At 36.4% G+C, this 72,089-nt stretch overlaps 7 non-coding genes across 7 annotated transcripts; 6 read left to right on the top strand and 1 right to left on the bottom strand.

Moving 5' to 3' along the window:
• Positions 1-25,239: 25,239 nt before the first annotated feature.
• TRNAS-GCU (transfer RNA serine (anticodon GCU)) lies at positions 25,240-25,314 on the bottom strand. The gene has a single exon. It is a non-coding gene; the product is annotated as a tRNA-Ser (tRNA).
• A 221-nt stretch (positions 25,315-25,535) lies between these two features.
• Positions 25,536-25,609, top strand: TRNAS-GCU (transfer RNA serine (anticodon GCU)). The gene has a single exon. It is a non-coding gene; the product is annotated as a tRNA-Ser (tRNA).
• A 757-nt stretch (positions 25,610-26,366) lies between these two features.
• On the top strand, positions 26,367-26,440 carry TRNAS-GCU (transfer RNA serine (anticodon GCU)). The gene has a single exon. It is a non-coding gene; the product is annotated as a tRNA-Ser (tRNA).
• Positions 26,441-26,643: 203 nt separating this feature from the next.
• Positions 26,644-26,717, top strand: TRNAS-GCU (transfer RNA serine (anticodon GCU)). The gene has a single exon. It is a non-coding gene; the product is annotated as a tRNA-Ser (tRNA).
• A 203-nt stretch (positions 26,718-26,920) lies between these two features.
• On the top strand, positions 26,921-26,994 carry TRNAS-GCU (transfer RNA serine (anticodon GCU)). The gene has a single exon. It is a non-coding gene; the product is annotated as a tRNA-Ser (tRNA).
• A 203-nt stretch (positions 26,995-27,197) lies between these two features.
• TRNAS-GCU (transfer RNA serine (anticodon GCU)) lies at positions 27,198-27,271 on the top strand. The gene has a single exon. It is a non-coding gene; the product is annotated as a tRNA-Ser (tRNA).
• A 480-nt stretch (positions 27,272-27,751) lies between these two features.
• Positions 27,752-27,825, top strand: TRNAS-GCU (transfer RNA serine (anticodon GCU)). The gene has a single exon. It is a non-coding gene; the product is annotated as a tRNA-Ser (tRNA).
• The last annotated feature ends 44,264 nt before the right edge of the window (positions 27,826-72,089 follow it).

Genomic DNA, 72,089 nt, shown 5'->3' on the forward strand with positions numbered 1-72,089 from the left:
TTCCCTGTAGAAGTGTATATTACTGTTCTGCCCATTATTTTCTTGGACATCCAGTGTGTCTCCAGCCATTTGGTTTGTGATTCATAAACTGATGTGACAGTATAGTCGACTGCATTCTTTGTACATGGAATAACCAGTTATTTCTACATTACTTTATTCTATCGTTTATCTAAAATATTTCTAATTCTTCTCAGATATCTGCATTCCTTTTATAATCTATTCTTTTGTATCTTACAATATTTCTTAGAAACCTCATATCATTTGATTCAAGTTATTTTTGCAGAAGTATCCAAAAGTCTACCAATGAGTTGTTACTTATAAAATATTAAAATGCTTTTCACTTGTTATAATTTTTTTGTTACTGGGTTTTTCCACAATATCATGGATCATTGTCAAGTCCATAGGGGGCATATTTTGCCTTGTGTGATACTATCACGGATAGGTGGCAGGTCTATTGCAGTAAATGATAGAATGATGTACGAGAAGTAATGGTGAAGGGTTAATTTGAATTGAGAAGGGGTCGATCATTGGGTCATGGCCCTTTGAATTGGAAATATCTCAGCATTCACTTGGAGAGAGAATTGGGAAATCATGGAAAACCGAAGACAGGCGGTCTCTGGGATCGAATCCCGGACTTCCCGAATACGAGATTTGAATGATACAATTACTTCACTGTGCTTGTTACTTCTGAGTCATTAAAAAATACTTGCCAGAAATGTAAACTTTTAAGAACAGCATACGTTGTGTCCGTTTTGTTGTTGTTGGTCAACTGTCCTGAGACGGGTTTGAACCTCATAATGACATCAATAAGGCAGCACTCATAAGGCAACTAAGCCAGGAGATAATGGAGTAGGATGGCCAGTTCCTTTCGTCCTCCATTGCATACATTGCTGGTTATCAGAAGAAAAATAAAGAAGGTAAACTTGCGAATTCTAAATGAGACAATAGAACAAGTGACAGCTTCAAATACTTGGGGTGTACTATAAGCAGTAACATGAGCTGCTGCCAGGAAGTCAAAAAGAGGATAGCAATGGCAAAGGAAGCTTTTAATAGAAAAAGAATAATCTTCTGCGGACCTCTGGAAAAAGAACTAAGGAAGAGACTAGTGAAGTCTCTTATGTAGAGTTATATGGGGCAGAAACATGGACGTTACGACGAAGTGAATAGAAGTGACTAGAAGCATTTGAAATGTGGATATGAGAAGAATGGAGCGTGTGAAGTGGACAAACAGAATAAAAAATGAAACTTGCTAGAAAGAGTGGGTGAAGAAAGAATGATGCTGAAACTGATCAGGAAGAAGAAAAGAAATTGGCTGGGTCACTGAGAAGAAACTGCCTACTGAAGCATGCACTGGAAGGAATGGTGAACGGGAGAAGAGTTCGGGGCAGAAGAAGATATCAGATGATAGACGACATTAAGATACCACATGACACAGAAGTCAGTTGACAAATGGGGAACATTACTAATTGTAAAACTGAAATAATTATTGTAGAAAGTAACATAATAACGTGTTCCCTACAAGATGTCATTTGTATTGTTATGTTGGCAGTACATATTCCCCTTTTGTACCGCTAGGTTCTCCACCTTTCGTCCCAAATCTGCTACTGACGGACAGCATTCAATAGACGTGATTGCAAAGATGACTGCCAGCCCTAAAAGGTCAGTATGCTATGTGGCTCGAGAAAGTGGTATCAGTAGAGAATCTGTTTGCAGAATATTGAAATCTGCACGTTTTCATCCCTACAACTTGTAGCATTTTCACACAATGCAAGAAGAGGATCCACTCAAGAGGCTAACGTTTACTTACTGATCGATCCTTCCTTCAGCTTGCTCATTCTTTCTGGATTGGCACAAATGCATGACACTAGTCCAAAGAAAACCCAAGATGGATGCGTGAAGCTAACAACCCTGGTGCTCCAAAATGAAATTTCCTTCAGACGCTAAATAACCTGAGATGTTGAGTCCGGGGTCCAGCACTGATAGTTACCCAGCATTTGCACATATTGGATTGAGGGGAGACCCCGGAAAAAACCTCAACCAGGTAACTTGCCCCGACAGGGATTCGAACCCAGGCCACCTGGTTTCGCTGTCAGATGCGCTGACCATTACTTCAAAGGTGTGGACGCTTGGTTATTTTACGACGCTTTATCAACTGCTATGACTATCTACCATCTGAATGATATGAAGGTGATAATGTCAGTGAAATGAATCCAGGACCAAATGCCGAAAATTACCCAGCATATGCTCTTAATGGGTTGAGGGAAAACCCCGAAAAAAAACCTCATCCAGGCAACTTGACCCAACCAGGATTTGAACCTGGGCCAGCTTGTTTTATGGTCAAGCATGCTAATTATTACTCCACAGTGGTGAACTTTCCCCATCTTTAATTTGAAGATGAAGTCGAATTGAAATTCCTTTTGATTAAGCTAACATTGTTTTGTTCTCCTTTTAAAATGGGAAAGTTGAAATGAGTATTGCTTAATGGAATATGTAAGAATAAGGGTGTTGAATAAAATGTAACAGCTTGTGGGAATAGCATTTCCATATTTAACTGCTGTCCAGAAAATGCGGGATTTTCTTTGTAGACACAGGAAACTTAATTGGTGCTATAATTCCTTGCATAAACTTGCAATCACAACTGATAATTAATCATGGCCGTCACTCATATTTTTTTGTGTTTTGCTTTGATACCCTTTTTTAAAACTGTTACGGTTTTTTTTATAACAGTTCGTGTTTTTTAATGAGCATAAAATAGAGTTTTGCCTATTTTGTCTGAATGTTTTAAGTATTGAGGAATGTATTTCCATAAAGACTAGTTTACACGATGACACTAGGCTTCACAGCTGGTTTTTATTTGAATGTGCATGCATGAAATGTAGTGGTGACACTGAGTTAAGGTATGGTCACACGTCGCTACTTTTGCAGCGATGCAGAACAAAAAACTGCGCAACTCTTGTACTGCGACGTGTGAACAACGGTGCAACCCGAAAAGTAGCTCTGCCGAACCTGCTGCCCGCTACTTTTCCATGCTGCGCGCAGCTTAGAAGTAGCGACGTGTGAACAGGGTTCTCAGGGTTGCAGCCGCAGCATTTTTGATATCGGTTTTGTTGAAACTTTTGCTGCGGTTGCGACCAGTGTTGCCACCCAAATGTGCCAATGATACTTTTATTGTTTGGATGTATTTTAATGTTAGATGTGATGAAAATAAATTATTTGTAACAGTTACTAAATGCACAACACAGTCTGAGCATATTTGCTGACGATATAATTCATTTTTTTAATTTTCCGTAGCATAGTTTCAAACAGGAGGGTTGCCAACATCGATTACGTGAATATGCTGTTGTTTATCATTTAAGTATATAGGCGTTTTTAAAAGCTTTATAGTAAAATAATGCCAATTTCTGAATACTAGTTAGGACAGAAAAGCAAATAATAGATAAGGAAGCTTTCGCATGAGTTTCTTAATAATGCGAACATAACCACAAAATGTATATTGAGAAGTCAACACAGAGATGGAAACCTGCAGCATGACTGCGGCTGCAAAAGTAGCGCCTTGCAACCTCCAGTTGCAACTTTTGCAGCACTCGGGTTGCGCAGCACGAAAAGTAGCATGCAGTGCGCTACTTTTGGCTTACGTGTGAACACGACACGCAACTTTTGCAGCTGCAGTACAGAAGTTGCGCAGCAAAAGTAGCGACATGTGACCGTACCTTTACAATACTAGAAAGTTTCAGCTGTGTCCTACTTTTCATGAAACGAAACTTGTTTCGAGGCATTTCGGGGTTAAACACGTTCTGATCTGTGAATTGATTTACAAAATGAAATGGGGAAGTGAAGAAATTATTAAGTGTGTTGATTTATATGTAGTGTAAACGTGTTTATGGGATTTCAAATGACCCAAACTTTAAAAATAAGCAAAAAATTGAACTGTTCCAAATTCATTTTTAAATGGCTGTGATAACTTTCGGGATCTTCTACAACTCTCTCTTTCAATAAGTTTGCAGGACATCCTAAATGTGATCTTCTCTTCATTCATGCCCTATTTCAGACTTCTTTCTTTCTTTCTTTCTTCTTCTCTCATTTTTTAAGGTCAGTAGTAACATCTCTGCTGCTACTCTAGCACTGAAGAACAGTAGAAAAGTTGTGATGAAACTACAGTATACACAAGAGTCTCCATGTAAACAATTTCCTAGGTAATTACTTTTATGAAATTAATTGCGAAACCTAGTGTCGTTATATAAACTAGCCTTAAGATTTATTGTCGTGAAAGATTAGCAGTTCGTGTTGGCATAACAAATGTATGCATTGTATTGAAATGGCAGATAGCAGTTTTGTCATACTGGTGTAAAATGAAACTTGCAATGTCGAACAGTAAATAATCATCAGGAATGTTATTTTCATAATTTTTTATTTAATATATGTATCGTGAACGTACATTTATGGAAACAGATGTGTAATATAGGATGCCCTGCATTGATAAAATCCCAGATCACGTATATAACAGATTGCTCAGCCTTATAGGCTTTGACGGCAACAATTTTTATCATTAATTGATTAACTAGCGGACTTACTCGTGTTAATTATGTAAGATTTGTGCGGCTTACAGCTGTTTCAGTGCTTCACGCACCATCCTCAGAGCCTACTAGATCTCGGCGTCATCTCGAACTTCCCTGCCTGTTATATGGGTGTGTTTGATTGTTGAAAGGCGTTGAAGAGTGGAGTCAAATAGTGTGTGTGTACTGAAATTGATCTGTGTGTTGAGAATTTGATCAGGGGTGTGTTTCAGTGTGTTAGTAACAGGCAGAGAAGTTCGAGATGACGCCGAGATCTAGTAGGCTCTGAGGATGGTGCATGAAGCACCGAAACAGCTGTAAGCCGCACAAATCTTACATAATTAACACGAGTAAGTCCACTAGTTAATAAATTAATTATATTCAAGTGTTAAAAGTAGTGTACGCAAGATTCAAAATGGATTATCAAAACTTTTATCAGTTTTACTATGCTGCCATCTAGCTACTGCATAAGAAGTCATGTTGTAACTCTCATTTGAATTGCATGGAACAACTGTACTTCCATCTAGTGGTCGTTCCCAATCGACAGTGGCGATCCTGGTGGTTATTCTCTTCCACATGTTACCGTTTTTAACATGGAGATGGTCAGTCTGTTATATATGTGATCAGGATAAAATGTGTACATTTTGTTGGACTATGCTGACAGATTTCATATGTTGACCCGAAGTTGATATCATTCATAAAACAAAATTTAAAATAGTTACGTGTGTTATGATGTTGACATTTTGAAGATGCGTCATGAGGTGAAGGTATGTACAAAGTATGAATAATAAATTGTAAATAATTCAGTGTTTATACAAAATTAATCAGAAATGTATTTTATGAAAGTATTCAATGGATGATCTTCCACACAGTGCCTATAGCTTTGAGATTTCTGTGTACATTTTCTTTCAGTTATCTGCATATAGTTTTTGAGATATTTATTTGTAATCATACTATTAAGCAAGGACTATGTGCGTTTAAGCGTCCATTTGTAACAAAGGAAGATGCTCAGTTCTCTGTTTTTCTTATGGTTTCTTCCATACCAGTGTATACATGCAGTCTTTTTCAACTACATGCATGTGAGGTTGATCATGTGATGCTCATATTGTGGTTGAGCTTTTCACTGAACTCTCTGTATATTTCAAATTGTGTTAGTAATAAGAATAAAAATGCTGCTACATGGTAGATCATGCCACATTTCTAGAGGACACTGGAACTATGATATTGTAATGAATGTTAACAGACTTGAATGTGTTTGGTCAAATTAGACATTAAGGGAGTTACAGCTTTAGGAACTGGAATATGAGTAGAATTAATTGTTTTCCTCAGCAACCAAAAATGCTATTGCCTTATAATTTGGTACATTTAATATACACTAGTTCTATTACTGAAAACTATTTTGACACATGCTTAAAACATTAATTTCCAGTAATTATAATTGTAATATATTTATAACTGAGACTGTTTCAATCATTTAATTCAATACATTTCTTCAACACAACAACAAAACGAAACCATGACAACGAAGATGATACTGCAGGACGTAATGCAGTCATTGTTTGATGTTGTCATGGTTCGTTTCGTTGTTGTGTTGAAGAAATATATTGAATTAAATGGCCGAAACAGCCTCAGTTATAAATAGTACAATAATTACAAAATCCTGTCAGTTTTTTGTGCATTTAAATGACATATTCCTGATTGTTTTTCGAGTATAAATATTTTTAACTGATTCCTTTTTTTTTATTTTTTATTTCATAAATAGCTTATGAAGAGTCTCTAGCTAAATCTTTGAAATATCTAAAAAATATATATATTTTTTTTTTGCAGTTCATAAAAAGTGACAGTTTTTTTGTAAATTTTATAACAGAATATTCTTTTAATGAACTGCACAAGTTAAAACCGATGAATCGGCTATGAATTATTAAAAAATATGAAATACATTTGAATGCAAAATTTAATTTCAATATGTTAAAAAAACTTTTTGAGTTATTAGGGAAAAGGTATTGAAAAATAAAAGTTACGGGAAACTACAGTAAATATTCTGAGTAAGTGAAGAAGCTTTTGTTAAAGGGACCGCACATTTTTTACCATAACTCCTAAAATAAATGCAGATATATGCATAATTCTTTTAGTGACACGAGGAGAAAAGTCCAATCTAAAATTTAAAAAAAAAATTGAAAACTTACATCTCATCCCTTAATGAGTTTTATAAAACATTGATAACAAAAATTTTAATTTTTAGGAAAGGTTAGGCCAACTTATTTCTTGTTACCCTTCTGATTTACGAAAAAGATTTCCCAGATTTTTACAGTTATGCATGTAACATTGACAACGTTTTCTTTTCTTTTCAATTGCTTTAATCCAATTCGTTTAAATGTTGATTACATGTACAACCCACACCATGGCTTGTTTTTCTATTTGCGTCTAAACATGCTCTAGCAAGATCAACAGAAACTTTAACATGATGGCAGTGTCTTCCAGTATTTGTAGATCTTACAGTACACTCTCGGAATATTTGGTATATTTCTGTAGATGAATTCCTTAAAGTCCCCTCATAAGGAAAAGTCTTCATAGATTTAGATCCAGTAATTTTAATGGCTAAGATATTGGTTTACCTCATACAAGATTTAATTTTTTTTAGTTGGTTAATTTAACGATGCTATCACCTATTAGGTTATTTAGCATTGATGGTATTGCTGATAGCGAGATGGTATTGGGCGAGATGAGGCCGAGGATTCGTCATAGATTACCTGACACTTGCCTTATGATAGGGGAAAAGCTCGGAAAAAACCCAATCAGGTAATCAGTCCAAGTGGGAATCAAACCCGCACCTGAATGCAACTCCAGATTGGCAGACAAGCACCTTTGCTGACCAAGCTGTGCTACCAGATTTGATTATTACACGAAAAATCACAAGATTATCCTAATTAATTTGTTTTCATTTAGTTTATTACAGTCCTGTGTCCAAATTCACAAAGAAAACATAAACGTTAACTTAAAAATGCAAATGTTACCTTCAAATTGAAAAATCATAACACTATTCACGATGGCAACATAAACATAATCACAAAGATACTTGGTAACCATGGAAACATAACAACTACGTCATTTCATCATATTCTGTTGTATACTTCAGAGCTATACGATTGTGTGTTGTTTTAAAATCACGTGACCATAAACATGAAAGTTTGAGTTGCAAACTTTCATGTTATCATTTAACGGTAATGTTAATGTCATTGTTTATGTAAATCGTTGTGACTGGCCCCATTAAATAACCTGATGGCCTTTACACCATGTATGTATAGGTCATTAGAAAAGTTTTGGGAGCTAACACTTTCAGTTGTGCTGGAAGCTCCCATTTAGAATTGAACACAGGGTAAAACGGTTAACTGAATGCTGCCAATAATAGAACCAGATAGTGATCATGGCCAACTAAAATCTATACTGTATTCTAATTGGCCATGTCTGCACAGAACTGACTGGTTGTGTGCTCCCTTGTCACACCTATTTTGAGGCGCCTCATGCAAAGGACTAAAGTACATTATTATTTGCACATTAGAAATATTTTAATTAAATAATGTATTTCCTCCCCCTATTTAAGGGCCAAAGAATGTATTTAAAAATAGAACTGCTTAGTGCATGTTCCTCATGCTAGTGCTTGTTTTCAACCAATCAGTATTGTAAACCTTACACTGTATTATGTTTTATGTGTTAACAGCGAGTTTAAATACAGGGTGGGTCAAAAATCGCTTTCCCAAATATTCGTTGTTAAGTTTCATACTTGTACACATATACAGATATCATAACTTGAATAAACGAATAACTGGTAGGTTGACAACCATGTTTCTGTGTCAACTGTTTTTCCGATGTCATATCTTGTTAGTTGTTGTTGTTTTGTTTTGTTGTGTTGGGTTGCATCTCTATGCAATAACTGCCATAGTCCAGACAAGAAATTCGTGAAAATCGATGAGTTACGTTCTGCTATCTGTAAATCTGTGTTTAAACTCTGTGAATTTTGTATCGAGAAACTTGCTTCCATTTTGAATGTAATTAAATGTAAGGAAGTGTTTGAGGAAAGCAACTTTTAATCCACTGTGTATACTGTAAATGTTTCGTAAATGAACCATTTTCGGCATGTGTCCGTATAGAATACTGTATTTACTCTATTATAAGACTCGTCTTCTTTCTTTCTTTCTTTTTTTCTTTCCTTTTTCTTTTTGTGAAATTACCACTTAAAAAACTGAGGTGCGTGTTATATTCAAACATTGTTTTCAGTCTTACAATAGGTCTTCTGCCTATATTTGCGTGTTATATTCAATGGCAGTGTTATAATCGAGTAAATACGGTATTTATGAATATATCAGTCATTATGTAATATCTGTGCAGCTTTTCATGAGATAATTATTATTTATTCAGTGTGATTCGAGATAATTTAAAGTTTCTTCACTGCTAATAAATAAAACCAGTACCTAAATACTACTAACTGCAAAAATTAATTGTCCATGAGGACATGAAAGTTTGGGTTGATATAGCCCAAAAGCAAGAGATTTCATTTGGTAATTAAATGTTCGCCAGGCAGCTGAAAATTAATGGAGAACAGTTCGACATTGTGCCTTCACATTGCTTTACATTATCCGTCCATGAGTTTGTTATGAAGAAGGCACAACACTTCTCTTCTCGGGCAGAGTGATGTATTTTTTTATAATAATGTACCTAATGTATAACATGTGCCTTGATAATTTGAATTCATAGCCAATCTCTGATGCTATGTGAGCATCTGTATCTGGCCACTACATCTTTGGGTCATTGTTGCAAATATTCGGAACTCAGCCTTGGTGACATCTTGTGCGAGGTGTTTATGTTACAGATGCAAAATGAGCCATGAGTAGAAATTGTGACTTTTCACAATAGTGATAAATGTTTTTGAATTTTAATTTTGTATCAATAACAGCCAATTTTATGTTGATTCTGAATCTACTATAAAATAATCAACTGACAATGCGGAATTAAGTTATTGTAAATTTAGTTTCTATATACGGTATTGATTCACAATTATGTGAATTTTTCCAGCACTTTCAAATTTGGGCTCCAGCCAACAATCTTGAAATATTGTTCGGCAAATACTAAGTAATTCTGACGACAAAAAGGCGGGAAGTAACATAGAAATTTGTTTCATACTGTTATTTAACAGTTCTCTGAACTTGTTTTATTTTGTTAGTATAAACTTTTATTTATTTTTTATAGTTCTGTTGTAACTGAAATAAATGTATTTTTATTGGGGGGAGGTACACCTTTCACTAATATAATTTTACAATATTTCAACAGTTTTTCCTCAGTATCTGTAAATCCTTTTAGAAATAAAAATTGGCATGCTTTTGATATGTACTGTAACCAATTTTAATGTCTATAAAAACCTAGTAGTAATTTTTATTATTATTTTTTTGAAAAATTAATGCAGTACTTTGTCAGCTGTATAGTGTCTACATGATAACTCAAAAAGTACGTAAGATATTTTAATGTAACTTTGTTTTCTTGTGAATTTCTTAATGTGAACAATATACTATCCAATCTCTAATGTAGTGTGTACCGTATAGTTTAATAATAGAAATAATATTGATCAAATTCTTTATGAAAAATTTAGTACGAAATTAGGAAGATGAAAAATAAATATATATTTTTCGAACTGACATTTAGAGATTTTACTGTATTTTGTAGATATGTTTATTAAAAATATCACAGAACAAGAATTACATCAAAATTTCAGTAATCTATCATGTAAACACCGACCATTTGAATAAAATACTACACAAGTTTTAATAATAATAAAAAAATAACTATCAGGTTTTCAAAAGACATTCAAATTGCTTTTTAATGTACAGACAGTGTATATTAAGCATGCCAATTTTAATTTCCAAAATGCCTTTATTTATTTCATTCGGTTATTTTACAATGCTGTATCAACATCTAGGTTATTTAGCGTCTGAATGATACGGAGGTGATAATGCCGGTGAAATGAGTCCAGGGTCCAACACCGAAAGTTACCCAGCATTTGCTCGTATTGGGTTGAGGGAAAACCCCGGAAAAAACTTCAACCAGATAACTTGCCCTGACCGGGATTCGAACCCGGGCCACCTGGTAAAATGCCTACCGTAAACTGGGGTTACTTTGAACACAGAGAAAACTTTGAACATTTTTTCAGAAAGTCGTATTTAAGTTTCTACATGCTGCACTTGTTATAGATGGAGGTAAATTATCATAAAAATCATTCTCATACCAAATTTACCTCCATCTATAACAAGTACAGAATGTAGAAGCTAAATATGATTTTCTGAAAAAATGTTCAAAGTTTCCTCTGTGTTCAAAGTAACCCCAGTTTACGGTATATATTCTGAGAAAAAAAAAATGTTGAAATATAGTAAAATTATACCAGTAAAAAGTACGTATACATCCCCCCTTGCTCCTCCCTTTCGTTTAGGATGACAGGACAAGTCTCTGATTAAATATAGTTACATCTTCTCTTTGTGACATTCGCCAAAATGACGTTTCTCATTAAAAATACTTCAAAATGCTAAGGGAAGAATTCGTGGATGTTAAAAATTATGAATTTGTTAATTCAAAATTCTGAACTTTTAATTTCAAAATTGTAAAATTCACTACCTCCGTTCAGAGATTAAAGAACACTGATCTTGGTAGAGAAATTTAGAAGAAAATCTTTCAGGACAGTGTCACTGCAAAGTCCTGGTTGTAATCACTGCTTGGATTGTTATTGAATGTTACATTGTTGTAAAGTCATGTCTGAGAAAGATAACGAATTGCAATACTGTGTATTGACTTTCAGATCCGTGTTAGATTTGAATGCATTGCTTGTCTTGAATTTGAATCTTTTAGTTAACGGTATTGCCAGACAAGTTCATGTACCTCTGCAATACACATCTGTGTGTTCTATTTGTAGACAGTTTCTTTTTATACTGAATGAAATTAATCTTCATTCTTCTGTACACTCTTTTAACACTTATACCATGTGTACTTTAAACTGTAGTACATAGGGAATTAACATTGCCATAAGAAGTTCATGCAAAAAAATTGATTGTGGTATTTCATGCACTGGCCATGTGTAATAAATTAGTAGGCCTTGTAGAAAAGAAGACTACTCTTTATTACCAACTAAAATTCTGTTTGATGGCATTAATATTGAAACAATGGATTGTTATACTACAGAAGAAAAGATTTTATTTAATTATTATGTACCGGTATCAACTGTATGAAAACAATTCTTTGAGAAAGGTAAGAGACCTATTTGCTGGACTCTTTCCTGGTAGAAGAGCTCCATCCCATAATACGACCAGACTTATGTAAACTTAAGAATATGGCTAAAATTGTTATTTATGAGTGTCTTTGTTAAAAAGTAACCTAATGACAAAAAAATCTTTAAAATGAAATTCACAACTGAAATTATAATAATTATTTTGAATCACCTACCTAAAACTGATAATATGTTATCAAAGGATCATGTGTGATAAGTTGATAATAATCAGTAGATAGTCTTCTTTTCTACAAGGCCTACTAATTTATTACACATGGCCAGCTACATGAAATTACACTTCCAATTTTTTATACGTGGATTTCTTATGACAATGTTATCCCCTATGTGCTATAGTTTGAAATACACATTGTATAATCACAGTTAATTGGTCAATTATTTAAATTAGTAAATAACGATTTCACTGTGTTAACATTTTAAATAATGATGTCATTGTACCTGACTGACTAGTTTCGATTCAGTCAGAATTTAGCAGATAATGAAAATAACTTCGAAACTACTCAATCAGGTACAATAACATTATTTAAAATGTTAACACAGTGAAGTCGTTATTTATTAATTTAAATAACTTAACAGTTAATCAGTGAAATTAATCTATCTAATGTGAATTAAGACTGTATGAGTTGAGACTTTATGGAGTTCATTGTGGTGCAAGGTTTCAGAGTCTTTGCACTGTGTCATAGATACAGGAATTTCCAACGTTTCAGAACCACATTTCAGCTGCATCATCTGGAAAGGGGTACCTATTTATTGGGTCTATTTTTGGTGAAACGAACGTTGAGTGACTTCCGCCGATTTTGGAAGACACCGACGCACTTGAATTGCCAACATAGAAAACAAAAAATCACACTCAATCGTTTTCACCTTCATCTTGACGGGATAATAAAAGCCTAAACTAACCTAACCTAACCTAAGTGCGTCGGTGTCTATTCCAAAATTGGCGGAAGTCGCTCAACGCTCGTTAACCCTATTTTTTTTTTTAAGAACTGGTAAAAAACCCAGAAGCTATGTTCCATATCCACGGTACAATGCAAAGACACCAAAAATTCCTCGCCGTTAACATTTAATATTCATAGTGATTTGTAATAGTGTAACTAAGATAATATTGTTTCAGCTGTTAAAAATAATTCATAGAATGAGAGATACAAACACAAACTGTAGATTCTTATTTCATGTCTATCGGAGAATTTTAGTCTTTAGGTGATGGGATTTGACAGGAAGTTTAATTTCTCTGCATGTTTCTTGAATCATGTGTGAACTCGAGTTAACTGTAACAAGAACGCACTATAATGCAGTTACATGTATCATTGTTAGTCTGTATATATTATTGTAATATTTCACATCGCTGAACTACGTATATTGGTTATCTTATTACATATCTTCAAATTGTGAACCGAGTGGTAACAAGTGCTAGTACTTACTCTTGCTGAAGTATTTTAACAAGACTGAGCCAAAATTAGATAATCATTAATTAATTAACTGTTTTTTTAACAAATCAATTTATTGATGATGTAAAGTTAAGTTTTGGAAGAATTTTAGAGAGAGTTACTGACAACTGTGTTTAGTAATATGATGTGCAGATTAATGTCGTCCATATTCATCCACTTCTCACTTCGGTAAGAGTCGTATAACAGAATTGCCATTGCACAAAGCATAAATAATTATTTGTTATAGTCGATACTGACTGTCAGAAGACTTCTGTTGTTAGCCATTTAAGCAGATGCCATATTATGTGCAGTGTCTTTTGAGTACTGAACCTGTTTATGAAGAAAATTCATGTTAATATCAGTTTTATGTTTGTTTTTTATGTGTTATGAGTGTTGATATAATGTTCAGATTTTTTAATAAAAATATTCATAATAATAAAAGTGTGTTGTTTCATTTTATCTATGTTGTTTCATTTTATCCTAATTGTTGTATACAATTATTGTTGTTAACGTCCGTTTTACTTAGGCCCTACTGTGGCACCTGACATGGTAAGTTATTTTGAATTTCTGGTACAATTCTTTCTATCCTATTTTATGACTTAATAGATAGGGCTGCTAGATAATACACAAATCAATTACAAAATTGTATTATAAAACAGCAACAGCGTTTATGAAAAGAAAGTATAGAATTTCTGGCATAGTTAAAAAAGAAGAGTTTACCACAGTCTACTATATACAGTCACGAAGCTTGAGTTTTGAGGGTGCTAGAAACAATAGACTGACGGTTCTATCTTGCATTGCCTGTAATGAGGCGATATTAGCAATCCTAGTGGTGAGCAACTATCAAATGTTTGCATATTTACTACGTATTGAGCTTCGCGACTGTATATACTGGACTGTGAGTTTACCATATTTTAATATACAATTTCTGTGCCAGTACTATTTCGCATTATATGTAATGAGGCGATATTAGCGATTCTAGTGGTTAGCAACTATCCATGGATGCATATTTACTACGTATAGAGCTTCGTGATTGTATATACTAGACCACAGTCTACTATATACAGTCACGAAGCTTGAGTTTTGAGGGTGCTAGAAACAATAGACTGTGACGGTTCTATTTTGCATTGCCTGTAATGAGGCGATATTAGCGATCCTAGTGGTGAGCAACTATCTAATGTTTGCATATTTACTACGTATTGAGCTTCGCGACTGTATATACTAGACTGTGTACTAGACTTTGGTTGAACTTGCTAGTAGCTAGCCACTAGGATCGCTACTATCGCCTCATCACAGACCCCCTTCCCTAGCAGACGACAAAATGTAATACACTTGCGTTATCGTGTTCTTTTGGAAAAATTAACACCTTCCTTCCATTATTGAAATATTAAATACATAAGGTTTATTTATTATTTTCATGAAATACATAGTATGTTTTATAAACTCACCTTGCTGGATCTTTCGGAAGAAGGATAACTCTGGCCTCTTCTTCTTACAATTTACAATTTACCACAAACGTCTCATCCTTGTCCCATATTATTATCATTGCAATTATTGTATTTTAGCCATTAGCATTTATTACAACCGATAACGAACATTTCACAGTTTTACACAACGTTTCCTTTTCTTCACAACAATGCGAAATACGGCACAGTTTATTCCTAATCGCTAGCCGCTTGGAGCCGCTGTATCGCGAGAAATGCAAAAAATCACCTCAAGCTTCATGACTGTATATACCCGAGTGACGATAAACTGTGGTTATACCATCTCACAGTTTCGAATATTCAATGTTATTTTCACTTACATAAATCTTTTTCCGTTACTTATTTAAAATTAGTGCAAAAATATCACATACTAGAAAAATCGTGAACTCAACTCTACGTGATTGAAATAACGAGATAGGCTACTTTTTCCTACGTAGTTAATATCAAAGTAATTTGAGAAAACACCCCCTCCCCCAAATGCATTTGAACCTGATTTGCATATAGTATGTAAATTAAAAGTAAGTTGTTTATTTTGACAAAAAAAAAAGTTTAGGCCTATTGTTTATAACTAACAAAAAGGGGCATGGAACGTAACTAGGAGTCTCTTAAAATCCGTGACGTCTGACAATCTTAATTCAAACCTCCTAATGATGCACATTTCATTCTTTTAACTAATAGCGGGTATTTGACTGGGGGCCATGGACTTGCCCAACTGGGGGTATACTGGGGATCGAACATGTTCCACAGCACTAAAAGTCCAGCGCTCTAGCCACGCTGGGTGCTGCACATTTAATCTTAGTAAGATAAGAAATATAACCTCTACAGTTTTAATACATCACGGTACACTGTGGAATATGTAGATCAGATACACCTGAATTAAAATAAGACTTTAGGAAGCACTGAACCTAGAATATGATATAGGCCTATATTTTTTTCGCCATGATATTCCAGATGTTGTTTTCTTTGTTCAGTGGAATCAAACCACATATGACTTCTTGACACAGCCCTCTTGCTTCTTGGTGGTTGCGAGGTCTCTAATTTAAATTGTGAATCAGTGAAGTTCGGCGAAATGAAGTTTGCTGTGGAACCGCGCTAGACGACTAGACTTTTTTTTATATTAAAATCTCACTATTCGTGAGCTGCCACAAGGGACAAAGAGTACTTAACCATATAAATGTTTACAAGTTGTGATCGTGACTAAGATTTTAACAGATACGTTTACATACCCTTAAACGAAGACAAAACTGTGAGAAATCCTGTTGAAACTATGGAGAAGAATGTTGTAAATTATCGAGTATCAGTCATGACTTCTTCATACGCTCATGGCAGCCTGTGGAATGGGATTCTTTCCTCCAACACTACAAGGTAATTATTTGTCATATTTGTATTTTGCCGTACGTTCAGTATAGCCTACGCGATCCAGTACTTTAGCTAATTTGTAGACTATAGTATGTTAAAACTCGAATTTAATTTTCACCATATGATTCAAAATACAGTATAATGTAAAGATGGCACATTTAAGACGTGAAAGTGCGTAGTAACTGTCAGCTATGTTACTTTTAATAGATTACGGTACAAATTCATTGGTATAATTTATTTAGAATTTGACAAAAGTAGCCAGATGCTAGGAACTGAAGGCCATAACCAGTGTAAAAAGAGTCGACATCTTGCTTCTGAAAATGCGAAACATAAGTAGTGGCGTTGAATCATCATCGTTGTCTTCTTGATGCGTACGCATAAAAAAACAGCTTATCTGCATGCGTCAACCAGCATATTTTTTTTATTGGGTTATTTTACGACGCTTTATCAACATCTAGGTTATTTAGCGTCTGAATGAAATGAAGGTGATAATGCCGGTGAAATGAGTCCGGGGTCCAGCACCGAAAGTTACCCAGCATTTGCTCGTATTGGGTTGAGGGAAAACCCCGGAAAAAACCTCAACCAGGTAACTTGCCCAACCGGGATTCGAACCCGGGCCACCTGGTTTCGCAGCCAGACGCGCTGACCGTTACTCCACAGGTGTGGACACCAGCATATTGTTCACACGTTTAAAGATATAGCCTACTGTACATACAGTCCGCCTGTAGTCCAGAACTGAAGCAGATCACACATTATTCAGTTCCAGCTGACAGCCAGTCTGATTGAACAGGTAGTCTACAGGACTCATGATAGACATCGTTGTCACAAAAATAATAATAATAAAAAAATCGCCAGGTACAAATCTTTACCATGCTTCATAACTTTATCTAGTGTAGATGTAGGTGGCGCGGGAAATTAAACAAGGAGAACAAGGGATACGGAAGGAATGCAAGGAGAACAAGGGGAATACGAAGAGGACAAGGAGAATATCGTACATGGATAAAAAGGAGAATGCAAGGGAAATAAAGGGGAATACTAGAACAAGGAGACAAGGAGGATGAAATGAATAAGAAAATAAGTGAAATATCAGGAGAACAATAGGAATACAAGGAGAGCATGAGGAAATGATGGGGAAATTGAGGAATAAAGGAGAACAAGTAGAATACATGAGAATAAGGCGAAATATAAGGGATAGAAGGGGAATAGAGGGAGAAAAATGGGGATACAAGGAGAATAGGGGGAAGTACAAGGGTAAGAAGGGGAATAGAGGGAGAAAAAGGGGAATACAAGGAGAATAATGGGAAGTATAAGGGTAAGAAGAGGAATAAAGGGAAGAAAAGGGGGATACAAGGAGAATAATGGGAAATACAAGGTAAATAAGGGGAATAGAGGAAGAAAAAGGGGAATACAAGGGGAATAATGGGAAGTACAAGGGTAAGAAGGGGAATAGAGGAGAAAAAGGGGAATACAAGGAGACTAATGGGAAGTAAAAGGGTAAGAAGAGGAATAAAGGGAAGAAAAGGGGGATACAAGGAGAATAATGGGAAATACAAGGTAAATAAGGGGAATAGAGGGGGAATACAAGGGGAATAATGGGAAGTACAAGGGTAAGAAGAGGAATAAAGGGAAGAAAAGGGGGATACAAGGAGAATAATGGGAAGTACAAGGGTAAGAAGGGGAATAGAGGAGAAAAAGGGGAATACAAGGAGACTAATGGGAAGTAAAAGGGTAAGAAGAGGAATAAAGGGAAGAAAAGGGGGATACAAGGAGAATAATGGGAAATACAAGGTAAATAAGGGGAATAGAGGGGGAATACAAGGGGAATAATGGGAAGTACAAGGGTAAGAAGGGGAATAGAGGAGAAAAAGGGGAATACAAGGAGACTAATGGGAAGTACAAGGGTAAGAAGAGGAATAAAGGGAAGAAAAGGGGGATACAAGGAGAATAATGGGAAGTACAAGGGTAAGAAGGGGAATAGAGGAGAAAAAGGGGAATACAAGGATACTAAGGGGAAGTACAAGGGAAAGAAGGGGATAGAGGAAGAAAAAGTGTAATACAAGGAGAATAAGGGGACGTACAAGGGTAAAAAGGGGAATACAATGAGAATTAAGGGGAATACAAGGCTTAAATGGAAATGCATGTATAAGGAGGAGAAGGAGAAGTGAAGCAGACTAAAGGAATATGATTTGTTTCCATAGCGCTATTTCTCATGCTTTGTAGACCATTCATTTAGCATTTAGCCGACCATTTAATCTGAAGGCTAGCCCGACGTATAAAAAATATGGTATCATAAAATACACATCAAATACCCGCCCCTCAACTTAAACCATATCAAATTTAAATTAGTTCTTGTAGAACTTACATGCATAGGCCTACCTGTGTATAACACAACGTCGGGTTTTCAAGCAAATGTTAATAAAACTCTGTATACAGTAATTGCAAAGAATGGTCAAAAACTACTTTTAGAAGATGGAAATGAATGGAGGGAAAAAAATTCAATTGTATAAAAATTGGGCACGGGAGGATATACAGAGTGATTTATATAGAACTGACACATTTCTTTCATTAATTGTTTCAAAACGAATTGTGCTAGCGACAACTTATTATACCTAAAATATAGAGGAATTTTGGGAGATTATTTACCTCTATAGCAAATGTTGAAAATGTCCTCCATCCTGCATAAGGCACAACTCAACACGTCGTTCCATGTTACTGGCCACTCGTTGGAGGACTCTGTTGTCAATAGCTTGAATCTCCTGTGTGATGTTGTGCTTCAGATCGTCCAATGTCTGGGGACGTGTGGCGTAAACCCTGTCTTTTAAGTAACCCCATAGAAAGAAGTCCGGCGTTGTCAAATCCGGAGATCTCGGTGACCACAGGTTCCTGGAAATTATTCGGTCGTCAAAGAAACTTGCAATTAGTTCCATGGATTCATTTGTTGTATGGCATGTAGTGCCATCTTGCTGAAAATATCCTTGACTCAGCTCTACATCGTCCAGTTGCTCAACAAACTCCATGAAAATCAGTCGGTACTCTGCAGTGTTCACAGTCTAGTTAAAAAAAATTGGCCCCACTATTCTCTGTGCGGATATTGCGCACCAAACTCCGATTTTAACCGGGTGCATAGGTGCTTCATGGATGACATGTGGATTTTCGATGGCCCAATGGCGTGAGTTCTGTGAGCTCACATAACCGGATAAATGGAACCATGCTTCATCTGTGAACCATGTGATGGACAATATGGCAGGATTTTGCACAATGAACGTCTGAAACCAACGACAATAATTCAATCTTTTATCCTTATCTGGTTCAAATAGCTGAAGAACAACCGTAACCCTATATGGCTTTAGGCTGCCAACAATAGGAATAAAACATAAACATCTGCGCATCTAGTGACAAGGAATCGAAACTCCAGAACATTCTGCTTAATTTGGTGCTAAAATTGGGTCATTGAATGAATTTCCAACGGAATAATTAAAGAAAGAAATATGTCAGTTCTATATAAATCACTCTGTATTTAGGCTACATTTAGAAGTGTGCATGTTAGCTGAACTACAGTATGCTAACAAAACATTAAAATTAAGGTCGTTATATGCTTTTGTTGCATGATCAATCAAAATTACTAAACACAATCAGTTATAAAGGATTATCCTTGTTGCTTCAACCATGTTTCATATGCTGTTCTTTTAAATTATTTACAGTTGTTGCACTTTCTTTTTACTGAGCATGTCCTTGAAGTATTTTTTTCTCGGTCTTCCACTTTCTTTTGGCAAGCATTTTCCATTCTAATATATTAACGGACGTGCGTTCGATTCCCGCTTCGGCTCATTACCTGGTTGGGGTTTTCTTCCGAGGTTTTCCCCAACCGTAAGGAGAATGTCAGGTAATCTATGGCGAAACCTCGGCCTCATATCGCCAAATACCATCTCGCTATCACCAATTCCATCGACTCTAAACAATCCAGTAGTTAATAAAGCGTCGTTAAATAACCAAGTAAAATATATATATTAATAACAAAAAATATGTTGTCTGATAGCACGTATGATCAATTAATTTTATTATTTTTTTATAATTTCTTCATTGAAGTTCTATTTTATTTTATCATCCTTAAAATTAATTTTGAAATCTATTTGATTACATGGTTCTGGCAGTAATGGGAGATTTTCAGTTTCTTTCTGCATTGCAACTTTACTCTCATTAAAATCGTTTCGTGCCAGTAAATGCAAAGGAATTTTACAATGTTACATTATTTTGTTTGGATAAAACTTCTGCACATTTAAAGGAGAAAAGTAAAATTCTTTCAATAATATATTCATTATCATAATACATTTCTCTGTTAAATTCACTGAGCATATACTTACTTATTTAGTTACTGGTTTTAAGGAACCCGGAGGTTCATTGCCGCCCTCACATAAGCCCGCCATTGGTCCCTATCCTGAGCAAGATTAATCCATTCTCTATCATCATATCCCACTTCCCTCAAATCCATTTTAATATTAACTTCCCATCTACGTCACGGCCTCCCTAAAGGTCTTATTCCCTCCGGCCTCCCAACTAACACTCTATATGCATTTTCTGGATTCGCCCATACGTGCTACATGCCCTGCCCATCTCAAACGTCTGGATTTAATGTTCCTAATTATGTCAGGTGAAGAATACAATGCGTGCAGTTCTATGTTCTGTAACTTTCTCCATTCTCCTGTAACTTCATCCCTCTTAGCCCCAAATATTTTCCTAAGCACCTTATTCTCAATCACCCTTAACCTATGTTCCTCTCTCAGAGTGAGAGTCCATGTTTCACAACCATACAGAAGAACCGGTAATATAACTGTTTTATAAATTCTAACTTTCAGATTTTTTGACAGCGGACTGGATGATAAAACCGAATAATAACAGGCATTTCCCATATTTATTCTGTGTTTAATTTCCTCCCGAGTATCATTCACATTTGTTACTGTTGCTCCAAGATATTTGAACTTCTCCAACTTTTCAAAAGATAAATCTCCAATTTTTATATTTCCATTTCGTACAATATTCTGGTCACGAGACATAATCATATACTTCGTCTTTTCGGGATTTACTTCCAAACCTATCTCTTTACTTGCTTCAAGTAAAATTCCCGTGTTTTCCCTAATCGTTTGTGGATTTTCTCCTAACATATTCACGTCATCCGCATAGACAAGCAGCTGATGTAACCCGTTCAATTCCAAACCCTCTCTGTTATCCTGGATTCACTGAGTATATAGGGAATTAAAGCAATGGTTTTCCCAAAACACGCTGTATAATGTTTCATATAAAACAATTTTTATCTCGGAAAGAAAGCAAAAAGGAGCAAAATTGTATTTAATTTTTTATTTGAAATATCTCAAAGAATAACCTCCTGAAATTAATAACAGTACATAGGTTCATTCTGTATAATGTATACAGCCTAATTTACAGTATTTTGTATCGGTGATCGCTTCTGTCCAGGAAAAATGTTACACTCTTCTGATAGCATTTGAAGTACTAACACAGTCTAGTATACAGTCATGAAGCTTGAGTTTACGAGGGTACTAGGAACAAAAGACTGTGCAGGTACTATTTCGCATTGTCTCTAATGAGGCGATAGTAGCGATCCTAGTGGTTAGCAACTATTTATGTATGCATATTTACTACGTATTGAACTTCGTCACTATATATTAGACTGTGGTACTCTGTCTCGCTTTGTCTACGAACACGGGGTGATTTGAAGGTCAATCAGCTGGTACTTCTTCAACATCATTGCTGTAGTGTGTATAGCCTACTGCACACGGAGTTCATCCTCTTACTTTTTGTATAAATAAACCAGAACCATTTCAGTATTTGGTGCATAATCCTTGTGCAAGAAGGGGACGTATTGTACATAATAGGCTACTCGTGGGATTAAATGTATCCAGACAATTTTTTTCACGTTACAGTACGCTACTTTCTATATTACTCAATGTTTTCGAACCTACGAACGCGTGCGTATGTGCATGTAAACATATCTTTTTTTGATTGTAAAATTACAGTAGGCATTTATTATTATTAAATCTTAAAATTAACAATAATTACACAAACCTGGCGTTATTAAAGACTTCGCACAACTTGCTAATAATAATAATAATAATAATAATAATAATAATAATAATAATAATAATAATCTGTAGCACGTATGGGTGAATCCAGAAATGCATATAGAGTGTTAGTTGGGAGGCCGGAGGGAAAAAGACCTTTGGGGAGGCCGAGACATAGATGGGAAGATAATATTTTATTTTATTGGGTTATTTTACGACGCTATATCAACATCTAGGTTATTTAGCGTCTGAATGAAATGAAGGTGATAATGCCGGTGAAATGAGTCCGGAGTCCAGCACCGAAAGTTACCCAGCATTTGCTCGTATTGGGTTGAGGGAAAACCCCGGAAAAAACCTCAACTAGGTAACTTATCCCGACCGGGATTTGATCCCGGGCCACCTGGTTTCGCGGCCAGACGCGCTGACCGTTACTCCACAGGTGTGGACTTAGGATAATATTAAAATGGATTTGAGGGAGGTGGGATATGATGATAGAGACTGGATTAATCTTGCTCAGGATAGGGATCAATGGCGGGCTTATGTGAGGGCGGCAATGAACCTCCGGGTTCCTTAAAAGTAAGTAAGTAAGTAAGTAAGTAAGTAAGTAAGTAAGTAAGCAAGTAAGTAAGTAAGTACGAGTAATAATAATCCAGGATCCTGTTAAGAATTCGCGTTAAGCGCCGGAAAGCCAACTCTGGAAGTGGACGTAGTTAGAACCTCTATTTATTTTTCTATGGTTAGAACCACAAGTGTTCATTTTACCGCTGAGTGCTAAACGCCACACGCCATCACTGTCAACGACCACAACTTTGTGCCCTCTGCGTCTTGGCGAGATCAAAGAGCTGCCAACCTCAATCTTGTTGATTTCTCTGCCCGAAGTAATTCCCATGGTTCCAAGAAGCCGTGTTTGAATGCCAGACCACTGAAACTTGGTGAGCAAGTGTGGTGATTACAGTTGCTAGACAATCTTACCGTCCTCGTCAAAGGAATAGCACAGCGACTGGAGTGCTACAACGTTCTGGTCTCCCACTTACACCCGTAGGTTGTTTTCGCTATGAATGTTGATATTGCTTTCATACAATAAGTGAAATTCTGAATTTGGTTTTCTCGGGGAGGGGTTGTCACGGTGGTTACGTGGATCAGAGTTTCGCTGGTTCAACACCGGCCGAGAGCGGTGTATTTTAAGGGTAATTAATGTCCGCCTCCTTGGTCTTGAAGCTCCTGATCAAGGTGCTTGGGTTCGATTCCCGGTCGTGAAGTCAGGGGGATTTAATTCGGGCCTCTTCACGGGGACTGGTTGTCTGTCCATTGTCCCAATGGGTGTGGTGTCTCCCAATATTTTTCGATTGCTGGTAAAATTCATGCTCTGGGAATAATAAGTTAATTAAATAGTAAAATATCGCTGCAATCGAAAAGTATTGGGAATAAATTTGATTAAGGAACAAAAGAAAGTTTCCTTTCCAGGCAGGATTCGAACCATGAAAGTCTTAAGGCTGGTTCACAATAAACCGGAAACGAGAATCGGAACGAAAACGAAAACGGTAAAATTGTTAAAATGTGTACATTTAAATGTGAGCATTCACAATTAACGAAAAGCTTGTCGGAGCCCGGGATCGGGAACGGAGAGTTGGCCAAGTTTCAACTTTGGCGTTCACGACTCCGATCACAGCCCACTAGATTCATTCTATTGCCATCTAAAAGCTATTTTGTCGTCGTATATTTTGTAGCAAGAAGACCGTGACATAACCTATGCATTATTTTGTTCTGTGCTGTGCATCATGGAGCAAGTTTTATTTGATGAGATTCTAATATTGAGTGTTGAGGAAAATCCTCACGTTTACGATAAGCGGCGCGCCTCGTATGAAGATGAGAAAATGAAGGAGAATACGTGGCTTTCAACAGCTGCATCTTTGAACACCGATCGGAAGTGAATCATATTTTATTACTGTATTGGTTGTATTACACACTACATATTCATGCTTCAATTCAATAACTACTGTTGTGTTCATCTTTGTTCTATTACAAATGTTTCTTCTCTAATTATTTTACGTTATGGTAGACTTAAAACAGGTTGTGATAATAAAGATGCATGGGCATATTTATAGTACCGTACCTAATGAAATGTTTCAGTTGAAATTTCGAAGTTGGTTAACCTGTGTTTATGTTGGCTGCCTTGTACTCATGAGAGAACGCCATTGGTTAATTATACACAAATAACATCAGAATGCGTAATATCGACTCTACATATCGTTATTGACATACATATCGATATGCATAGTCGTCTACGTTCTCGGTTTATTGTGAATCAAAAATTTTCATATTCACGTCCTCTGCTTCTCGTTTTCATTCTGGTTCTCGTTCCCGGTTTATTGTGAACCAGCCTTTAGTTACCAGTCTATCGTGCTCTAGAGTGAACAAGGCTCTGAAATCAGCTACAAGGGTCGGTCCGTTTTTTTTTGCAACTACTGTACATAAAATGTAATTTTGTACAAAGATGTTAGTTCCGTGAATTTACAAAATACAGACACAAGTTGCGGTATTTTACATGTTTGGTTATACTTGTAAAACAGAACGAATGTTATTACCAAATGTGAGAAGTTCGTACCATAACTGTTAAGTTGTGTGAGCTTGGACTATACATCTACCGAATGAACTATAGTGACGCAGCTCTCAACATCAACAAACCAGCAAAACAAACATGTGCAGTCGGGTGGTAACCAAACGGATCTTTATGCCAATAATCCATGGCCTTAGAATCAGAAACAAAATGAACAATTACCATTGTGTAAAAAAAAAAAAACGATGATAATTGACAATTACATTCTTCGTAATTTTCAATGTAAAATAATTTACTCATGCAAATAAGAATAACAAACAAAATACGTAATAATATGTATCTAGCCTTGTTACAGTTAACAATAATTTAGATTTTCAGTTCATAAAAAGTGCACTTTTCTATGTCCAGGAAAATATTTGTATACTGGAAATGTTCGTTCTTTGAATAATTTCAAGGAAAATTTGTTCCGGGGCCGGGTATCGATCCCGGGACCCTTCGCTTAGCGCGCGAACGCTCTACCGACTGAGCTACCCCAGGGACTATACACGCCACCGTGACAATTTTTCCTTGAAATTATTCAAACCTACTTTACAGGGAGCTATGACCTGAAAGCGAGATTTGCATAATACATTCGTTACTGGAGGTACGTTAACAGAAAGCCACAATTTAAGTCACACAGCATTGTGTGCACTCGAAGTTGAGTTCTGGCGTCTTGTCAGCTCATGTGAGTTGTGTGGATAGAAAGGATGTTGTGTATAGTTCCTGGGGTAGCTCAGTCGGTAGAGCGTTCGCGCGCTGAGCGAAGGGTCCCGGGATCGATACCCGGCCCCGGAACAATTTTTTCTTGAAATTATTCAAACCTACTTTACAGGGAGCTATGACCTGAAAGCTAGATTTGCATAATACATTCGTTACTAGAGGTACGTTAACAGAAAGCCACAATTTAAGTCACACAGCATTGTGTGCACTCGAAGTTGAGTTCTGGCGTCTTGTCAGCTCATGTGAGTTGTGTGGATAGAAAGGATGTTGTGTATAGTTCCTGGGGTAGCTCAGTAGGTAGAGCGTTCGCGCGCTGAGCGAAGGGTCCCGGGATCGATACCCGGCTCCGGAACAATTTTTTCTTGAAATTATTCAAACCTACTTTACAGGGAGCTATGACCTGAAAGCGAGATTTGCATAATACTTTCGTCACTAGAGGTACGTTAACAGAAAGCCACAATTTAAGTCACACAGCATTGTGTGCACTCGAAGTTGAGTTCTGGCGTCTTGTCAGCTCATGTGAGTTATGTGGATAGAAAGGATGTTGTGTATAGTTCCTGGGGTAGCTCAGTCGGTAGAGCGTTCGCGCGCTGAGCGAAGGGTCCCGGGATCGATACCCAGCCCCGGAACAATTTTTTCTTGAAATTATTCAAACCTACTTTACAGGGAGCTATGACCTGAAAGCGAGATTTGCATAATACATTCGTTACTAGAGGTACGTTAACAGAAAGCCACAATTTAAGTCACACAGCATTGTGTGCACTCGAAGTTGAGTTCTGGCGTCTTGTCAGCTCATGTGAGTTGTGTGGATAGAAAGGATGTTGTGTATAGTTCCTGGGGTAGCTCAGTCGGTAGAGCGTTCGCGCGCTGAGCGAAGGGTCCCGGGATCGATACCCGGCCCCGGAACAATTTTTTCTTGAAATTATTCAAACCTACTTTACAGGGAGCTATGACCTGAAAGCGAGATTTGCATAATACATTCGTTACTAGAGGTACGTTAACAGAAAGCCACAATTTAAGTCACACAGCATTGTGTGCACTCGAAGTTGAGTTCTGGCGTCTTGTCAGCTCATGTGAGTTGTGTGGATAGAAAGGATGTTGTGTATAGTTCCTGGGGTAGCTCAGTCGGTAGAGCGTTCGCGCGCTGAGCGAAGGGTCCCGGGATCGATACCCGGCCCCGGAACAATTTTTTCTTAAAATTATTCAAACCTGCTTTACAGGGAGCTATGACCTGAAAGCGAGATTTGCATAATACATTCGTTACTAGAGGTACGTTAACAGAAAGCCACAATTTAAGTCACACAGCATTGTGTGCACTCGAAGTTGAGTTCTGGCGTCTTGTCAGCTCATGTGAGTTGTGTGGATAGAAAGGATGTTGTGTATAGTTCCTGGGGTAGCTCAGTCGGTAGAGCGTTCGCGCGCTATGCGAAGGGTCCCGGGATCGATACCCGGCCCCGGAACAATTTTTTCTTGAAATTATTCAAACCTACTTTACAGGGAGCTATGACCTGAAAGCTAGATTTGCATAATACATTCGTTACTAGAGGTACGTTAACAGAAAGCCACAATTTAAGTCACACAGCATTGTGTGCACTCGAAGTTGAGTTCTGGCGTCTTGTCAGCTCATGTGAGTTGTGTGGATAGAAAGGATGTTGTGTATAGTTCCTGGGGTAGCTCAGTCGGTAGAGCGTTCGCGCGCTGAGCGAAGGGTCCCGGGATCGATACCCGGCCCCGGAACAATTTTTTCTTGAAATTATTCAAACCTACTTTACAGGGAGCTATGACCTGAAAGCGAGATTTGCATAATACATTCGTTACTAGAGGTACGTTAACAGAAAGCCACAATTTAAGTCACACAGCATTGTGTGCACTCGAAGTTGAGTTCTGGCGTCTTGTCAGCTCATGTGAGTTGTGTGGATAGAAAGGATGTTGTGTATAGTTCCTGGGGTAGCTCAGTCGGTAGAGCGTTCGCGCGCTGAGCTAAGGGTCCCGGGATCGATACCCGGCCCCGGAACAATTTTTTCTTGAAATTATTCAAATCTACTTTACAGGGAGCTATGATCTGAAAGCTAGATTTGCATAATACATTCGTTACTAGAGGTACGTTAACAGAAAGCCACAATTTAAGTCACACAGCATTGTGTGCAATCGAAGTTGAGTTCTGGCGTCTTGTAAGCTCATGTGAGTTGTGTGGGTAGAAAGGATGTTGTGTATAGTTCCTGGGGTAGCTCAGTCGGTAGAGCGTTCGCGCGCTGAGCGAAGGGTCCCGGGATCGATACCCGGCCCCGGAACAATTTTTTCTTGAAATTATTCAAACCTGCTTTACAGGGAACTACTACCTGAAAGCCAGATTTGTTCGTTTTTTGTCAAAGATGTAACTGGGGCTAATCCGAAATATGATGCACTATTCCTTACAGTATCACAAAGTGAACAACAGCATTGTGTATAACTTGTAATAGTGCATTTCGTGTATGGCACACAACATTAAACCCATCATTTGTTTCAAGAACACTTTTAATTTTTTGCTTTAATGACTATTGGGACTTCTGCGGATTGGTATATACATATATTTGAACAATAATTATTATTCTTCCAAGCCACCGGCGTGGCTCAGTCGGTTAAGGCGTTTGCCTGCCGGTCTGAAGTTGCGCTCGGGCGCGGGTTCGATCCCCGCTTGGGCTGATTACCTGGTTGAGTTTTTTCCGAGGTTTTCCCCAACAGTAAGGTGAATGCCAGGTAATCTATGGCGAATCCTCGGGCTCATCTCGCCAAATAACATCTCGATATCACCAATCTCATCGACGCTAAATAACCTCGTAGTTGATACACCGTCGTTAAATAACCAACTTAAAAACAATTATTCTTCCACATCTCGCTGCTGGGTAACTTTCGGTGCTGGACCCCGGACTCATTTCACTGGCATTATCACTTTCATCTCATTCAGACGCTAAATAACCTAAGCTGTTCATAAAGCGTCGTAAAATAACCTACTAAAATAAAAAAATCCAAATCTCGCGGCGTCAGTCATTTCTATATTTCTGAGTGCAGCACAGTGACTGCTGAAGGCAATTGTTTGAAGGGATATTGAAACATATCAACATCATACAAAGATCGAGAATGCAAAACATTATGTCTATTTTGAGTCAAATTTTGAAGTAGATTGTTACTCTTGATTGTTCTAACCCCATACTTACTTACTGGCTTTTAAGGAACCCGGAGGTTCATTGCCGCCCTCACATAAGCCCGCCATTGGTCCCTATCCTAAGCAAGATTAATCCATTCTCTATCATATCCCACCTCCCTCAAATCCATTTTAATCTTATCTTCCCATCTACGTCTCGGCTTCCCCAAAGGTCTTTTACCCTCCGGCCTCCCAACTAACACTCTATATGTATTTCTGGATTCGCCCATACGTGCTACATGCCCTGCCCATCTCAAACATCTGGGTGCAAAGAAAAAGTATTCCACATAAATATTTCGTAGCATAATGTCTCTGAAAAATAATATTTCTTCTTTACATTATGTGTACACATTACATAATTTCCATGTAATATGAATCTCTATTTGCTGATAGGCTTGTATGATTACCAGTAAATCTTGAAGTTTTGCATTCAACTTCGTGTGACTGGAAGATTTAAATTCTACCATGTTAAAAACCGTGTCCACACCTGTGGAGTAACGGTCAGCGCGTCTGGCCGCGAAACCAGGTGGCCCGGGTTCGAATCCCGATCGGGACAAGCTACCAGGTTGAGGTTTTTTCCGGGGTTTTCCCTCAACCCAATACGAGCAAATGCTGAGTAACTTTCGGTGCTAGACTCCGGACTCATTTCACCGGCATTATCACCTTCATTTCATTCAGACGCTAAATAACCTAGATGTTGATACAGCGTCGTAAAATAACCCAATAAAATAAAATGTTAAAAACCGCTCACTAAACTGCACAACTCCGCTGCAAACGTTAGCACGTGATGAAACTGCTTCTCTACTGTGCATATTGCTGTAATGTAGTTACGAAAGCCATCCATTCACAGTTGCGGATATACTGTGAGTTGTTTATGTGAACAGGGTATAGTATATACAACAGACTAGTGAGAGGATCTACATTAAACGGGCTATTCCATATGAAATCGATCAGTAAAAAACCTCGTATTTTTAATATTCTAATTGCTTCCCTCTTTATACAAGGTGCTGAGGAGAGTGCATTTTCAAAAATATACTATCGGAAGTCAAACGGTTTTCGTATTGTTGAGCGACAAATTTAGAGTATTTTATAAAAACAAGCCTCTTTCAGCGCTCAGAACTAAGGAACCATTTACTGCAGAACATTGAACGAGAGCTCATTTTGAAGCTGACATTTGGTAGGTTATGATAAGAAGTAATCCTTATTTTTATTGTACACAGAGAGACAGATAATCTGATTTTACTTACTTTTAGGCTTTTTGCCAATTTGTAAAAATGTAAAAAAAAAAATTGAGAAAAAACCTTGCATTTTTAAGAGGGATTCGTCATTGTTTGCTTAGTGGCATGGCAATAAGTTTCGGGGGTATTAAATAGATTATTTTCACACGCCTGGACTTGAACGGCGCAGTACCGCACGCACTGGCCGAGAGCTGAAGATAAGCTAGCGTTGGGCGTCATTTTATGAAAACTTGTGATAAAGCTAGCACAGCTATGCGCTACTAGACGAAACATCACGTGTTTGTCTCCTGGCCTTGCTTGTCTCGGCTAGCTCCCGTCTCACAGTCAGCTGGTTAGTTCACGCGCGTACTTTTTATTTTCTTTATTTGATATTTTCAATACTTTCTTATCAACGTGCCATCAGTAAAAATATGTGTTTATTTGTACTTTCAATGCGGAATCTAACCATATATATATATAAAATATTTTTTTCGTGGGCAAAGGCGTCTTAATGAAGAAAAATCTAAATTTCTCCATTTCCATAAAAAGTAAGAAAATCTGTTTACATGTCAATATAAACTTTAATTTCTCAGCATCAAAATAAACCATGATTTTGATCATTGGGTGAAAAGGTTGCGGAGCCACAACAGTTTAAATTTGCTAATTTTATGAAAATACGATAAATTTAAATATTTTTAATTTAAACACTATGAAGTTCTGATGCCTCAAACTTTGCACAAAGCATTGTATCACAGTTCTCTACGTACAAAAAAGTTTAATTGTATTTAGAAATTGTAAGGTCAATTTTCTCTATATTTCGGTCGATTTGAAATGGAATAGCTCATATGCCTGGCTGTACACAATCTGAAATCTATGTTTTGTATGAACTTCCTACGTCTAGTTATTACCACATTCTACTATAGCCTATACAGTCACGAAGCTTGAGTTTTGAGGGTGCTAGAAACAATAGACTGTGACGGTACTATTTTGCATTGCCTGTAATGAGGCGATATTAGCGATCCTAGTGGTGAGCAACTACCTAATTTTTGCATATTTACTACGTATTGAGCTTCGCGACTGTATATACTAGACTGTGTTATTACTGTATCTCAACCAATGGTCTGCTTTCGAATCTGGTCGCTCGTCCTCTGATCATGCGCAGTGCCTCCTTTCTTGGACTTGAAAATATATCTGTGCACATCAGTTATTTCTAAGACTGTACGGGTGCTATGCATAGACATTTCGCTAGCCCGCGCTACGAGCGTGCTAAATTAGCCCCGGCTATCGACTGGTTACTTGTACAGGATTCATATCATATCATATCGCTAACACTGGTTTATGAATACGAAAAACGTTAGTTCGCTGATCATCCACCGGAAGCCCGCGCTAGGAATATCTATGAATATGGCCCTACATGTTTCAATGAAGATTTAATTTTAATGCCAAGGATTATCCTTTCAGTCGGTCCCTGATATCAGTGTTTCTTGAATGCTGTGTTCTCATACTTCATCCGTCCCGACTGTCTTATTGTGCGGGGAATTCTGTCCGTCAGACGCCAATTTTCTCCCTCGCTTGTCAGAATATTCTCTACTATAGCACGTAACGTTATTTTCTTTGCATATTTAGAGATCTCCACTAAAATTTGCTGCTACTTTCTGTCGTTGTAGCATCTCTTTCACTGGCAGGGGGGCTTATCAATTATGAATACAAACTTTTTATTGCTTACTCATTGTGTGAGGTACAATGCGTCCTTTCACTTCCTTAGACCAGCCGTGGCGAAAATGTGATCATGCGCCGAGCCACTGTGTAACCTGCAACGTGCATAGCACCTATGGAGTGAGGCGGACACCCGAAGGGGAAGTGAAGCAACTGTCTGACTTATTAACGGATTTTCATTTTCCTTACGTCAAGCACTTAAATATAATTTTATACAGTACAAGGCTACAAACTAATGTTTAGTACGTGTAACGAAGAAAGAAATGAACAATAAATGAACATTATCACAACCTAAATTAACTGTCTTCAGAATGTCTCTGCGACGAAGTTTCAAAATCAGGAATTATGTCACTTACTGCCAGTCGTAGTTGATACGAAGGTATTTGGCTGTCAGTCGTGATCTAAATTTGGTTTTTACTATTTTCGTTGTTGAAAATAATTTTTCATAAACGTAAGCTGTAGCGAACATGGCTTCAACAGAGCAAGCGAAAGAACGAAGCTTCGGATATTTATTTTTTGGCAAAGATTTGAAAGTTCAACATTTGTCAAGTCCTTACATCTAGCTTTCATTTAATATCACATCGTAAATCTGTGAGTTTAAATTGAAGATCTAACCGCAATATTTGTACATCTGCTGAAAAAGTATCGACATACAGAGAAATAATAATAATAATAATAATAATAATAATAATAATAATAATAATAATAATAACAATAATAACAACAACAACACTTAACCTTTTAATGTTTCATCAGTAACATGTAGTAACTTATAATGCCGTTTTATGTTGTACAACCGTTTTCCTCGTAATATTTGTGAACAATTCATACATTTAATATTCTCATCATATTGACAGCAAAAAAATGCTTCCTCCCATCCTACTTGAAACTTTCGTTTTTATAGAGGCACATGGTTTCGAGAGAGAAATTGCGATGATACGCCACTCGCAAAGTCAGAGACAAATACAAATGGAACGGAGTTTGACTCCAGTGAGTGAGAGGGTGGAGGTTAGGGGAGGTAGGAAGAAAGAGAAATGCATAGCTATCATAGCGAGCCACAATGTGCTCGCGAGTCACATTTTCGCCATGGCTGCCTTAGACCCAGTGACCTTTAGACCCAGTGTTTACTATAGCAACGGCCGACAAAAAATATACTCGTAATTTCATTCTTCATATAATATTCAAGTAAATCACGGTTGCTAGGCAACAATAGATGTGTGACTATACGGGTGATGAAAGTACTTATTATGATATTATGGAAAGCGTAATATACTAGTAGAGTCAGAAAGTACCCGAACTTCCGGTGGCAACGCCATGCTCTGTAGGCAACTTCTCTGCCTTATTCGTGTTATATGTGGCCTAACCTTCAGGCGTATAGACTCAGTGTGCCGACCGATCAAAGGGGAAAGTAATGCTTGAGGTGTTCTTCGATGTCCAGGGTCTGGTACATTCTGAGTTTATTCCTGATGATCGAACTGTCAGTAAGGAGACATATGTTGCAATTCTTCGACGTCTTCGTGATGCAGTTCGACGAAAAAGACCGAACTTGTGGCAAGGACAGTATTGAGTTCTTCATCATGACAATGCCCCAGCACATCGGTCGCTCTTGGTGAGCGAATTCCTCGCACAACACAAAATACCTGTCCTTCCACAGCCAGCATGTTCTCCAGATCTTACTCCAGCAGATTTCTACTTATTTCCAAAGGTCAAATCCCTACTCAAGGGAGGCGGTTTGCGTCAGGCGAAGAGGTGAAAATTCATGCGACGCGCGCTCTGAAGGAAATGACCAAAGATGGGCTGCAGGAATGTTTCGAGAAGTGATATGGACGCTGGAACAAGTGTGTCACTGCCCAGGGGTCGTACTTTGAAGGTGGCGTTGTGTAAATGGTTATATGTCATCTGCAACAAAGTTTTATAGACATGTTCGGTTACTTTTTGACTCTACTAGTAAAATAAATTGTGTAACTCCATAAAATAATCCTTTCATTTTCATACAGCATTATATTTTATAATATCCAACCTGTTTATAAAAACACATTTCATTTTCATAGTACACATTACCGTCGTACATGACAGACGCTATATTCGGTTCATTTTGTTGAGTTTTGGTGAATTCGATATTCACCGATGTTCGCTGTATAGAAGGAGGCCTGTTATGTTTCTTCGACCATGTTATGAAAATACTTGCTATCCTTCTTTCCTATCCCTTCATATTTTAAACCGCTTAAGGACCTGAGCTCATATCTTGCTATTATTTTTCATGCAGAATTTAATTCGTTATTTATTTAACTAGCTAGCTAGTGAGTACAAATTACATCTATAAAACAAAAATGTTTCTAGCCACTACCGTAAGAGCCAGGCTCGTGTACGGTGTGGTCTTAGCCAATAATATAACATAAAATTTACAAGGACAGTTTACTAAATACAGTAAGTAACTTAATTCAAACCAATAAATACAACACAAGAGCAAGCATAAAGAAGAAAGAGAAAAAGAGAGAAAAGTACACATTTAATATAAATTGACAATCCGACAGAAGCCAGTGATATTCAATAAAAACATGAATACAGTCGACAGAAATAAAAGGTAAAAAATACACTTGTTAATATTATATATCATGGATAATTTTACAAATTTATTTTTTAAAAGCTTCAATTTTAAAATATTTAAAATTTGGAAAATGATTTGTAATTTTATTATAAAGTCTTGGGCCGAAACTAGCGCCATGTTTAAGAGCTGCACTTGCATGACATTTAGGCTCAATTAATGGGAAAGTAGACTTTTGTCTTCGAGTACGATATTCATGTCGGTTATATTTATGTTTTATTTGATTTCCGTGATAGTAAGTTAGTAAAATATATTTATAAATTTATTCAATAGTTAATACTGTAAATTTTATTAGTAACAACAATGTAATTTATTCGCCACAACAATAATTCCTTTCTACAATTCACCTTAAACGCTCTCGTCAACAATTGGATCTTCACTCAACACAGTATTCGTTATAGCACTCCACTGACGACAATGACAATTTACTTGGACTATTACGCACAACAATGAACTGTTAATCTTAACTAATATTTACAAAGCACTATTTACAAATCAGAACTACCAGTTCTCAGTTCACAGTTCTTCTATCTCAGTCACTCGAGTTCACAGTATCTCGAATCACAGACCTTCAGAGACAGTTCACTGTACTCGAACTCGGGTCCCTCCAACTGCGGTCCACTGCACTCGAACTCAGGTCCCTCCAACTGCGGTCCACTGCACTCGAACTCAGGCCTTCGGCTGCTGACGCAGTTGCGGACGCACACTCGAGTCGTACTCCGGTACACAAGACTGGCTTCCTTGCTCTGGCTTTCTCACTGACTGAATAACTGAAAAACTCTCGAGTTCGCTGGCGCTTCTTCTTTTATAGCGAAATCATAGTTGCGAGAAATTTCTACAGGTGTGTAGAGAATTATCTGGATATCTCCACTTCGACGGACTTCTCGAAGAGTCGGGAAGGTCCGTTCCCCATTCACTGCGTACGCAGCAGTTGCGCGCGCACTCTCGCTCCACTCTCTCGCCGCGTTGGCCCTTTCCCCTCTCCGCCGCGCGCCATTCCACCGTGCTCCGCGCGATCTGCTTTCTTGCGGGACGCTGGTCGTGACTTCGAATCTCACGTCGCTGTCACAATACTTTAAAATCTGTATAAATTAAATTTGTTGGGTAATCCATATTTTTGGTCAGACAAATTTTTATTAATTTTTTGTGTAATAAAATTAATGGATTAAGTACAGATGATGCTACTCCACCCCAATTTATTATACCATACTGTATTAATGATTGTACCAAAACTAAAAATATTATTCTCAATGCCTCCTTAGTGATAAAATTTTGAAGTATTATGAATTTATAAATTGTCTTTCTTATACTTGTACACATGAAATCAATTTGTTTATCCCAACGTAAAAGCTGGTCTATAATAATTCCTAAATATTTAACTTGTGTGGAAGGTGTTAGATGTGGGCAATTACAATAATTATGAAACAATAAATTATGAATGAAACGAAGTTTCTAATGTCTTGGTTTTTCTCTCATGTTTGAACATTGTATGCTAGTAGTCGGTATTATGGACATATGCGCTTTTAAAAATATATTTTTTGATTTGCTTACACGTATATTTTTTTGCATGATTGGACGTATTAATGACAACAAAAATCACCTGGACTCATTACTATGCGTAACTTCGCAAGATACGTGCCGCACACCCTTATGCAGCTAAAGCATAAAGGGACAAGGAGGAAGGGACTAAGGAGAAAGGCATCGAACATAAGGAAGGGAAAATGTTCTACAGAGATTAGACAAATATGAACCGAACATAATGCTTCTTACCTATTTTTAACAAACTCTGGTGTTTTAGTTTACATGCTTCATTTCTGCGTAATGTTGGTTGCCTATGGAATAGTGCGAAGTTTGTAATATCTAGGGAACGGATTTTTATGTTCTAAACATTTAAATGTATTTATTTTTTTGTGCTAAAATGTACGAAAATATTTGCTAAAAATAAAAATATATATATTTTTAAATATGACAAAATACCTTACTTAGCTTGAAAAAAAATGTTGCTAGGTACTCACCAACCACACTTGAGTGCTAGTAGTTGGCCGAGAATTGCAGTGAACAACAAAGGTCATCTCCAAATTCTCCATCACAAATGCATGCCGATTATCTCTGAACAACGACTTATACTGTGAAAACGATCTTTCCACATCACAGGACGTCAGACGTGCATATTTAAAGAGAGGAATGTCACAAACACATACACTATCAATTTCACCTACAGGCACACCCTCCAGTACTTGAGCAACTTTACACATTTTTTATATCCACTGTTTTTCCCAAACACATTCTGGAATTTGTCCCTTAGTACTTGTACTTCTGAACCTGGTAGCGAGTCTAGTTTAATTTCCACGACACGCACCTCCCTGTTTCAGACAACAGGTTTTTGGATGTTTCGAGTTTTTTATGGTGTCACACAAAAAGATTAAATTTGCTAATAGGAAATAACCATCTTTCAATGTATTTTGAAGGATATCGATTGACTATGCCCGATAACAGGGAATCACAACAAGGTATATTGCCTTACTTGATAGACATGAGCGAGAGACGAGAGATTTCTTTAAATTAAATAATGTTCATACCCGAGCTCTTATCCGTTGTGTTTCACAAACAAAGCGCGGAATGAAATCACCTTCAGCAAAAATAAACATTCCTAATTATGTGTTGCAAGATCTCTCCTCCTTGTCCATGTTACTGATACCCTAGATCATATAATATGTAACAGACTCCTCGCTACGTTAAAATCGGCAGCACTTTGAAGAGAACAACCGCCAGGATCGCCACCCGTCCGCTGTAAACGAACACGAGATGGCAGCACAGTCGCTAATGCAATTAAAATGGGTATTATGACGTGACTCCTTATGTAACAACTAGATGGCAGCGTAGTAAACCTGACAAAAGTTGTTAACCGCAAAGCCTATAACCCTGACATATGTTACATATATGATCTAGGCTGATATGCTGCCAAACAGTTCTCAGAACTTGAGGCGATACTATTACGAAAATGGATCACGGATACACCACAAAGCGCTTAGAAACACGAAGCAACCAAGAATTCTTAAAAAAGATAACGACTTCTGAGTGATATAAGTGATTTAGTTTTAAAATATTTAAAAGTTCTTGTAAAAAAGTTATTTAAGTAAAAAAAAAACTCCAAGATTTATGTGTTTATAACAGATTTCCTGAAAATATGTATTTATATAATTTTTTTTTGTGAAAATATGTGTTTTTATGTGAAATAAAATTCGGATTTTAAACTTGAAACTTCATGTTCGGAATTTTTAACTTTGTTAATTGTGTTTTATCACACGCAAAAAGAATATTTAATTACATAGGAATCCGCTCCTTACCCAGTATCTTGTCATCCTCTCTCATGTTTCAACATTACACGACACCAGTTCGTAGCATCAAAATTGTAAAAGTCTTTACACTTTGATCATTACAAAATGTACTGAAAAAAAGAGAAAACAGCTTGTAAAATTTGCATGGAATTCAAGTTCACGGGTGCAGCCATTAAAATATGACGTAATTTTTATGCTTCCAAGTGCCTTAGAGAACTTAAATTTGCTGATTCATTTTGACAAGAAAACGAAAATACGATTTTTGACCGAAACTGACCAGAATTTCACCCTTGGAGCTTGTAGTATGGGAAATTTTTATTCCTGACATAATGATAGAGTAAAAATTCCGACCACGATGATCGCGCATGCGCGAGGACATGCGCTGGCGGATTCGGCGTCCCGACGCTCGGACTCACGCCGGGACGGCCCAGTTGTCAGTGGCTTGCTTGCGAGTTGTTACGCCCGCGTTCACCGCTCTGCAGTTGATGGTCGCGTGCTTCTATCATGTCCACGACATGTGCTAACACGCGCACCGGTCCTCGAAGTGCAGACCCGCGTTTCGCACATCACTAGAAACTTTAATATATTTATTTTTTTTCATTCAAATTTGTGCGTTTGAAATGTTTTGAGCTTCGGCTCGCATTCGTTTCCCTTATAGACGGTAAGTTTATTGTATCATTGATGTATGGATGATTTCTCGAAAATTAGTTTCAAGTTATGTTCGCAAAATCCCTCGGATTGTTGTTGTTAAAACCATGAAAATTGTTTAACGATGACAAAAATATTCTGATAGCAATATTGTTTCCTTTCGCTGAGACTGTTTTATTTCTGTTTTGTCGTAAGTTAAAATTAATAACGAAATTCAAAACAGGAAATCTTATCCAAAAAATCTTTATTACACAAATTATCTTAAAGTAAACAATTGAGGAGCGTTTTGTCAAAAGTCGATAAACTCCAAAATTTTCAAAATTGAGATGTTGGTGGTGATATCTCAACATTCATGTTACGCGTATCCCTGTGAAAACAGTTTTAGCGAAAGTTGATTATTGCTGCAATGAAAATTGTGATCTTTTGCAAAACTCGATAATCGCACTCGTTCATTTAAGGTAAAAGTCGATAAACGCCAACTACATTATAAGGAGAATAAAATACGAGGACTACATAGCATTTTATATTTTTAGGCACAAATTTACGTGTGGATACTTCAAGAAATAAATAATGTATTTCAGATTGTTTTAGCAAATATAACACTTTATTCTTGTTTATATAAGTGATTCAGTTATTTTCATTGTTGTATGAATAGAGTTTGTGTTTCCAAAAAATTTTAATGTTATTATGTTTTTTTTACTTTGTAGGTACTTCGTTTAAACTATTATGTAAAGACGAGAAATTAATAAAATAACTACTAAGATTTATTTCAAATCATCCGTCCTCAAGTGAGGTTGACCACTGGGATCCGGAATTAACAAACATAAAAGATAAAGGGAAATGAAACGAGCAAAATACTGATTCGATTTGTACATTAAAACAAAAATTTACGTGTTAACATATAGATGATAGTGTAGAATTTGAAGAGAGGCCTTCAGAATTTCCATTACAATCTTCTGAACCTCATAAAAGGGAATTTGATTAGAATATACTGATATAAATTAAATACAAACTAAAAATAAAATGTGACCAAAAACAGCGATTTAAGAATATAGAAAAGTGTAAGGTTTAAATAAAAACAAAGTTATCATGTTTTAATGTCTTCGCTTTATCGACTTAAAAAACAGTAAATTTCGTACTCCCACTTTTACATTTATAGATATAAGTTTTAAAATATTTATTATGTAGTAGCATTATTACCTTAAACAATTTAATAGTAGAAGAATAAAATATATGGGATTAATAGTTTTTGATCATATAAAAAGAACCTTTACTGACAAATTTAGTTTGAGGCGTTTATCGACTTAAAAAAAAACGCTTCTCAATTGAATAATATCTTTGAAATCATGGTACAAGTTGTAATTCCTTTCAAATATCCAATTTTCTTTATGTAAAAAGTACCGACTTACAGTAAGTACATTATGTATATGTCGACTCTCCTGTGTATAGGGACGTACTCATTCACATTGTTCAGTTTATCGGATATGAAGTACGAATTTCCATGGCAACCAATGCAATTTGCGTTGCACTAAATTCTTTATTTTTTCTATTAGTATAGGCAGAATATCCACGTTATTACACGTCAAAAAACGGATGCGGAAAATATTATCGAAACATTTGGTAATATTAGACATAAATCTTTCTTAAAATAGTTGATACAGTTGATCTTTGAAATCGTATTGAAAGTATGTAATACTTAACTGTTTTAAAGAAAAGAATTATTTCAAGCCAAATATATTCAATTACGTATTATTGTTTTAGGATATGTTATTCAGTAAATTTGTTTATTGGAAATTTTTTGAAAATAGTTTACAATCTATTCACGAACCGTTCTCAATGTGACAGTATAAGAAATTTACTCCTGTAATAATTTCGTTTCATTTCATTTTAACGCCATAAAATTGTTTTAATTTAACTTTGTAATTAAATCTATAAAGTAAAAATATTTAGAAATAAGAAAATCATAATGCATTACAGCCGTCGTTCGCAAAGACTAGATTTTCAGACCTGTTTCGATGTCATGAAATTTTGAGAGTTAAAAATTATTGTTGAAGCCAAATTTTCTGTGGCCAACATCTGTCATTTTGATATATTTATAGTTGAATATTAATTCTGTGATACGATCGTCATTTATTCTTCCGCCGTTTATTATGTTGGTTGTTAATTTTGGATTACGATTGTCAGTTATTCTTTTGATGCTATTCATAGTTTGTTATTAATTCCGATATACGATTGTCATTTATTCTTTTGACGCGTTCGACATGTCTAGAGTTAACTGTCAATTATTGCGAATAAAAATAGATAACGCTTTCAACATGCTATTGATTTCATTTTTCTGTGTTCTTTTGTTTTGCTTGTTAATTTGAAATTGCTGTTTGCTTTAGATATCTTGATTTATTATTGTGTTATAAAAGTTTGTCCTCGGAATGTTTATCAAAAATATAATTTTAGTTGATTTAATTTCTAAATTACTGTATAATTGTGAATTCAGAGGCACAAAATATTGTGGGAACTGCCATTACTTTGTGGAGATTCAGTCTTGCGAATTATTTTGCTATCTTACCACATATGCGAGTATAATTAAATTAGTTTATTTTACTAGTTCTGTATGTATTTATTACATATAATATTTTGCAACCCAAAGGGGGTAATGTTTGCATGATGAATTTCTTTCCTTGTTTCTGATCCTCTAAAGGTAACATATTTTAGTTGTTTATTGATATGTTTAAATAATAATAATAATAATAATAATAATAATAATAATAATAATATACATAAATATATTTAATTTAAAACTTGCTTTCTGCTAGCTAGTTTTGATGACGCTGTTGGTGAAATTATTAATAATCCTAGTCCTCTTAAAATGAAATAAATTTTACAAAGAAATCAGTAACAGAATTATAAAATTCTTTCAAGATAACTACATTAATTTCATTAAATATTATTAAGTTTTGATTCGCGTAATTTCTAACAAGACATACATCTGTTATTCTATTGTACTATAATAATATTAAATAATTTTCACACAGCTTTAAGTAACAGAATAAACCAGATTTTTAGTGTTGCCATTAGGAAGATTACGATGTCAGTAAATAATTCTTGCAAATGTTGCTCTCTATAATACATTCAATTCTGATGCTCCAGGAATGGTAGAAATATATTCAGTGCACCTTTCTGTAACATTTCCTATAGCACCATTGATAATTTTATTGTTGCGATAGATTCTGTGTTCCACATGACGTATTTTTAGATCTGTATTCTGGATGGAAGTGATACAACTCTGCAGAATAAAGGGGACAATAGAATACATTAAAATATACAGGGTGTTTCCGAGGTGGTGTTATAAACTTTCAGGGATGATGGCGAAGGGCACAAGTATCAATTTGAGATAAGGAACCCTGGTCCAGAAATGACCAAATCGAATTTACAAGCAAAAATAGTTGTGTGGAAATGAAATAATTTTATTCCTCTGTATACCTTATTTATGTGTATTTATCTGTACATCTTACACATACTGTATTCATCTGACGTTGTTTACGTTGTCTACTTACAGTATTCCATTCAGTGCGTTGTCTGAGGGGTGGGGACAGGAAACTACATTAAAGCAATGCAGATAGCGTAATGTGTGACGGACATGGTCGGTCCTGGTATACACGTCTGTAGACAGCAGTGTATGTGTACAAGTTGCAGTGTCCAGTCGATCAGTCCTAGTGAAATGGAGGAGTACACGAGAGCGGAATAAGCAGACCTGATTTTCGAATACGGATGAGCCAATGGGAACAGTAGACAAGTTCACAGATTGTATCTGGACTAGTACCCACGTAGGAGACATCCGGCCCATAACATTTTTTCCAAGACTGTTCCAAAGGTTAAGGGAAGGAGGGCACGTGGTGCCAAATTACAATTCTATTTCCACACAACTATTTTTGCTTATAACTTTCGACTCAGTCATTTCCGGACCAGGGTTCCTTATCTCGAATTGATACATGTGTCCTTCGCCATCATCCCTGAAAGTTTGTAACACCATCTCGGAAACACCCTGTATAAAAAAACCTATCATGCGTTTTGTAGTTAAGTGCATGGATAATTAGACAATTACGTTGAAAGTTTGCATAGTTTGGCAACACCGCATCGCCGGCTCACGTATGATCTGAACGCAGAGTTTCGTCACTTAGTCACACCAGTAAGATTGCTAGACTTCCTGATAGCAAGAAATAACGATACGTGTTAGACTTTTTAAGTTGGAAGAAAATCGTCTATTATATTTAAAAACTGCAAAGGGATAAATCATTCGTCAGTTTCTCTAATGATAAGAGTAAAAATCAGAATAGTAGGGATACTATTTATCGAGTGACGCAACATTTAGGGGCAAATTATCTTTTGGCTGAGAATAGTATTCATATGGGACTTACAGTATTTGGTGTCAGAATTTTTTGTTGTCATCTAGGCAAGGAATAAACTACGAGGCAAGAGTAATGGAACGGAGAAAAATTCTCTCCGGCGCCGGGATTTCAACCCGGGTTTTCAGCTCTACGTGCTGATGCTTTAGTGGATAAAGCATCAGTACGTAGAACTGAAAACCCGGGTTGAAATTCCGGCGCCGAAGAGAATTTTTCTCCGTTCCATTTCTCTTTCATCGTATGATGACGCAGAATATCTGCATGGAAATATCATATGTACTTCGGTACATTAAAATAATATATATGATATGCGTAAATCACTTCGTGATTTAAGACGGCGCTTATTCCGTCGGATCCCGGCCAACTAGTCACTCATAACGAGTGCACCTCAGCACATGTGTGGACTTCGGTCCTACGTTCATAGACATCTATGACGTAGTGCAGAGGGCGGCCACTAGAGGGAACCCAAGAGTTGGAACTTAATGAGACGATTCTGTCCGACGCCGGGGTGGGTATCCGTTTGGCTTAGTGGATAAAGCATCAGCACGTAGATCTGAAAACCCGGGTTCAAATCCCGGCGCCGGAGAGAATTTTTCTCCGTTCCATTACTCTTTCATCGTATGATAACGCAGAATATCTGCATGGAAATATCATATGTACTTCGGTACATTAAAATAATATACGAGGCGTGTTCTTAAAGTAAGTTCCAAAAGGGTGTAGAAAGTAAACGGGAAAATATTTACAAGCCATTTTTGTAACATTGTATTCCCCACACTTCAATTACTTCTCACCATAATCTCCACCATTATTGAGGCATTTATCGAGTCGTGGCAAAAGTCTTTCTATCCCCTCATTGTAGAATTCGCCCGCCTGCGAACCACTCCGCAACATTTGTGGAAAATTCAAGGAAAGCGAAGAAATTGTGAACCTCCTGTCCTCATGAATGTTTTCATCGACAGCACGCACCAAATCGTCATTGATCAAAGATGGCCGACCGGTATGCTGCTCGTCATGCACAGAGATGAGGCCCTCGTTGAACTTTCTAACCCATCTCCTGACCATTCCATCACTAATGGCATCATCACAATACACCTCACAAAGTTGATGATGAATGTCAGCTGGTTTGATGTTTCTCGCATTCAAAAAACGGATCTCACAGTCGACGGGGTGCTCGATCACTTTAAACATTTCAACTGATCACAACTAACCACACACACGGACTGAAGCTCTGGAACTGCATGCACAGCTTGCCTGAGGACTGAAGAAGAAAACACGCATGCGCAAAATAACGATTGCAGCGATGCGACGGCTATAATTGAAAATGGAACTTACTTTAAGAACACGCCTCGTATAAGCAATAAACTGTTAAAATGTGAATAGTTTTATTACTTACACCCTGTATTTCAGCAGTTTTGTAGCTTCCTGTTTTTATTATATTAATATCAGCTAGAATGATGACTATAGTACTGGGCTATTCTTATAATAAAATTACGTTTGAAATAATATGCAGTTAAAAACCGGGTAATTTCAGTTTTTAAATATGCGCATTTTCACATGCAGCATGCTCTGTTGTTCACGAATTCGCCAGATTAAAATGAATTGACCAAATAATGATTCTGGGAATATAAGCAAGCTTTAAAGTTTGTACAATTTAAGGGAGAGAGAATCTGGAAAGGGGTAGCTGCCCTATAACAAGGGGTGCCGTTTGGTTGCAGCCACGTAACTAATTTCGTCATATATATACACAAACAAAAACAATATTTCTGCATACTTACTTACTTACAAATTACTTTTATGCTCGACCATGCCGAAATGTAATAATTATACACCTGGTAGCAGCCCTTTAATGGACCTCATTAACCCTTTCTTACCTATAGATACCATATGGCAATAATTAACTTTATAGCATTTATATACTTGTGTGTTACATATGAAGGTAAATTTTGCTGGATAACTTCTATTTCAATACATTTTCATCAATATAGTTTTGTTTCAAATATTGCCACTCCCGTAACTTGGTCACTGAATTGGTCCTAATACAGCTATTTGTTTCAACATGGATTGCATGTAAATTTAATTTGGGTTAGAAAGGGTTAAAGTACACCTTTTCATTAAAGTTCAGGTGTTCCAACAATCAGAAAATACCATTGTAGCAATATGAAAGCGCAAGTATCGACTATTCTCGGATATGCAATCGAAAGACAACTAGCTCGAGATTAGACAATATTAAACTCAGTCGAAAAAAACAACACACAAATTAACATCAATTCACCGTCATTTTCCAGCCTTTCACAAAGCACATTCCCGCAAATTCATTTCACCAATTGCCGGAAAAAATCAATATGGTCGAGCATAAAAAGTCGTATGAAACTTGACTATAATGGTAATTAAGACTCTTGTATGAAAATTATGAAACTCACTTGCGCTTGTTTCATAAACATACTCGCGTCTTAATTACTACCCTTATAGGCTCGTTGCATAATGTACTATTAAAGAACCCGTTATTTAGAACGGTATTTTATTCGAAGACTGCACTTTAATACAAATTTCCAGACTCCAGACACCCAGGTAACTTTTCTTCTCCAAGGAAAATTCCCCTGAAGCGAAGATCGGGATCGAACCCGAGACCTCTAGCTCTGGAAGCTAGCATGCTGATCACCAGACCATGTATGCTGTCTAATGCTTTTCCTCATCTTATTTTCATCTGAACTTCAGTGAGTGATATCGCCTTTCCGTTTCGGACCTTGTAGAGAACATTCAAAAGACGATCGCGAAGTTACGGATCAAGAAATTAATATCCGTTGTCTTAAGTTACAGCAGAGGTATTATGATATGATATTTATTCGTCAACCAACTTTACAATTCATAGTTATGGTCGATCTTCACATATTTCTTATTTTTCGATCGAATATCACTTTAATATTCATCCAGATATCACCCCTGTTCATTTATTATTTTTAATATTTTATCTCTTTTTTTTTTCGCTATTATCTTGTCTAAATCTTATCGTCTGTTTGAACCCCATTGTTTTGTATTAATATATTAATTTACTACGTATTTCCCGTTTAATTCATATCCTTTCGTTCTAAATGCAATGTTGTCTATTCTTCCCTATCTATCCTCTTCTATCCTCTTTCTTCTAACTAGACTATATCCCTTCCTTTACCCTCCTTCCTATTAAGTATTGCATTATCCTTTCATTAGTTATTATTATTATTATTATTATTATTATTATTATTATGTCTCGTGACGAGAATATTATATGAAATGGAAATATAAAAATTAGAAATTTACCTTTTGAGGAGGTGGAAAAATTCAAACACCTGGGAGCAACAGTAACAAATATAAATGACACTCGGGAGGAAATTAAACACAGAATAAATACGGGAAATGCCTGTTATTATTCGGTTGAGAAGCTTTTATCATCCAGTCTGCTGTCGAAAAATCTGAAAGTTAGAATTTATAAAACAGTTATATTACCGGTTGTTCTGTATGGTTGTGAAACTTGGACTCTCACTTTGAGAGAGGAACATAGGTTAAGGGTGTTTGAGAATAAGGTGCTTAGGAAAATATTTGGGGCTAAGAGGGATGAAGTTACAGGAGAATGGAGAAAGTTACACAACACAGAACTGCACACATTGTATTCTTCACGTGACATAATTAGGAACATTAAATCCAGATGTTTGAGATGGGAAGGGCATGTAGCACGTATGGGCGAATCCAGAAATGCATATAGAGTGTTAGTTGGGAGGTCCTAGGGAAAACAGACCTTTGGGGAGGCCGAGACGTAGATGGGAGGATAATATTAAAATGGATTTGAGGGAGGTGGGATATGATGATAGAGACTGGATTAATCTTGCTCAGGATAGGGACCGATGGCGGGCTTATGTGAGGGCGGCAATGAACTTCCGGGTTCCTTAAAAGCCAGTAAGTAAGTATTATTATTGTTATTGTTATTATTATTATTATTATTATTATTATTGTTATTTACTTACAAATGGCTTTTAAGGAACCCGAAGGTTCATTGCCGCCCTCACATAAGCCCGCCATCGGTCCCTATCCTGTGCAAGATTAATCCAGTCTCTATCATCATATCCCACCTCCCTCAAATCCATTTTAATATTATCCTCCCATCTACGTCTCGGCCTCCCTAAAGGTCTTTTTCCCTCCGGTCTCCCAACTAACACTCTATATGCATTTCTGGATTCGCCTATACGTGCTACATGCCCTGCCTATCTCAAACGTCTGGATTTAATGTTCCTAATTATGTCAGGTGAAGAATACAATGCGTGCAGTTCTGCGTTGTGTAACTTTCTCCATTCTCCTGTAACTTCATCCCGCTTAGCCCCAAATATTTTCCTAAGCACCTTATTCTCAAACATCCTTAACCTATGTTCCTCTCTCAGAGTGAGAGTCCAAGTTTCACAACCATAAAGAACAACCGGTAATATAACTGTTTTATAAATTCTAACTTTCAGATTTTTGGACAGCAGACTGGATGATAAGAGCTTTTCAACCGAATAATAACACGCATTTCCCATATTTATTCTGCGTTTAATTTCCTCCCGAGTGTCATTTATATTTGTTACTGTTGCTCCAAGATATTTGAATTTTTCCACCTCTTCGAAGGATAAATCTCCAATTTTTATATTTCCATTTCGTACAATATTCTGGTCACGAGGCATAATCATATACTTTGTCTTTTCGGGATTTACTTCCAAACCGATCGCTTTACTTGCTTCAAGTAAAATTATTATTGTTATTATTATTATTATTATTATTATTATTATTATTATTATTATCTCTCGATTTTCAAATTCATCCCTACTCTTATTCCTTCTTTCTTAGCCAGTTTCCCTAAATTTGTTGTATACATTTTCATTTTCTCTATTTTACAACAATTAATATCTCTTCTATATTTATTTATATACTATCCTTTTCTTTTCGTTTTTCCTCCCTAATTACCTTCTTTATTGTTTTCCCCCTACATTTTTATACCTATAGAATACTACTATAGTTTTAATACCTCTACTTTACTCCCAACTCCACAGCACAGCTTCATATTATTTTCAAATTCACTTAATTTCGTTACTGATTGCAGGGGTAATTTAGTGTTAGGTTTTAATGCTTTCAGAAGCCAACACACAAATGGCTTATTGATAATGAATTTTATTTGAATGAATTTTTACAGCTAGTATTTGTTGCTGTATTTTAATTCATGTTGCTATTAATTCTCGTATTTTGTTTAACCAATAACCATATTTGCATGTTCTGAAATTGGTTAATACCTCAATAAACTTCATCCTTTTATGAACAAAACTATATTTTTTCCTATAAACTTACTTCTTAACAAAGTTAGGAAGATTTCCAAACCTTCTTTTATTTCTGAATAACCCTATATAATGCGTACGTTTATGGAATTCGCGTTGTTACATTTGTAAACTTGTCAGTAGGGTCTGATCAGCGCTTGATGTTCAGTCACGATGTGGAAGTAGTCATGACAACCACAAGCAAGAGTTTCATGTTTATCACAAACATTCAACCGACACTCAATATAAACGTTCATAAATCACTATTTTGTGATTGAACTTTTGCTTTCTGGCTCTGTTTAAACAATCGACGTTAATTTTAATTATACTACCTACCACAACAAAGCGGAAACAGCTATGCGCTGCTCAGTTGTTCGTTTCTAGAGCCCTCAATGAAACTGTTTTAACTGCGTGTTAGCAGAGACAAACAAACGGTTTACTTTCATCGTTTAAATACATTATATTCATCGTAATTAGTGATAGGGACTTCGTTTAATCAAAATAACTTTTTATTGCGAAATATAATGCCTTTATTTCTGTTTTTCCGTGAGGCAAACGGTTGTGACGTTGTTCATGGTTCATGTTATTTTCCTACAATACCCCAGAGTACAATACAAAAAGAAATATGGTGACCATCGAAGCGGAAGTTTTAAATTTAAATAATTGATTGATATTGTGGGTACTAGAGATTTCACCTAAAGAAAAAATTATTTAGAGGTCATGAAATGATATTTCAGAGACTAACCACATGATCCTTTTCATTAAAGTTACGAAAAAGTATTAATTTTAAGCCTATATAACCTTATACAGGATAAATTTAAGTAACGTCAATAATTTCAGGGGGTTATTCTTTGAGATATTTCAAACAAAAACGTTTACTACAGTTTTGCTCGATTTTGCTTCCTTTCCGAGATAAAATTGTTTTACATGAAATATTTCACAGCGTGTTTTGGGAAAGTCATTGATATTATTTGCAATATGCAGTGTATTATGGTGACTATTTCGTTTATATGACGTCATTCCATTTTCGACCAATGAAGTGTAATGAAATTTTGAATTCCAACTAATCACAGTCATACTTTGCGATAATTTTTGCAGCTAGATTTATCGCTTTCAATTTATCGCATGGTCGTTCTTTTGTTTAGTCGTTGTCGCCAACTGTTTCCCCGTGAATTGATGATCATGAATACATTAAGATGCAACTACACGGTTAAACTTTTCTTTCAACTTTCAAGCAATGAATGCGATAATGTGCAAGAAATCGGGACGAATATAATTAAAGAGCACGATTTCTTTTCGCATTTTATTTGCAATTCAATCAGAAAAATAATAGTTTAAGTTTTCGAATATAATATATTCTGTAATTAAACTATATTTACCATTGAAATAACAAACTGTAGAGGAAATCCTTGCGTGTTCCTGTTTCATGTATTGTAGATTTTTCTTACATATACAATTTTTATTAATAATTCTACTGTGCTTAGGTCCAGGCCGATTGTTATTATGTTAACATTAATTACAATATATTTACATAAGCGGATTATTTTCATACATGACCTGCTTCATGCTGCACTAGCTTATCTCATGTTATGCCAGATGAACACAACTAATATGTAGGAGGTGGATATACTGTAACTTTGCATGTATTGTGCTGCCAGCTACACTGTTTTTGCCTAGGCTACTCAGCACGCCAGGTAGCTACAAGCATTTGCAAGTTACAACGCAGTTTCAAATGAAGTGTGGGTTTACAAGTATGACTGATATCTATATATATAGTTTGAACTGGTAATGTAAATTGCGGAAAAACGGCTGAACGGATTTTAATGAGTGACCCGTCATTTTGAAGCTTGGCATCCAAGGATTTTCAGAAAAATAGTAACTTTCAGTAAAGCGTTAGTTTTCCTACATAATTTTTCCATTTTCCAAAATCCATCTTTCGTCAGTTTTGAGAAGTAATTGCATTTCAGGTAAAGGAGAAGAGAAGCGAGCATCAAGTCGGACGTGATTTCAGAATAAAACAAAACACACATTACAATAAACAATATGCTATTACACGAAGGCCATGACCTGCAGGATTGCTGATATATTTAGAGTTCAAATTCAAGTGGTTATTAAAAACTTCGGGTGCTATTCATAAACACTTCGCAGCACGCGCTACGAGCGTACTAAGCTAGCCCCGGCTATCCACTGGTTACTAGTACAGAATTCAAATCATATCCTATCGCTAACACTGGTTTATGAATACGAAAAACGCTGATCATCCACCGGAAGCCCGCGCTAAAAATGTCTATGAATACGGCCCTTCAAGACTTACTAAACATAATTGACGGTTTGATTCTGCAGTGTGTAATTTTCTGAGCACAGCTGAGTATTGGATATTAAAATCTACAAAATTTGAGATGGTTTGATGACATTATTACCATTAGAAATTAATTATTATTATAGTTAATGCCATTGTGTTAATATATAAACTACAAAACTTGCGTAAGATAATAATATTGTTATTAAAAATCAAATATTTTTATAGTTTTAATCAAGTGGGGTTCGGTCTTTTTCATATATTTAATTGCGGTGTGGTGTAGATTCAGTATTGGCTCGAGGGAGCGCAAAAATTACAGTTCCTAAGGAAAGACCAAAAGTTATTACTTACTGATAAAATAAGAGGCCTACAAAATTTTGTAGTCTCCCGATCATTTCAGCAAGATCTCTTAGCAGGATAAAATGATTTTACTCTACATTTGAAGCTTTACAATATGCAGCAGCTATACCAAGATGCTATGTCTATTGTTCGAAAGCATAGCAAACCTGACTTTTTTTAACTTTCACCTACAATCCACAATGACCTGAAATAGCTATTGCTTTACTCCCACATGAAAACCCACTGATCTTCCTAACATTTTTACTTGAGTTTTCGCGTTGAAACTCAAAAACTGAAGGTGGATAGGTTCAAGAAAAAGTATTTGGCATAAAAAAACCATTCAGAGGGAGTATGTTTCATTATTATGGAAGCAAATAACTTTCAAAATGTCTGGTATTTTTCATTGAAAATAAATCTGAAAAATTTTTATTTGAACGTCTAACGAACTTAGTTTGCAGCATTTGCTGCACAAGCCACTAGTTTTCTTAAATACAGAACAACGCATGCATTATTTGCATACCTCGCTCTTAATATCCTAGAAATACAGCTCTTGAGCTGAAATCTACATACAAAGCATATTGGCTGACAATCCTTTTTTTTTAGTAGGTTATTTTATGACGCTTTATCAACATATTAGGTTATTTAGCGCCTGAATGAGATGAAGGTGATAATGTCGGTGAAATAAGTCCGGGGTACAGCACCGAAAGTTACCCAGCATTTGCTCATATTGGATTGAGGGAAAACCCAGGAAAAACCTCAACCAGGTAACTTGCCCCGACCGGAAATCGAACCCGGGCCACCTGGTTTCGCGGCCAGACGCGCTAACCGTTACTCCACAGGTGTGGACATGAGGGTTGGCCACTAAAGGAAACCTAAGAGGTGGAGCCTAAACTGTGAGGATTCAATCCGGCATTGGAATTGGAATCTGGTGTGGCTTAGTGGATAAAGCGTCAGCACGTGGAAGTGAAAACCCGGCTTCGAATCCCGGTACCGGAGGGAATTCTTCTCCTCTCCACCGATCCTTCATTATATGGTACACGTTAGTCAAACTTTCAAAGTTTCAAGTTATAAGTTTCGGGAAACGTATTATTTCTGATGTCATGGAAGACATTATGAAAAACTGACAACTTCATAACATAAATCGTTTTGCGTTGTGCAGTTTTCGGAAACAAATTGAGTAACATTGGTGTAAAGGTTTCATAAATATTTCCGAATTGACGATCTACTATATCATTCGATTGGACATGTCACCATCGCTGATCTGGCCTATCGTCCTTGGCCTCCCATGTCACCAGACTTGACAGTATGTGACTTCTTCTTTGAGAGTATGTGAAGGATTAAGTTTATGTGCCACCTCTACCGCTGCGATTATGCCTCAAGTACTAGCGGTATGGTGTACGATCCAGGCGGCCCGGATTTGGAATTTTGTTTTGGACAAAACAGATGTCGTAGAAGGTTTTTCTCGAGGTACTCCCGCTTTCCTCTATCATTCCATCAACACACCACTTCCCTGTCATTTCATCTTTCACCTGTAACAATAAAAAATTGGCTGGGGTTGAAGTCTTGGGGATAGTACGGGTTTCGTTGCAAATACGACACATTCTCTCCCAATTGAGCCATGATAAATGACATGAATTTTGTTTGTTGTTCCATTTCGGTAGCCAGATCATTGTACAGGGTGGGCACAAAGTCCCGTTACCCCCTATAAATACATTAAATATACACTCTATTCATGTAATTTCGGTCACAATTTAGACATACATCCACTTTACACTAACTGTGTGTCCCAAGTATCCAAAGGATTAGTATGTCCCTCATCATTCTCCTGACAAAAAAATAATACGTCGTCAGGTTCGGTGTGACATCCGTCTCAGCATTGCTGGTGTGATTGGTTGGAAAGCGTGACGCACAGCGTCTCTCAATTCATCAATGGTGTCGTAACTTCCTGTGAAACAATGCTCCTGTTGAAACCTCACAATGCATTGTCACAGGTTGTGAAGTCAGGGCTGCGAGGTGGCCAGTCGAGAGAAATTGGTAAGGTGGGTGACCCACGACCAATCCGGCGCTGTGGGGTTCCATCGAGAGCATTTTTGTATATATAAGGTATTTATAGGATAACAGACAGGGTTTGGAATTGAACGGGTTACATCAGCTTCTTGTCTATGCGGATGATGTGAATATGTTAGGAGAAAATCCACAAACGATTAGGGAAAACGCGGAAATTTTACTTGAAGCAAGTAAAGCGATCGGTTTGGAAGTAAATCCCGAAAAGACAAAGTATATGATTATGTCTCGTGACCAGAATATTGTACGAAATGGAAATATAAAAATTGGAAATTTATCCTTCGAAGGGGTGGAAAAATTCAAATATCTTGGAGCAACAGTAACAAATATAAATGACACTCGGGAGGAAATTAAACACAGAATAAATATGAGAAATGCGTGTTATTATTCGGTTGAGAAGCTCTTATCATCCAGTCTGCTGTCCAAAAATCTGAAAGTTAGAATTTATAAAACAGTTATATTACCGGTTCTTCTATATGACTGTGAAACTTGGACTCTCGCTCTGAGAGAGGAACATAGGTTAAGGGTGTTTGAGAATAAGGTGCTTAGGAAAATATTTGGGGCTAAGCGGGATGAAGTTACAGGAGAATGGAGAAAGTTACACAACGCAGAACTGCACGCATTGTATTCTTCACCTGACATAATTAGGAACATTAAATCCAGACGTTTGAGATGGGCAGGGCATGTAGCACGTATGGGCTAATCCAGAAATGCATATAGAGTGTTAGTTGGGAGACCGGAGGGAAAAAGACCTTTGGGGAGGCCGAGACGTAGATGGGAGGATAATATTAAAATGGATTTGAGGGAGGTGGGATATGGTGATAGAGACTGGATTAATCTTGCACAGGATAGGGACCGATGGCGGGCTTATGTGAGGGCGGCAATGAATCTTCGGGTTCCTTAAAAGCCATTTGTAAGTAAGTAAGTAAGGTATTTATAGGGGGTAACGAGACTTTGTGCCCACCCTGTATTTCTAAATCTTATCAGCATCATTCTTATAACGCTTGTGATAAAACTGCAAGTCTATAACTTAGCACACCTCACTTCTGTCCTTGATACATCATTCTTGATGGAGATGTACTACAGGCTGACTCCAAATCACTGTTGTCTGTTGTTGGGGCTGCCATTTGTCTGTTCCACTTTTATCCTAACAGCTACACGACTACTGCAGTGCATCAACAAACATGTTCGTCATGTCGCTTTGTACATACGCTCGGGATTAGTATTTGCAGTTTCACAAAATGTTCTGTAGATTACTCTCATCCCATTCCCCTGGTTTTTAATTATTTTTGCAGCATACTTCTTGATGTTCAGTGCCTCATCTGGGACAGCCATGCCCAAGCTTCCTGTTTCTCATTACATATTACATTTGACGTGTTTTTACAAATTGTGTCACCTGCTACAGTACGTATTAGCCCAGATTACATATAATACAGATTGCTCAGCCTTGTAGGCTTTGACGGCAACTTTGACCAATTTCACTATGCTGCCATTTAGCTACTCTCATTTGAATTGCATGGAGCAACTGTACTTCCATCTGGCGGTCGTTCCCAATCGACGCACAGTGTGCAAAAACGGAATCTAGCTGGACAAAATTAATAACTTCTCTGGATTTCAACGGATTCTTAAGGAACTTTGTACAGATCTTATAGGTAACACATATGTTTTGTGTGCAAACTCTGATTATGTTTGAGCAAGAGGAACTACCCCTTATAGGGGGTGATTTCAGACAAAATTTATAACTCCTCTGGATTTCAACGAATTCTTATGAAACGTTGTACGGATCTTATAGATAACACATATGTTTTGTGTACAAACTCTGATTATGTTTGGGTAAGAGGAACTACCCCTTTATATGGGGTGATTTCAGACAAAATTAATAACTTCTCTGGATTTCAACGGATTCTTATGAAACATTGTACAGATCTTATAGGTAGTACATATGTTTTGTGTACAAACTCTGATTATGTTTGAGCAAGAGGAACTACCCCTTATAGGGGGTGATTCCAGACAAAATTAATAACTTCTCTGGATTTCAACGGATTCTTATGGAACTTTGTACAGATCTTATTGCTAGCACATATGTTTTGTGTACAAACTCTGATTATGTTTGAGCAAGAGGAACTACCCCTTTATAGGGGATGATTTCAGACAAAATTAATAACTTCTCTGAATTTCAACGAATTCTTATGAAACTTTGTACGGATCTTATAGGTAGTGCATATGTTTTGTGTACAAACTCTGATTATGTTTGAGCAAGAGGAACTACCCCTTTATAGGGGGTGATTTCAGACAAAATTAATAACTTCTCTGGATTTCAACGGATTCTTATGAAACTTTGTACAGATCTTATAGGTAGTACATATATTTTGTGTACAAACTCTGATTATGTTTGGGTAAGAGGAACTATCCCTTTATATGGGGTGATTTCAGACAAAATCAATAACTTCTCTGGATTTCAACGGATTCTTATGAAACGTTGTACGGATCTTATAGGTAACACATATGTTTTGTGTGTGTTTGGGTAAGAGGAACTACCCCTTTATATGGGGTGATTTCAGACAAAATTAATAACTTCTCTGAATTTCAACGGATTCTTATGAAACATTGTACAGATCTTATAGGTAGTACATATGTTTTGTGTACAAACTCTGATTATGTTTGAGCAAGAGGAACTACCCCTTTATAGGGGGTGATTTCAGACAAAATTTATAACTTCTCTGGATTTCAACGGATTCTTATGAAACTTTGTACGGATCTTATAGGTAGTACATATGTTTTGCGTAAAAACTCTGATTATGTTTTAGCAAGAGGAACTACCCCTTTATAGGGGGCCATTTCAGACAAAATGAATAACTTCTCTGGATTTCAACGGATTCTTATGAAACTTTATACATATCTTGTAGGTAGTGCATATGTTTTGTGTACAAATTCTGATTACGTTTGAGCAAGAGGAACTACCCCTTTATAGGGGGTGATTTCAGACAAAATTTATAACTTCTCTGGATTTCAACGGATTCTTATGAAACTTTGTACGGATCTTATAGGTAGTACATATGTTTTGAGTAAAAACTCTGATTATGTTTTAGCAAGAGGAAATACCCCTTGATATGGGGTGATTTCAGACAAAATTTATAACTTCTCTCCTATCTAACAGATTTTTATTAAATATTGTATGGAAGTTACAGGTAGCACGTATCTGTTGTGTACAAACTGTAGGCTATTTACAGTTCTTCTTTATAAGGGGTGAATTTACACAAAATGGGATGAAGATAAATGCAAACAAGACGAAGAACCTTAGGCCTATTATCGAAAAAAAGAAGATAAACGTATGAATTCTAAATGGGGCAGTAGAGCAAGTGGACAGCTTCAAATACTTGGGGTGTACTATAAGCAGTAACATGAGCTGCTGCCAGGAAGTCAAAAGGAGGATAGCAATGGGGAAGGAAGCTTTTAATAGAAAAAGGAGCATCTTCTGCGGACCTCTGGAAAAAGAAATAAAGAAGAGACAAGTAAAGTGCTTTGTGTGGAGTGTAGCACTATATGGGACAAAAATATAGACATTACGAGGAAGTGAAGAGAAGCGACTAGAAGCATTTGAAATGTGGATATGGAGAAGAATGGAGCGTGTGAAATGGACAGACAGATTAAGAAATGAAGCTGTGTTGGAAAGAGTGGGTGAAGAAAGAATGATGCTGAAACTGATCAGGAAGAGGAAAAGGAATTGACTGGTTCACTGGCTGAGAAGAAACTGCCTATTGAAGGATGCACAAGAAGGAATAGTGAACGGGAGAAGAGTTCGGGGCAGAGGAAGATATCAGATGGTAGACGACATTAAGATATATGGAGTCCACATCTGTGGAGTAACGGTTAGCGCGTCTGGCCGCGAAACCAGGTGGCTCAGGTTCGAATCTCAGTCGGGGCAAGTTATCTGGTTGAGATTTTTTCCGGGATTTTCCCTCAACCCAATACGAGCAAATGCTGGGTAACTTTCGGTGTTGGACCCCGGACTCATTTCACCGGCATTATCACCTTCATTTCATTCAGACGCTAAATAACCTAGATGTTGATACAGCGTCGTAAAATAACCCAATAAAAATGAATGAATGAATGAATGAATGAATTTACTTCAATATTCAATATCTGGAAAACAGGTTTTTGTTGGTTGATCTCTTATTGCATATCTTAGTCAAATTTAACTGTTAATTCCGTACTTTTATTTTTTCTTTCTAATATACTTATGGACATGGGGTTACCGTTGGATCATATGTGGAGATTCACAAATAAAAAATGCAGAGGAAAGAAAGAAAAAAAAAGGGAGGGGGCATTGTGAGCTGCGTCTCTAACATGTTCACTGGGACAGCTGAACCTCTCTATGGATTTCAAATAACCATTTTTGGTTCATGTCCTAGGTCACCTTACAAAGAAATTAATACCCTAATTATTTTTTTAATATCAGGAATATCTCTTGGAATTATTTTGAGGGGCGAGGCCACTCTATTAATTTTATTCAGGGAACGACGTCCCTGACTTTATAAGTTGAGGTGGTAGAAAGTGCCTTTGCCCTCAAAGTCGGTGCCTATGGACTTCCATAGCCTGTAATGGGAGTAACTTTATGTTTATCTTTATTTAGAGCGATTCAAATGACATTTCAGAGTACTGGTAATTGTAATAATCCTAAGGACCTTTGCTGTATGAATGGAAAGTCATGAGGAGGCTTCGAGACTTCGGACCCAATAGAGCAGTTCAGTGGGAAATCCGCATAACGGCGTACTGAGTATAGTGGTAAAGCGTACAGTGGATGGGGGTACTGTAGAATGAATGCCAACAAATACGCAAAGGAAAACGCTCTGGATTTGAAGGTTCTGGCGAATAATTTGGTTTTCATACAAACTGTGTCTGAAACTATTACACGGTTAGAAAAGTCAGAGCAAGAGATGCCGGAAGCCCTCGAATTAGTTGAGGAAATGACACAGAGAATTAATGAGACACCAAGTACACCGGTTACTGAACGTGTAAAACAGAAGTGGAAATCAATTTTATGTAAAAAAATAACGGATATGGAACATTGTGTAACATAAACAGCAAATTAGTGGTCATAGAGTCACCCGAGAATAAAGGACTGTCTCTTAGAGACTGCAATGATGTTAGGTTTTTTCGTTTTGCTCCTATCACGTCATGCGACGTAGAGCGCAGCTTTCTACAGTACAAACTGTGTTTGGCAGATAACCGAAAAAGATTTACGTTTGAGACACTGAGAATGTATCTTGTAGTAGGTATATTGCAATTCGGTACTGTAACTGCACTTCCTAAAAACGACCAATAGGATAAATGGAAAAATTAAAATTGCTACATGCTTATTTCCACCATTAACACTGTGTATAATTAAACACAAATGCTTATAAAAGACAGGAGAATAAATGCTTTTCACATTCTTTTGACATTGTCATTGTGTAATGTATATTTACTTTCAGAATGTACATATGTGTTTCCCCATACTACCGTACTCTACTCTAAACAGCAACGTTGTTACCTCAACACATCTCTACCTACTTGCAGCGAGTCAACAACCTATAGTGCATGCACAGTAAACTTATTGTGTCGGGTCCAAAGTCTCGAAGCCTGGTCATGAGTACTAGTAATGGTGGTGGTGGCGTATTTAACGACGCTTTTCACTGCAGAGATTATTCTGTGTAGAAATTCAACTCGCACGAGAAATTACTAACAGATTTTGTATGGATCCCTTTATCAGGGACAGGGTTCTTTTACGAGCAGGGACTCACAGCCTTACTTACATCCCGGAAAAGGTATAGGCCTATTAAGGATTTTATCAGTCTTAAAATCCTCCATTCTCGTCTGGGTTTGAACCCGTGTACTTCTGAGCCAACGTTCAGCATGGTAACCATATAGAACGACTTACCAGGGTGTGGGATTGGGGCCGATACTGTAGTTAATTGAATTGTTCTGGAGTGTACTATCTCCTGCTTTAACTTACACCCTTTCTCTTTCTCTCTCTCTCTCTATTTTCATAATTAGGCTCGCTCCATCGCAGATTAATTTATCATTCTGTCAGTAAAAGCGGAATGTTTCTCTCTGTAATATTTTACGTACACTAGTCTTAATTTCTGGGCCGTTCCATTCTGCACGATTGAACGGTTGATTGCGCAAACATTAAAATTAATTTAAGAAGAGGTAAACTTGCTAATGATCAAGGTGGCGCTGAATTTGGCTCACCAAAGAATTGTGTTGTAATTCTCAGCCTTTTGCGATTTTCTCAGAGGTGCTTCATTTTGAACAGCGTGGCTGTGGCAGCATCTGAGACTTAGAACTAGGGGGGCGTGGGTCAAACCCCGGTGTCGGTGGAAATGGACATTAAATTCCTTTCCGCCGGCCCCGGAACAATTTTTCCCTTGAAATTATTCAATTTTCCTTCCATTTGTATGTGTCAGAAGATAGCGTTTCGCCATGTTGATCAAGATGTTACGTTATTTCTTCATCTTGTTCCTCATCTCTCTCATGGATTTAGGTCTTTTGGCCTGGCCCGACTCCACATCAAGAGAATTTGTCTCTACATTGGTTAGGAAATGTCCAACATTTCCTCCCCTAGATCTCTAATTTATTAAGAAAAGAGTATTCTGTTAGGTTCCATACTTTTGGGTATGGTGGTACCAGTTATCCTGCAGTTCATCTATTGTCCATAACCAGGGACAGGTATTTATGGAGATTAATTTTATCATTTGTGTTTTTTAATATTGGTGTCGGCGGAGATTGTTGGAGATTGATTTGTACTCTTGACGGAGATTAATGGACATTTTGGAAAATATAATTATTTTGGAATTGGAGTATTAACTCAGTATGAATATTACTTTCCAAATAATTAACATTAAAGGTTCGTTTGATTCTGGTAAAGGTGCGGTATGGCCAATAGACAATATTTGTTGGATTGAGGCTGTATTTAACACAGATTCATTAAAAACGAAAAAAAAAATTGCAACCTTCAAATTATTAGTCAAATGTTGAATTCTTGTCTTTTGAGTTCACTGATGTAATCAGAACACCTGGAATGCCACGCAATGTAGCCTACTTGGATATAATATATAACAAGTTCAAGTGAAAAAAAAATCCGAAAAACTCAGAATATGAAATTCGCTATAAAACGACGCAATAGTAATAATTCACGAATGTGTTCATATTTCGCTATTAGAACTTTATTTCGCGATTTTTCGTGATTGTTTTATCCGCATATTATTAACCAGAATCACTTAATTCGTAAAGATTAGTAAAAATCTATTGTATGTCTATTATGTCGTGATTTTCGCGATCTCCATGAATACCCTGCCCTGGGCATAACACACTTTATATCGAATTCCCTACCGAGTAATGTCAGGGACTGTCAGGCATCAAACCAATTTAAGAATAGGCTAACGAAATATTTTTCTAACAATTCTTGTTAACAATAATAGCTGTTTCAGGTTTCTCAATGTTTAATGGTTATATAGGCTATATCACAGAATAAATAGTTAAATCATCTCATTATTATTATTATTATTATTATTATTATTATTATCACTATTTCTTACCAATGTTTATTATTGTCACACTAACATTACTTATCCAACTTTCATTACTTATTTCATGTTGTATATGGTCTAGATATTAATGTAATAACCAAAGCTCGGAACTTGGGGACTTGTGTGTCGTGCGCATGAGTAAGTTACAGGTACAACGTACACAAAGCTCACGCTGCAAGTGCTCAGGGACAGTCGTATGCACTAAGAAAGTGGTCACATCGAATGGCAGGAAGACGGAGGAAGAAACTGTGTCATTTCGAAGCCAATGTCATTCAGAGAATTACAGGTAAACGGTCTGTTTGAGGAATGGGTATTATAGAAATTTGAAAATACATTTTTTAAATTTTAGGTACAGAATTTCGTGGAGGAGTTCGAGGAGATACATTACTTTCTTCGAATGGAGAGTTTATATTTTGTAAGCTGTGCCACACACAAATTCTCCTATAAACGGGCATCCATAGAAAGATATTGAAGTCCCTTAAATTGGTGGAAAATTTACCCATAACCATGGATCAAGACGTAGAGGGACCTACCCTAGTAGTGCCAAACAAATTGAAAACTATTTTCGAGAAAAATTTAGGATATACTTATCTTTCTCAGATACGAGATCAGCTAGGAACTGCTGAAAATCGAAAAGAAAACAGTGACAGTGAAAACATTCAGTATTTTATGTTCACTCCTGTCACTTCATGTGACGTGGAAATAAGTTTTTCTCATTAACTAACAGGCAAAGAAGTTATGGGTTCAAAAATCTTCTAATGTACGTATTCATACACTGTAATAAAATGTACAGAGCAGAACAGTAAATTTGATATATTTCTCGTGTTTAATTTTATTATAGGCCGTATATGCTATACAATTACGTGTTTCAGTATGTTATAATACTATCAATATGTTGTTCCAACCAGAAACTACCTTTATAGCAGACCTGGCAGTACCTCCGTGCTGGAAGCGGGAGTTTGTTGACATTGAAGTCCGCTCGCAAAGACACGTTTAAAGACACAAGTCTCCAAGTTCCGAGCTTTGGTAATAACTATGTAAGCAATTGTATTCAATTAGAATTAGAGTCTGGCTGGGCGGAAGAGAAGGCCTACTGGCTTTAACTCTGGCAGATTAAATAAATAAATAAATAAATAATAATAATAATAATAATAATAATAATAATAATAATAATAATAATTATTATTATTATTATTATTATTATTATTATTATTATTACTAGCATGATACAGAGTAGTATCATCAGCAAATACTGTAGCTTCTGTAGTTGAAAAGGGGTTGTGTACCTTTCTTCTACTCCCACTACTTTTCAACTCTTCTTCTCTTATTTTGAATTTCTTTTTTGTAATTTCTGCTTTTATTATTTTCTTCTCTCTGTTTTTGTTTTTCCTTTGTGTTGTATTTCTGGTGCTGTGGTGGAGGTTTGTGCTCATCACACCATCAGATTAAATAGATGTATGAATGAAACGAATGAGTAATCGTCCATCTGAGACTTTGTGTATGTCCACCTTGCCATTCTGCGTCCCTTTCCTCGAATCACTCACCCCCAGTGAAGGCAGACAGTCGCAAAGAACGAGCCACTCTATTCGATTGACCAATGGGGCCTGCAGAAGCAAGGCACCCCCTCTCCTCCCCTGTTGACTATTAACCAGTTGCTGTCTGACTGTGCAGGTGAACTCAACTGCGGAGTGAAGAGTGCCGGGTTCGATGCTGTGCAGGAGGCGGCGGCACGCCACGCGGCCCACCATGTTCGTGCTGGTGTGCGCGCATCTGCTGGGCCTGCTCCAAGGCATCGCATCCATGTGAGTGCAGTATAGGGTGGTTCATAACATTGTTACCGAGCAATTATGTTATAGAGTACTTAAGTCAACTTATGATCGGAACCGTTTTATAAAGATCTATCGTAATAATTTCTCTTAGTCATGCTCATCCATAAACATATTGTCTTTGTTATTTTTTTAAATTTAATTTTATTTTATTTAAATCCACCACCGACAGAAGTAGGCTTCCAATTACAGGTGGCTTACACAGGTACATACACAAAATACATAAGAAAAAAAAAACAAAACGAAAGAAAGAAAATACATAACGGTAATAGATGCTAGAATATAATATTGCAGTTAATATAGTGCCAAATGTCAATATAATGATGCAATATTACATTATGCAACGAGCCTATAATGATAGTAATTAAGAAGCGAGTATGGATGTTTATGAAATTAGCGGTATTCAGATGTATACATTTTATTTGTATCTGACAAGATCGGAAGTGACCTTGTTCTAGGTCGTGAATTGTGAGATGTGCGCAGACGCGAAAGTATTGATTTTTTCCGAGGAACAATAATGTCATTGACCTTGACGTAGTCCCGTTAAACTTGATATTATAATATTATAACCTTGATTATTGAATTCGACATTGAAATACGAGATGACAAATTGAATTTATTTGAATATTATTTACAATTAACGCTAATTATTATAGTAACAGAACATAACCTTCTGCGACAGTATTAGATTTCCAGCCTCCGTGACTTTTCGCTAATTCTCTTTCGATTGCATATCCGAGAATAATCGATACTTGCGGTTTTATAACGGTACAAAGCTGACTTGTCATTGGCTGAACACATGTAAGCTGAGTTATCATTAGCTGAAGACCTGTACTTTAATGAGTAGGTGTACTTTAATGACATGCATTAAAGGACTGCTACCGGGTTTATAATTAGTACATTTCGGCATGGTCGAGCATAAAATTATTTAAAAACTAGAGTAAAAACATTATAATACACTTCTTCATAAGTTAAATATCTAAGGAAATACAATTCTTTTTAATATTGTATGAAATTTGTCAACTGTTAAACTGAAATCTAATTGAGAATCACAGTTTGAAGACAGAGAGTTGTAAGTATTACACATAACAAACAATGGAGAGTTCTTGAGGAAAACAGTTCTAGGAATGGGAATAACAAAAGGTTGCCTATGACGTAATTCTGTTTTTTTTACATTGAACTGAAGGAATTGAAGAAAATCACAGTTATTCAATATACCGTTAACAGTCTTATAGAGTAAAATTTGACTATTTATTAATCGTCGAGATTTTAAAGTTTTATAATTAAATTAAAAACGTAACTGATTATATGAAATTTGCTTTTCATAATACGACACGTGATGTTTTTTAAAATGTAAATAACGTAAAAATCTTTTCTGTATCCTTTCTATTTGCTTCTGATGGGACTGGAACTGAAGTGACCATATTACAGACGCATACTCTAGCTTACTTCTAACTAGAGTTTATAGGCCTATAGAGTATCAATAGTATTTATGGAGTGTACAACGGGGTATCGTTGCTCGATAAACTGTCAGCCTATTTTTCGGACATAGAATTGTATCCAACTTAAGTTAAAAACAAAGTTATTTAACGACGCTCGCAACTGCCGAGGTTATAGGCTATCAGCGACGCTGGTGTGCCGGAATTTTGTCCTGCAGGAGTTCTTTTACATGCCAATAAATCTACTGACATGAGCCTGTCGCATTTAAGCACACTTAAATGCCATCGACCTTGCCCGGGATCGAACTCGCATCCTCAGGCATAGAAGTCCAGCAGTATACTAACTGCGCCAACAAGGCCGACAACTTAAATTATGTGAGAGCATATATGGTAATTTAATCACTATAGAATTGTGTTATTCTAGGTTTAATTTGTAATTCAGTAAATACTAAAATATTCTTTGTTCTTAACTTCTATGATAAAATGTCTAGCTTTCATTAAGCAGGTAATCTTGTCGTACTTTAATTTTTATTGTAATTATAATTGTAAATTTAATATTAATTGTAATTTTATTCTTCATATTATAGTTGTAATCAACTGGTAGAGGGGCAGAGAAGGCCTGACGGCCTTATCTCTACCAGGTTAAATAAATAAATACTAATAGTACTAAATTCTGGATAGTCATAAATATTTTCTTCGGTGCGTGATTTTTATACGTTGCAACAATATTTGGTTGCCTCTTGAGCAATGCAAGGCTTTTTGGTGGAAATTTTTAAGATTTATATTGAAAAATTAATAAAATATCGTACTTATGGTTGAAAATGTGACGATAATTTCGTAATTTTTTCACCATGTAATGTCATACATATTGTCATAACTATTTCTTACCAATGTTTATTATTGTCACACTAACATTACTTATCCAACTTTCATTATTTACTTTCATGTTGTTTTATGGTCTAGATATTAATTTAATAACTATGTAACCAATTTTATTCAATTAGAATTAGAGTCTGGCTGGGCGGAAGAGAAGGCCTACTGGCCTTAGCTCTCCCAGATTAAATAAATAAATAAATAATTAAATTATTAAATTATTATACACAATCTCAATTAGTAACAATCTAACACCGGTATTATATTTACAACATTCATGGCGAAATAAAGCTGTTAGAGGCCATTCGTTATTCGTGAAACCTACATGCGTGTGAGGGGAAGAAAAAGTGAACTGAGAAGCTTCCATCCTTCACTCCTTTGCAGCTAGCTAGCTCACTTACTCTCACCATAGGTTTCTTACTATGAGTTAGGCGCACTCATGCTTTTGGTTTCACGATATAACGAATGACCTATGATGATGATGATGATGATGATGATGATGATGATGATGATAAAACTAACAACAATGATACCCCATCTAAATTAATCTTATTGTTAACTCAATGTTTTTTTATTATCCAATTTAATAAACCCTATTTCACCCTGAGGTATATTAGGGTTATAGTCGGCATCAAAATACACATTTTATAAGCAATAAACAATAGTAAAGTTATGATATAAAATAGTGGTCACAGTTACAATTCACATGAATTATGTAGAAGAATGCACCTTAATGAAAGAATGGATCCTGTTAAAGATTAATGAGATGTTTGAGGAATAATCAATATAAAATATATACAAGAATATCTAACCGTTTCAGAGTAAATACACGACCTAAAAAGATAATCAATAGTAGATTAATATAACAAACTTTGACTTTCACTTTCAAATTAATACTTAATTCATGAACAGTGGAACAGTTAAGAGTAATAAAGGGATATTACAAGCAATGATTTACGGTTACAAGTTACATACGTGATTCAGGAACAAGTACAATAATTAAAATAATAACACAAATAATGACTTACAACTAACGAATAACGAAATTCTTGAAGGGCAATATATAATAGTAGGGGGCAATACAAAAGATTTAAAAACAAATGTAAACTGTAAAGGAATAGTAGAAAAATTGACTTAAAATTACAAGCTAAACACATTCTTTTTAAAGCAATAGGTAACAACAAAGAGATGCTAATAACAATACATTGACTGTAGTTACAGATTAAACACATTATTTTAAAAACCAACACGCAAAGGATCACTAGCTATTTTCAGGCGTTATATACATGGAACATGACTTTAATTCACATCTTCCTGACGTTACTTCGTATATTATTTTGTGTTTCAATCTATTTCAATTTGTTATTTTTCACTGTAATAACAAAAATTTGTTTCATAAAGCCTCAAGGCATTTCTCTATATTTATTGTATCACGGTACTCTTTGTCAATGGCAACCTGTAATGGTTATAGGAAGGAATATATATATATAAATAAAAATAAAATGGCTATTAAACACATTATGTTAGAAGCAATAAATAGCTACTCTAAGAGATGACTTAAAATTTACGAATTAAATACATTATTTAGTAACAACAACTGGCAATAAGGAGGTATTACAAGAAATGGCTCAGAATTAGAAATCAAATACCTAATTAAAAAAAATTAAAACCAATAGTACAATTGTAGTATGCGAAATTGAAGACTTACAGTTTCATAATAGTTGATTAGAACTAATACGATTTTTTTTCCCCGAAATAATTTAACATTTTATAGTTTCACGAATATTCTATTCAAGAAGGACATGAAATACTTATATGATTTGGAGTTGGTAAGTATATTGGTTAAAGGTTTGGTAAACGTATAATTTAAAGTGTTCAGTAACAACTCAAACTCATATCTTTCACGGCAAAATTTTATAGTCTATAGTCTACAAAAACCCAGTCATCAATGTTCCAGTAATGAATTTTTTTTAAACATCGTCGTTGTTCCTGCAATAACTCCTATGTGACATATTTATCGATTTTCAGATTTTTCCTCTATGAAATAACTTAAATAGTGATACAGGAAATAATAAAATCTCCTGTATGTCACTATATTTCTTTCTTTCGAAAATGTAAGAATTCACAATCCCCTATGTACGGCTGCCATAGTATGAATAAAATAATGTGTTTTTTCTTCCTACTGAAAAATTTTATATTTTGCACATAGGAGTTATTGCAGGAACGACGACGACATTCATATAAACATATAAAAACATGAAATGACTTATTTGTAAACCTGCCTAGTGGATCAGTTTAACATAGAAGGCCGTGATTTCCTCGTTTCGTTTTCAACCTCCACGCCTGTTACATGGATGCATATATAATAGGATGCGAAACTTACCGAGTTTCCCGTAACACATACTAGAGGCGCTGTTGTAGAAAATGATCTTGCTACCACCTGTTGGAGGGAGGGGCGTTATTACATCTAGAAGCGCATCAAGTAGCGAAAAGAGTAATTGAAGCGTCGGCTGGAACAACGTTATAAGTTACATTTGGTAAAATTTACAGGAGCTGCAAAAATGTGTACGCGTACAACGTTGTTCTTATGAGGGTAGCAAACTTTTGAGTGGACAAATTTCACGTACTGCATTGATGGACAGTTGCAAGCCAAGGAGTATAGCAAGGTAACATGACTTACAACATTATTACACGGAAACACGCCGAATGAAAATTTTGTAACTTACAACGTTGTTCCAGCCGACGATTCAATTACTCCATGCATTTAGCAGCGCACCTGGTGACGAAAATGTTAAACGGTGCAGAAAGTATTCCCTCCAAACCTCATCGATATTGAAAACTAACCCAATTTAAAATAAAACGTTTACATTTTTATTCCTCACAGCATCTTCTACTGAAAATTCTTACCGGAGCCAACAGGAAGATAAAAGAGACGATCTATTTTACACTACCCAATTAAAATATAACCAGACAGAGACAAAAAAATAAAGCACAAGGTTAGATAATTGGGATTGTATTCTTTGGGTATTTATTGTACAGCGCAATTGAAAAGTCTGAAAGAACTACTTAGATAGTTCAATTTATTATATTACTATTACTTTACAATACATTCAACAACACTATTTTTACAACGTCCATAAACATCACTGTTTAACATACACTGCTTATACACACACGTAGTATCACTTCATGTTCACTTATTAGCAAGTTTCTGTCTTCCATTTTGGCTCCTCGTCGAGTCCTCGAGCAATATCTCGAACGGATAAATAGAGAACTCTGGGTAATGTACCCAACACGTAGTTCTAATGTTCGCCACCTACGACATTGGGCGCTGATCATCTTATTTCAGCCCCCCACCGCCAGATGGTGCTGACCGCAGTTTCGCATCCTATTATATATTTAACCATGCCTGTTACTTCTGTTTAAGTTGTAACCGAGATCGACGCACTAACCAGAGGTTTTAACTGGTGGTTACACCTCTAACCGACGTTGATGCACGTGGCTACCGATTGTACAAATTTCTGAAGGTTCTCGCTGACCGACTCTGTCGCCATGACGACCCGACTGGCACGGCCCCTGTGGGTATTCGTTGTGAGTTGGCATGACTTACGCGTAGGTTGTTACAAATTTGCGGGAACGCCAAAGTTTGATTGGTCGGCGGCGGCTGAGTTGTGTTGTCGCCGCTCGTGGTCCCGATGTCCTATCCCTATCTTGACGATAATGCTTTTCGTAAAATACCCGCTGTGTGGCCATAACAGTAACTCCGCTTTTATTGCGCGCATCTCAGACTTTATTAGTGCGCTCCAAGTTATGAAACTTTCTCTGCGGTGCGTTCGGTTCATGTGATCATGTTCCGCCTTCAGATTTTATTCTTCGAGCGTTTAGACTTTGTAATGACATAATACAGTATGTCTTCAAACATTGAGCCCCATTTGAATAAAAAATAGCTCTACTGTACACGTGTATGAGTTGTACTAAAAATAAAGTAGTAGAATCCGTGGCGTAACTAGAGGCTTGGGACCCCTATAAAGTTTAAGGTGTCCCCCCCCCCTCCACCACCACTTTCGAGTTCTACAAAGTGTCACCACTGTCTAGTACAGGGACATCATTTTATTTTTACTAACATTTTTAATATTAACCTGGCTATACCTTTAGAGAACCGGAAACACGTTTGCTACCCCCTTCCACGACTGGAGTTCGATGATACTGGCGTAAAACACAAACAGATCACTTTACTAGGTATAGGAGGAAAGAAAAGTAGTTCATCCATTTACGTAAACTAGAAAATATAACGCTTTTGAGTTCGATAATTTTCATTAGGTTTTTGTTTAATCGAAATACAGTACAGTATTAACAATGAGTGTTTTTACTCACGAACTGAGCTGTCCATGTGAACGTATTCATTATGCAGTGTATATTATACTGTCTACAGCACATTAGCGTACAATATAGAGCAAAAAATTAAATTGAAAAGTAATCATAATATGAATATTTAAACACAATTTTGAAAATGGTGGCCGTTCATTTCGATACAGGCTTCAGTTCTTTTGTGCATATTATCGCACTATAGACTATTGTACCTAATTCCAATTACCAGGTTCGTACTTCGTATCAGCAACTCATGTTGAAATAATTCTGTACCTACTCTATAAAAGAGTACCTTACATACTGTAAATTCAATCTTCACTTCTGCCCGACCCGCACAGATAAAATTACTCAGACATGCTATCTTCTGTCCGTCCAAGTGGTTATGCCGCAGGATCGTAGAAAGGGGGGAAATCACGTGACAGTTAATTACTTAACGAGGCCCTTTTATTTAAGTTATTTTAAACAGTTGTATAATATTACGTAAACGTCCAATTCCTAACAGAAATTGATGTTCTCAGAAAATAGCTAAGACAGCCCAGCCACTAGCTGGCGAATAAAAGCTGGTGGGGGAAACCGGGATACGACGTAGGCAAATGGACGACAGTACCTATCCGAAAATGATTCAATATTGAAAGCTTTTTCGTCACTGGAAAACGCGAACATATTTTTGGAACGTACTGTTTACTGTGGCAGTAAGGCTGCTATGACTGTATATGCGGTCTTGGATCTGTGTGGATGACGGTTGAACTTCATTAGTAGAAGGGGTGGGAGTGAAGTACATTAAAAAACTCAGGTACAATAAAAATTGAAGTAAAAATAAAATGATGTCCCTGTACTAAAATAAAGTGGTGGAGTCAGTGGCGTAACTAGAGGCTTGGGACCCTGCAAAGTTTAAGGTGTCCCCCCCCCCACCACTTTTGAGTTCTACAAAGTGGCACCCTTACATGTTTTATAATATCTGTATAATTTATGTACCAGGACATCAGAAATGCGTAACTCTACAATTTATAACTATACGAAATATGATTGTGAACCGTAAGAAATGTCATTTATTTCAGGAAGGTTTTTTTAGATAGTCTATTTCAAACAAAAAAAGTTTAATACCATTTTTATCGTTTTTGCTTCCTTTTCGACACAAAAATTGTTTTATATGAAACATTTTACAGCGTGTTTAGGGAAAGCCATTGATTTAATTCTCAATATCCTCAGTCAATTTAAGTTTATTTTAGTAGGTTATTTTACGACGCTTTATCAACATCTTAGGCTATTTAGCATCTGAATGAGATGAAGGTGATAAACATTTCGCTAGCCCCCGCTACGGGCGTGCTAAACTAGCCCCGGCTATCGACTGGTAACTTGTACGGGATTCATATCATATCGTTAACACTGGTTTATGAATACGAAAAACGCTGATCATCCACCTGATTATTACGATGTACCGAAGTACATATGATACTTCCGTGCTGAAAGCCCGGGTTCAGCTCCCCACTATTACCATTAATGCACAGCACAATGTGAATACGGCGGTTGCTGTCGTCTGCGATACAACGAACTTTTCTGCTGATTTTCGAGTTCGTCATTTTTTTTTCCGGTTATTATATGCTTGTTTAAGTTGTGTTAACTCTCGCTAGTGGTTTTATATTTTATTTTATCCGTCTTGGTATTTACTTTGTTATTGTAAATATTTTTGTTTTATCACTATTATTATTATTATTATTATTATTATTATTATTATTATTATTAGTGAATTATTTTGTATTACAATCTTTGTATCATTTGTCACGATTATTCTATTATTATTATTATTATTATTATTATTATTATTATTATTACTATTATTTTATATCATCAGCATTATTATTTGAACCCTGTAAAATTTATGTAGACTACTGGACTGTACCCGAGCACGAGCATATGCTCATTTCGGGTATCTATCTAAATGTAAATTCAAATGTAAATTGTAAATAAATTTTGAAATTTGAAATTTGAAATTTTTTCGAAATTTGAAATTTTTTCGAAATTTGAAATCCCGGTGCCGTTCCACTCATCCTTCATGATATGATGACGCAGAATTTCTACATGGAAATATCATATGTACTTCGGTACATCATAATAATATATTAATTTCTTTTCTAAATTAATTTCTAATTTCTTAAAAGATAATAAATGGAGATTGAGTTACAGAATGTGTGTTAGTAACAATGTTATTTTGAGTTTACATCAAATGCAAAGGAATCTTTAATTAAAATAGTTTTGTTTTATAAGAATGTACATTTGATCTACAACAATTTGATCGAAACACACCAAATGAGACGTTTTTGTTTACATTCTCCTCTCGCAAATCTTGCGGAGTGGAGTTACACTCATTTTCTCTGGTACTCTTTGTAGTGTTACAACACGTTGCAGTTTGTATTATCAAAACTGTTGAGCGTATCAAAACACTTATTTAAAAAAAGTTGTTCGCTTTGATTTGATCTATTACCTCTGTGAATTAATAGAACATGTTCCCTTCCATTCTATATACAGAGTGCACGTCACAATATGTCCTCTGAGGACAGTGAATCCCGAGTGTTACGGCTGGTTCACAATAAACCGGAAACGAGAATCGGAACGAAAACGGTAAAATTGTTAAAATGTGTACATTTAAATGTGAGCATTCACAATTAACGAAAAGCTTGCCGGAGCCCGGGATCGGGAACGGAGAGTTGGCCAAGTTTCAACTTCGACGTTCACGTTTCCGATCACAGTCCACTAGATTCATTCTATTGCCATCTAAAAGCTATTTTGTCGTCGTATATTCTGTAGCAAGAAGACCGTGACATAACCTATGCATTATTTTGTTCTGTGCTGTACATCATGGAGCAAGTTTTATTTGATGAGATTCTAATATTGAGTGTTGAGGAAAATCCTCATGTTTACGAAAAGCGGATCGCCTCGTATAAAGATGAGAAAATGAAGGAGAATATGTGGCTTTCAATAGCTGCATCTTTGAACACTGATCGTAAGTGAATCATATTTTATTACTGTATTGGTTGTATTACACACTACATATTCATGCTTCAATTCAATAACTACTGTTGTGTTCAATTTGTTCTATTACAAATGTTTCTTCTCTAATTATTTTACATTAATGGTAGACTTAAAATAGGTTGTGATAATAAAGATGCATGAGCATATTTATAGTACCGTACCTAATGAAATGTTTCAGTTGAAATTTCGAAGTTGGTTAACCTGTGTTTATGTTGGCTGCCTTGTACTCATGAGAGAACGCCATTGGTCAATTATACACAAATAACATCAGAATGCGTAATATCGACTTTACATATCGTTATTGACATGTATATTGATATGCATAGTCATCT

The sequence above is a fragment of the Periplaneta americana genome, chromosome 2 (genome assembly GCF_040183065.1).
Source record: "Periplaneta americana isolate PAMFEO1 chromosome 2, P.americana_PAMFEO1_priV1, whole genome shotgun sequence".
In the NCBI taxonomy this organism is placed as follows: Eukaryota; Metazoa; Arthropoda; class Insecta; order Blattodea; family Blattidae; genus Periplaneta; species Periplaneta americana.